At 34.7% G+C, this 68,000-nt stretch overlaps 6 protein-coding genes across 7 annotated transcripts; 4 read left to right on the top strand and 2 right to left on the bottom strand.

The window, feature by feature from the left end:
- Positions 1-4,003: 4,003 nt before the first annotated feature.
- LOC133864116 (LOB domain-containing protein 38-like) lies at positions 4,004-5,386 on the bottom strand. Its single transcript, XM_062300340.1, has 2 exons — positions 4,969-5,386; positions 4,004-4,860 (listed from the first exon to the last, which is right to left on the bottom strand). Exons 1-2 carry the CDS (start codon positions 5,150-5,152, stop codon positions 4,346-4,348), a joined length of 699 nt encoding a protein of 232 aa, XP_062156324.1. The 5' UTR covers positions 5,153-5,386; the 3' UTR covers positions 4,004-4,345.
- Positions 5,387-13,294: 7,908 nt separating this feature from the next.
- On the top strand, positions 13,295-18,688 carry LOC133862688 (uncharacterized). 2 transcript variants are annotated; one of them, XM_062298535.1, is made up of 7 exons: positions 13,295-13,690; positions 15,217-15,454; positions 15,539-15,729; positions 15,848-16,083; positions 17,765-18,008; positions 18,156-18,263; positions 18,338-18,688. In XM_062298535.1, the coding sequence occupies exons 1-7, from the start codon at positions 13,472-13,474 to the stop codon at positions 18,458-18,460; spliced, it is 1,359 nt and encodes a 452-aa protein (XP_062154519.1). In that variant the 5' UTR covers positions 13,295-13,471; the 3' UTR covers positions 18,461-18,688. The 2 variants fall into 2 exon arrangements, with proteins under 2 accessions (XP_062154519.1, XP_062154520.1); XM_062298536.1 differs by lacking the exon at positions 13,295-13,690 and adding an exon at positions 14,577-15,041.
- A 410-nt stretch (positions 18,689-19,098) lies between these two features.
- On the bottom strand, positions 19,099-23,279 carry LOC133862689 (uncharacterized). Its single transcript, XM_062298537.1, has 7 exons — positions 22,969-23,279; positions 22,747-22,887; positions 21,621-21,719; positions 20,921-20,997; positions 20,663-20,771; positions 20,182-20,510; positions 19,099-19,398 (listed from the first exon to the last, which is right to left on the bottom strand). The coding sequence occupies exons 1-7, from the start codon at positions 23,036-23,038 to the stop codon at positions 19,306-19,308; spliced, it is 918 nt and encodes a 305-aa protein (XP_062154521.1). The 5' UTR covers positions 23,039-23,279; the 3' UTR covers positions 19,099-19,305.
- A 6,828-nt stretch (positions 23,280-30,107) lies between these two features.
- LOC133863792 (vacuolar iron transporter homolog 2.1-like) lies at positions 30,108-31,071 on the top strand. The gene has a single exon (XM_062299887.1). The coding sequence runs from the start codon at positions 30,206-30,208 to the stop codon at positions 30,839-30,841; it is 636 nt and encodes a 211-aa protein (XP_062155871.1). The 5' UTR covers positions 30,108-30,205; the 3' UTR covers positions 30,842-31,071.
- A 1,789-nt stretch (positions 31,072-32,860) lies between these two features.
- LOC133863849 (vacuolar iron transporter homolog 2.1-like) lies at positions 32,861-33,831 on the top strand. Its single transcript, XM_062299967.1, has one exon. The coding sequence runs from the start codon at positions 32,933-32,935 to the stop codon at positions 33,569-33,571; it is 639 nt and encodes a 212-aa protein (XP_062155951.1). The 5' UTR covers positions 32,861-32,932; the 3' UTR covers positions 33,572-33,831.
- A 2,149-nt stretch (positions 33,832-35,980) lies between these two features.
- LOC133862925 (casein kinase II subunit alpha-2-like) lies at positions 35,981-47,005 on the top strand. Its single transcript, XM_062298844.1, has 10 exons — positions 35,981-36,425; positions 36,591-36,720; positions 37,424-37,618; positions 41,624-41,781; positions 44,677-44,767; positions 45,215-45,280; positions 45,568-45,650; positions 45,760-45,823; positions 45,913-45,981; positions 46,662-47,005. Exons 1-10 carry the CDS (start codon positions 36,016-36,018, stop codon positions 46,719-46,721), a joined length of 1,326 nt encoding a protein of 441 aa, XP_062154828.1. The 5' UTR covers positions 35,981-36,015; the 3' UTR covers positions 46,722-47,005.
- The last annotated feature ends 20,995 nt before the right edge of the window (positions 47,006-68,000 follow it).

Genomic DNA, 68,000 nt, shown 5'->3' with positions numbered 1-68,000 from the left:
TAAATTATTAATTATTATTTTTTTAAAGAAATATGCATGATTAATTAATAAGAAGAAGAAAAACAATTATTTGACAAAGGTGGTATACAGAGGCGGCGGCGGTGGTGCTACGTGTTGTGAGAGTAGAAGAGATGAGAAACAAGTGGATGAAAGCTGAGTAGTGGGAGGAGTAGGAGATGTAAAACATGTGTTCAAATTCAGCTCACAGAATTCCATTGACGTCGAGCTTAAACTCAAATTTGGCTAATCTAGTATATTAAATAGTTTAATTAATACAAAAACATATACACTAAACTATAATTAACTATACTTACTTTTACTTGGTGTATATTAGCTAACTATCTAATATGTTACTACAAGTCTACAATCTTTTATATATATGTATATTAAATTAAGTCGAGTGAAGTTTATACGAGTATGTCTCATTAAATAATTTTATTTTCGTTGACAACTATATATTAAATTAACCTAATTTAAAAATTAATACTAAAAAAATATATTTTTATCTTATAATTATTTTAGAATATCGACCGTTGATTCAATTATTATTTTACCACACATCATCATTTTAAAATATGCATCGAAATTGAAATATAGGAGTAGGACCAAATTAGCCCTAGGTGGGTGGCAAGTTGAAAGGGGTAAGGTTCCGTGGGACCCTTGGCAAATGCGGCGAGACGCAGCATTGCAGAAAGCCAATTCTCACGCACGCACTATTCTCGGCTGCTTTTCTTTTTCTTTTTCTTTTTCTTTTTGTTTTTTAGGTTGTAATTTGTAAACCTAACTTGCAAGGGGTTCACGAAAATAATAATTGTAAAATATAGTGGGGGGTAACGGTGATGGTGATGACGTGTACTCCACCCACCCGTTCCCAAGATGGGAGGAGAGGATGGGCTCAAGTGGGAGGGATTAATTGGTTAAAAGACTAAAAAGGGGCACAAGCCAAAATCGACGCTGACGAGGGCCGTACTATTGGCTTCCCACTGGCTGAAAGGGACGCGGAAACCGCAACTTTGTAGGCCCTACTCTACCAGTCTACCCCCCACAAACCCAACCCCCTCTTGATACCATTTCTATCTCTATACGCCTCTTTCGCCTTCTCCAAAAGCTCATTCTCTCTCTCTCTCTCTCTCTCTCTCTCTCTCTCTCTCTCTCTCTTAATGGGATTAACATAATTAACAGAGCTTTAAACCTGTGGGTCCCATTGGTTTATCGGTTTCATCTAACACTAATCAATGAGTTTTGATCTGATTATATCACTTATCTGAAATTTTATTGTTTATAAACCATTCAGTTGTTTGTTAAAAATATTAATAAACAATCCAAAATTAAAAATACTTAAAATTATTTTTATCTTTATGTCATATTCGATTTTTTTTTAAACTAAAAACGAAAAATACATTCCACAACATATTAACAAATAAAATATGATATTTTACTACTCTAAGACATAATTCTTGATCATCTTATCCATGTGACAATGTGGTCCTCCTAACTAGCTTTAAAGTATTTTTTTCTTATAAAAAAAAAAGTAAAATTAAAAATTACCACATGAGTAAAGATAGTCAGGAATTATATCTTAGAGTCGCAATGTATCATATCTCTTAACAAATAGAGCCAAGTTCAACGATGAAGTGTTCCTCGTATGGGGAAAACTCAAATATGAGATAGTGAGCTTGTTTGGCAAAGACATGTACAGAACAAAATAGTGGGTTGTTAATTTTGAAATTAATAAAAAAGTGATGATGAGATATAAAATAAAAAAAAATGTATAGAAAAATGAAAAAGTTTTGGATTGTAGTGAATAAAAAATTATTGATGTTATATAAAAAGTGAAAAAGTGAGAATGTTTTGATGTTGATTGATATTAAAAAATATGAAAAAATAATTATATGAACACTAACCCCACTATTCGGTATTGTTCCGTCACTTGGCAAACAATCCCAGTGTATTTAGAAAGGTTTAAACAAACCCAAATTAACTAAGTTTTGATTTGAAAAAGTATTTGATGTGATATAAATGTAAAAAAAAAATTCTTTTTTAATAATTATATAGTTTTGAGTTATTTATTAATATTTTTATTGAGAAGAAAAAGAAAAAGAAAAAAACTAATAGAGCCCAAATGTTCTTCGACTCTAAAATATTGGTTACTATAAAAGTGTGAAGTGATTTGGAATTTCGTGATTTTTTTTGTCGTAATTATTTGAAATTTAGACAACAAATAAAAGAAGAATAGGCTCGAGTACGACTAGGTGAGCCTCACATCCGAAGCAACCTAAAGACCTACTCGAGCACCCCCAAATTTGCACCTCCTCGCAATTTTCTTCCTATTTCAATTATACAATGGACATAAATTTCTTACCGACCGAATATTTAAGTCTAAAATTAGACATAACTTTTAAACTGGCATGTTTTCTTTAAAAAAAGAAAAAAAAGAAAAAAAAGAAAAAAAGTGACGTATAGTCATGAAGCATTGAAGTGGATATTTTGTTCTAAAGTGGAAGAATGAGAGCACGCGCCATCCAAAGCACGTGGTGAATACGCTTTAATCACAAGGGAAATGATTGTTCGAGATCCAATTTGGACGGAGTAGGATTCGGTACTGGGTGGACATCACTTGTCAATGGTGATGTACCGGATAAATGCCAAATTACAACGCTCGATGTTTAGCAATTTTAGTAGTACAGAGAGTCATCAGCCAATTGAATGGGAATCATTGGCGGCATAGCTTATTCGCCACGTAATTTTGGAGATGATATAATACATCACTACCCAGAGCAGCTCAAAGATAACCCACAGCCGCTTCACCCCCACATGGACACCATAGCCTCAAAAGATTTGAAAATCTCTTTACACTCTTTATATATGTACGATCACGTGTGAGGGAATTTCCACCTGATGTGATTGGATTTATCATATCCAAACCAATGAAACCATTACTCTTTGGAAATAATTACATTAGACCGAATTTCGGGTTAGCACCGGCTAAAGAAAGAGAAACAATAAAATTTTTAAGAACATCTTATCCCGGGAAATAGACACTAGTTCCCAAAATACGAGACATGAGGTATAATCAGATTAAATTTCAAGAATGTAGACATCTCAAAACCGAGACTCAATTTAGCCAACCAAAGCTAAGAGCAAGACTGTCTCGAAAACTCAGTTATCAAGTGCATTCCAAAAAATTTGGATTAGAATCCCACGAACTAAGATGGACGTTACGGTTCATATCTCTTAAGATCGTTCCAAGTCCTTGAAAATTCAAGATCGAGCTAATTCTGGATTCGTTGCCAAACAATCTCAAGATTCAGAAGAAGAGGAGCCCTAGTCTAGATCAGACTCTGACAACACTCCCAAGTCAAAGAAGATAAAACCCTAGACTCTGACAACACTCCCAAGTCAAAGAAGACGAAACCCTAGTAGTAAAGGCACTCAACATTCAACCTATAAATAAGCCCAACCTCAGGTTTAAACTCATATTAGACTTTTGAGAATTAAACAGACTTTCTTTGTCAGAAGCTAACTCAGAGGCAGCTGAGTGAAACTCTCGAAATGATCTCTTAGATTTGCTAATTTTGCAAGATTCTTAAATATAAAAAAAAAAAAAAAAAAAAAAAAAAAAAAAAAAAGAAAAGAAAAGAAAAAAGTTATGTCTAATTTTAGACTTAAATATTCGGTCGGTAAGAAATTTATGTCCCATTGTAAAGAAATTTATGTCCAGTTTCTTGCAAATAAATTTACTCCTTGTGGATAAGCATTGACATGATTTTTTGTTGGCACGTTTCGGATGTGGATAATCCCTTCAGGCCCGTCCTGATCCGGACCCGAATTCTCTCATGAGAAGAAGCTCTCAGCTCGTAGTAGTCCATCCAAATCGGGTCTGCTAAAGGACCCTACTTGGACACAGCCGTATAATTTGTCCATGACACACTTTTATCCTAATTTGTACAACGTTACCAAAACAGAAAAAAAAAGAACAAAAAAAAAAAAAAAGAAGATAAAATTGTGGAAAAATGCAGAGTACGTGTTCATAAATTGAAATTTTGGGAAAAAAAAAAAGGAGAATAATTATTCATGTCTCACAGCCATAACTAGGTACAAAACCGATACAACGCTACCGACAGACTCTCATTTTCCTCTCTCTCTCTCTAAAGAACAAGAAGGAGAGAAATCCTGTGCCGGTAATTTAACAAAATCTCGTCGGAATTCAATTCCGGGAAACTCCCTCTCAAGGTCCCAACCAAAGAAACAAAAATTTGAAATAAACTAACTTACAGAAATATTACAGCGTATCTCGCACGTGTGAACCTAAGATTCACCCCAAAAAAACGCAGAGGAAGCAATTTCAGAAGAACAAGGTGAGAAGCTTTGGATCTCCTCCCTCTCCATACTGCTTTGGATCTCCTCCCTTTCCATGCTGATCCGCTAAACCGCTTTCGAAGCACGTTGTAGTCACCGACTCCTCGGAATTCATGGACGGAGTACCCGGCCGCCGGATCTCGGGCTTGCACGCCGATGCCTTGGCTGGAAAACTCGGGGTCAGGCGGAGATCGAGACCGGTCGGCTCGTCGGAGGATCGCTTGCGTTTCGGGGAGACCTTAGGCCGGGACTTTGGACTCGGAGCCCTGAGGCTCCACATGTCCGTGCAGGTGCCTTCGTCAGCCTCGGAGGCCTCGTCGGCCGCCGGAGCCCGATCGGTACCTAGAAGCTCCGGCATCGGGCGCAACGTGCCTCCGCGTAAGACGGTCTCAACCGCCGCCTGGCACACGTGCCAGTTTCCCGTCCACAAAAGTCCAACGGCGCCGTTCACCGGGTTCACGGTCCGTCCACATGCTTCAAACAACAACGACTGGAACAAAGCTAAAACACACCAACCAAAACCAAAACCAAATCAGAACCAAGACTAACCAGTATGATAAAATAGAGTAGAAAATAAATTTGGGCTAGTAATTTGGAAATGAGAAATACCGGGTCTCTGGGACTCGGGGACGTTGGAGATGAAGGACATGAGGCCGGCGCGGCCAAAGAACTTGGCAACGAAGACGGTGGCGTGACCTTGGGCTTCGGGGGTCTCGATCCACTGCAAGCAAGGGCGTAGAATACACGACTCGCTGCACCCCTTTCGGAGAACTCGGCACCCGTTGCAACTCATTTCCTTATTATCAACTCAGTCTGTGTTTTGCCGCCGCCTCTCAAATGAACTACTAATGCCCCCCAGGATTTGAGAATGTAATAGTTTCTTTGAGCGCAAGAAACAGAGCTTTTTGAATGAATCATGGAACGGAGAGAGAAGGAAGTTAGGCTCAGGGAGGAGAAGGGAAGGGGGTATATATAAACGGAAGGGTTGAGAGAGAGAGAGAGAGAGGTATGAACTTACGAAGGAAATGGGGTTTTAACTATGGTTGGGTTAGTTTGGTAGTGGGTTTGGAGGTGTGTGATTCGCGGGGGCACACTGTTTTGTTTTGTTGGGTCGTGTGTGAGATTCCAAGGTGCTGGGCGCGAGCGGCTCCGTGTCTCCGCGGATGGATGTTCCTCCACCGTTGGATGCTTTTTTGCTTTTTGTTTCTGGATTGGGATAATTGATGGGCTTGCTTTCTCTTTCATAATTTTCTATGCCTTTTTGGATTAAATTTCATTTTGATACTTGAGTTTTGTGAGTTTTCTAAATGGTTATCCTGATTTTTAAAAGTAACATTTTTGCTACCTGATGTTGACAAAATGATTTTTTAAAAATACTTTCGTTTGTGGTTTTATTATATATATATATAAAAAATGTTAAATATTAAACTTTTATCTTATAGGTATCTCATAGCATTTTTTTTTTTTTTTAAAGGAAAAATGTAATCATTTCATTAATACACTCAAAGGGTAACGTAAATATAACCAAACTGAGTCAAACTCAGACTAATACAGGGACCCAGAACAATACAAATATCACATCTCAATTACCTTATAATTCATATCATACCGACAGTTGCTACAAATAAACTTAATCAACATAAATGTATCTCTGCGTTAACATATAAATAGTAGCTAGCTTTCATTTTATTTTTTTCCAAAAGAAACGAAACTACAGTTTCTTTTTGCTTTCCTTTCCAACTAAAAGGAAGGATAAATGCCTGAGTATCTACTGTGATTTTTTTTATTTCATTTTATGTTGACTTGACATCATTATTTTAATAAAAGAAAACATTACAGGTTGTAACCATTCCCTCTCTATTCCACTTTTCTTTTGAGTCAAGTCGGCACAAAATGGTATGGTTAAAAAAGGATCACAGTTGATGCTCTAACATTTCTCAAAAGGAAGACTCGTGTCCTTCTTAATTCATCCTAAAATTAATGTAACTTAAAAATCATCATTAAATGTGTGATAGATTATTATTGTATTTTGATGCAATGATGATTTTAAAAGGCACATCAATTTTTAAAAAACTTAAAGATGACATGGGTCCTTTTAACATTTCTGGTGCAAGAGAGATAAATATTTTGTATTAAAATAATAAATAAGAAAACCACATTACTACGCAATGTATTAAGTAATACTATAGTTTTGTTCTCTTAATATTTAGAAAATAAATCTAATAATGTTAGCATGACAGCTTCAATTAACTATAAGATGTTTTTTAAAAATATATAAAAATTTATTGCGTTATTGAAATAATTATAAAATAAAAACATATAGTATACATCGTAATAAGATCCATTTAAGCTCCATGTCAACGTGAAAAAAAAAAAAAAGAAAAGAAAAAAAGAAAAGAAAAAGGGTTCTAAAAGAAAAAACCCAGCCGCAATGGCGCGTGCGCCTCCAACTTGTTTTTACAGAGCCAATCAACCCACCGTGCCTCCCCAGCTTCGTGTTCGGCCACCGTGTTTGTCCCACCGCCGTACGCCCCTAGCACAGTTGCTTCACCGTGATTTGATCAGCCACAACAACCACGAAAATTCTGAATAATCCAATTCAACGGTTGGGTTACGTCCATAGACGATGTCAAGATTGCGCACATGTTAGCTATGGAGGAAAATAAATGATCAAGCAGGCTAGGAGGCTTACTTTTACTAGCGGTCCCAAAATCATTGAGATGCTCGGGGGCCAAATTTCCTTCCTACGCATTTGAAAACAAGTGAGTGAAAAAATGTAAACAAAATTAACACTTTTTGGTTTTTAGCCTGCTATCTTGTGGCCGGTAGCGAGCACCGAGCTTCATGCTCTGCCTCCGAAAGTCGGGGCTCAGAAGCGCCTGACTTCTTCCTCACGATAGTGGGTTGGGGCTCTGCTGGTGTGGAGCTGACATGGGTTTGATTTGAAAAATTCCTAGGCACGGATTTGACGTGTCTAGTTTACTGACATAGCAACTACGATGTGGTTGGTTTTTCTTTTGCATTTTTATTTTTTTTTTTACGGTAAAAAAAAAAAAAAATGCAAAACCTAGGATTTAAGCTCCTGACGTCAGAAAATTAGTGGCAATTACGAAAATGGGTTTTATTTTTTTGTATTTTGTTGGGTTTACAGCATGTTATGATGCAAAATATTCGCATTAGTGTTGTGGGGGTTAAGATATTATATTGGCAGTGGTAGAAAGATATGGTTGTTTATGGGACTAATGATTGAGGATTTTGTTCGAGATCAGGAAACACAACCACGGTTAGCGGTGCAAATTAGTAATAGATTATCGTTAACAATTAGTATATTATGGAGCTGTTTACAGGGGATTATACGCTGCTCAAATTTAGGTAGACACTTCAAATTACCATTTTAATAAAATTTTATTACTAATTAATTGAGTTGGTTGTGATCTACAGTATCTAAAGTTACCCGCACTTACTCTCTCTACACTTTTGACGTGGAGTTATTCTTACTAACTACCAAATCGAATAATTATACTTTTGATGTTTGGAATTCTTGTCGACCACGCATATAATTAATGTCATTTCTATATCCGTACACTATTTTAAGGAAAATAGCGATTAAAACCAGAGAAATAATCGTTTGCCGACCAAACCTTTTAATACACAATTTTTGACTACATTATGGAAAGGTGGTTCTCAAACTATAAAAAAAATAAAAATTGCTACTTGGACAAAGTGGTCAGGAGTTATGTTTTGTGGTGACAATGTATCATATTTTTTTAAAAGCGATCGGTCTTTTTATTATTATTATTATTATTATTTGAAGTACTACAAAACATGAAATACAAAAGAAACAAATAGAGCAAGGGAGGTGAATCTTTCTCACTACAAATGGTGATAGAGGGGGGATGACATGTTTGTTAATACTCTTATTTTTTGTCTTTTATTTGTAAATAATTCTATTTAATAAACTGTTATACGAATCCTACACAATTGGGATGGCGTAGCAATGAAAATCAGTCATAAGTTTTTATTTTATTTTACATATGTTGATTTAATGACTAATTTTCACTGTTATATCATCCTATATATAGGTAAACCTTAACCCAATCTATTTAATTAAACAGATAAACTCATCAACCATAGCCTCTAATTTCGTTCGATTCCTATTAAGTTTTCGAGTCGAGTAAAAAATTATTACCCATACAAAAAAGAGTCTAAAATTCATTAACAAACATACCCGACACCAGGATTAGATTGGCATAGGTCTATATTTTATAGCTTGACCTAAACTAAAGCTGGATTGCGTTAAGATTTTTACAAATTAAGCCAAATCCAACACCAGGATTAATTAAGTAATTTACAAACATTTCATTTTATGTGTATATATATATATGTATAATCCTAACATATTATACATGCACCCAAACATATACAGATAATCAACCCAACGGAAGTTCAAATCAAGTTAAGCCCAACTAACCCTTGCCATATAACAAACCCAACCAAAGTTCAACTCTAGTTGAATCCTGATCAGGTTAAATTAGTATTTGAGAGTTTTGAGCATCAATTTGTACGGCAAAAGTATGTTAAGAAATTATACTTTTATCTTATATTTCTGGTCCAATAGTTTTAATTAATCATTGTTATCATTAAAAGAAAAAAAAAAAATTGATTAACATTGTCACGTCAACATGATAAAATAGTAACAGAATAAAAATGTAGTTTACAACATTATTCAACAAAAAATTAAAGAGTAAGACTATATATACTACACTTTTATCGTACTTTTATTCTGCTTTGATCATATGGCTAGCCGTATGAATTAGTTATTTATTTATTGTTATTTTTATTAAGAGTTGATCTAAAGAATAATCAGTATTACTATATTAACAAAAAGTGGGATAAAAATGGAATAAAGCGTAATTTATAATATTTTTCAAAATTAAAAAACCACAAGTCGGATCGGACTAGATTATGATTGAGACTGGCCGGAGACTCGAGACCTTCAATATATAGTTGAAAGTTACACTAACGTGTAATTAAGCAAATCAAGGCTCACCTAAATTAATTACGACCCTACATGGGACAAAAGATAGAAGGAAACAAGATCAAGGACGAACAAAAACAAAAATAACTCACTGTAAAGTGTAAATAGACGTGCATGCATGGGACTCGCTCATTATTTTTCGTCCACTTTGCAAATAATTCCGAAGTTTTTTTTCATCTACACCAATTAAACATTGAAAAATATAAAAAAATATTTTACATTCAAACAACTTAATCATTGAAGGCTGTAAATTAAGTGGGAGCAACTCACAGTAAACTTTGAACCATGCACTCATCCCACTTGATCATATCGATCTTATTAACTCAAAAGATGCGAGCAGATTCTTTCAAATAACTGCAAACACCTTAATCTACTTAATTAATAATCTGACTTTCAAAAGTGCTAAGCGAAAGGTAAACTTAGCCATGCCCTGTTTATGTGAGGTTTAACACATCGAATATTTAATTGAAGTAATGATGAATTAACGAAGATAATATTCGAACCTAAAACCTCTATTTTGATACCACGTTAAATCACAATTTTTTTTAAAAAAAATTAAGCGGATAGAAATGATTAACTTTAATAATTTAATCAATATTTTAACATAGCACATATAACTATAATTTACTTAATGAATTTGTTCTAGCTTCTTTAATTTAGACAAACAAATTTTCATCACTAACAATAATAAACCTTAAGTTTTGTGTATTAATAGAGCTTCCGCTGCCTACCTCCATTATCAAAATTGAATCGAGAAAGGCTATAATTTGCTTCTTTTTTTTTTTTTTTTTTTTTTTTTAAAAAAAAAAAAAGATCTTGTAATATCATTAAAATGATGGAACTGTACTATCAAAATTTACAAGTCCCGACAAGCAGGTCTATAATTTGCTGTTGAGATTGTAACGTGTAATAATACAATTGAAAAAAATAAACACCAGAGTTCGTCGATCCAAACAAGTACGGAGACAGCTCAAGAGATGCGCCCCTACAAAACATAAATGAGAAGAGAAATCCCATTACAAAAACATGTCATATATAGTACGACTGTACAAGTGTGTAAGATTTGATTTGGATTTTGCAATCGAAAATGGACAGTGAATTGTGAGGCGCGTGAAGGTTTGAATAGGAGGAATCTTGATATGTCCTAATCAGTGCGGATGTGGCATCCTTATCCTACAGAGAGAGAGAGAGAGAGAGAGAGATTTATTATTAAGGAGTATAATAATAAATATTATAGTGGGTGCAGTATTAGATGTGACGTGTGCAAAGAAGATATAGTCATTTTGACTACCTCGCCCTATTGGGAGTCACTCTCCCATCAATTTGTAATTCTAAAGAAACTGCACGAAATGCAAGGTGCAAATTTATTACCGATATGACCCACTAGACGCGATAAGATTTCATGCATTCCTCCATTTTATTTATTTATTTTTTTGACCTTTTAAGTTCATTCAAAAGAAGCAAAACATATCTATATTATAATAAATTATTAAAAAAAAAAAAAAAAAAAAAGCAAAACAAAAAGCAACAAAGAAACATAAGAAAACATTGCAGGCAAACTTGGCAAACTGGGGTGGATTTTTTCACTGCAAATGGGGTATGAAGGGGAAAAGAAAAATAAGAGGAAATGTAATCCAACTGAGATTTGGTCGCGGCTTAATATATCACATGATGAGGCAGAAATTAACATTTCTGTTAATCTTTTTGTTTTCCTCACGAGGAAAACTGGAATGAAAGAAATTGAATCTAAGATGAGGTCAGCAACTTCAATCTGGAATCTACATTTTCATGTCTCATATATATGAGAGGTGATTCTTGTACATCACATGTACAACACCCCTCTCACATAGGGTGGGCTCCACAGTGTGTAGGCCCACCCCATGTGAGAGAGGTGTTGTACACTTGTTGTCCATGTGATGTACATTTATCATTTTCCCATATATATATATATATATATATATATATATATATATATATATTAATTATTGCAGGAAGAATAATGTAAGAAGCATACTGTGATCTCATTATTATCTTATTTTGATAATATGTTTAGGTCCGTTACATTTGTTAAAAGGACAATTTAATGACGATAAATATTGTCATGTCACGAATTTAAAAAAAATAAAAAAAAAATATAATATAATATAATTTTTAACATTATTATGATAGAAATTCATCATAATCTTCTAATCTTTTTGTCGTTGAAATGACAATCACTGAGCTTAGAAATTTTGCATAAAATGATGTCAGTCCATAAATCTCTCTCTCTCTCTCTCTCTCTCTCTCTATCTGTTTTAAAAGGTCCATATATAGTAAACCTGCAAGTGGGAGGGTGACATGCTTTACAGGTTGATTGAGTTCATTTGAACACTCGTCACTCACCGTACAAAAATCTTTTACACGTTCATAAAGGAAATGAAGTAAAAGGCTTATAAAACGGTGCAAGATAAAAGGTGAACCAAAATGAAGAAAAAAAGAAAAGTGATCGAGTCAAAATGAAGGAATCAAATGACTTTGCATTGGATTCGCCTGTCTTCCTTCTTCAATTCTTATATTGATAACAACTAACATGGAAACAAAACAAAAGTGTAAAGCAATTGATATATTCCTATTACTATTACACTTTCTGGATCGCTGTTAAAAATTCTTTCATATAGTGGGTATTTCAATATTACATCAATGAGGTGATATATATATATACATTGCCACGTCAAGATATAATTAACTTACCACTTTTGTCCTACATTGTAACTTTTAGTTTTACTTTTTCTTCTTTTTTTTTTTCTTTTTTTTTTTTCTTCTCTTTTTTTTTTTTTTAAAAAAAAAAAAAACCCTAAAACAAGATAGGAGATCACATTGCCACATGAGTAAGGTAGTCAAGAATTGTATTTTGAGGTGGCAAAAGATCATATCTTTATAGCTTATGAGTCATTGTTAGAGCACTAGCAGCAAATTCTCAACCATTTTTCCTATATTTAGGGAACAAAACTACTTTTTGCTTCTCTATAAAAAAAACCACACAATAGATTCCCCTATCTTTCTCTATATTAATTAAATATTATTTTTTTACTCTTATTTTATTTTATTTTCTCTCTTTTCTATTTTTCCTCTATTTCCTATTTTTTTTATATTAAAATAATACACAGGGAATGAATAGTAGACATGTATACATAGAAAATTACTATTCATTCCCAACTCACTTATCTAAATGTAGGGTATTTGCTGGGGGGTTTATGTTTTTCATGAAATTTTCACTAAATATAGGAAATGGAACAATATAGAATAACTACTGCTAGTACTCTTATAAGTTGGTAGTAGATGGGATTAATGTCATAAAAGCATTCTCACCTGACTGCATAACACATCAAAAGTTGTTATGGTGCCATGATAGACCAATCATATTGTGACACATGTCATTTATAATAAAAAATAAAAAATTAAAAAGAAAAAAAAAATGAAGGAAAAAAAGAATAATAATTTGAGGCGGTGGTCGAGTCGCCCCTTTAGCCAAATTCATCAAACCACCTCTAATAACCATGAGATAGTTACCCACCCCTGGGTTAGTCGAAGGCCCATGACCATCGAATTTGGATCCTCTCTCTTTTCCTTGTCCATGACCATCGGTAGGTGTGTACTCTATTAAAAAAAAAATTATCAAATATAGACTAAAAAAATAAAAAAAAAATAAAAAAAAACACTTCTAAAACATTTTTCAGCTTTATAAATAACAAACACCTTCAAAACATATTAACAATCATTCCAAATATTTCCTACTCTCACAGTACCAAAAAAAAAAAAAAAAGAAGAAGAAGAGAAAAAGAAAAAGAAAAAGAAAAAGAAAAAGAGTAGTCAAAAGTTGAATCAATTTTAAGCGGTGCATCCAGAAAGGAGAAGACAAAAAAAAAAAATATCGGACTCGATGGTGCCTATCATGGCTGTCAAAACCATCCATATCAAAATGAAAAGCTAGACCAAGAATGAGAATTTTGACAGGGCCATCTCTCTGCTTCTCTCTTGAAGAGATTGGATTCCTTAATAAGATACCTAACTTTCCTTGAGAATTTTGACATAGCCATGGCTCGATATGGTCCAAGACTGGTGGTGCCCATAGATGTGAAGAAAAAGGTCTGGGAGCAGCAACTTCCCCTCCACAACAGGTGGCACCCGGACATACCCCCGGTTGCCGAGGTTAAAGTTGGAGAGGTTTTCAGAGTAGAGATGGTGGACTTCAGTGGCGGCCGCATAACACAGGACTACTCTGCAGAGGACATCAAGCTTGCTGACCCTTCTATTGTGAGTTGAGTTCCTTGTTTTTTAGCTTTTTACAGTGTTTGAAAAATTCTGAAAAATTCTAGCTCTAGCTTTATCTATCTCTAAGAAAATTCAAAACATGATGAGGGCCACAGTGAAAGGATTATCATTATACAGAAGACGATTCGGTCAATTCAAAAGTTTGAGGGGCCATTCTATAATTCTTTCCAGGGCCAGTATAAAAGAGGAATTTGGGAGATACTTCTTGATTCCTCATCTGTATTTCCTCCACTGACACCAACCATTTCCTCGTTGAAACATGGTACATGCGCATTCCGTCATTTTTTGAAATTAACCATTAAATCTTTACTATCTACGTGTAAATTTTTGTGAAAAAAATGATATAAAAAAATGTTAAGATGACGTGCAAAAATAATTTCTGTTCCTCGTTTTATTCTCGTAGCATAAAATAATTATAATAAATACAATACACAATAATAATAACACACGTATATACGAAATAAAATAAAGACATGGACACGAATTAAAAGGAATATTTTCTATAGAAGCTCATGTAGATAGGATAGGTACCTTTTTCTCCTTCACTTAGATTAATGTAATATATTTAAAGTAATTTTTTTTTTTTTTTTAACCAACTAACATAAAAAATCATTTAAAATACAATATATCAATTAGTATAAAATAAACATTATAAATGGGTATAAAGAGTAGTATTACTCTTTCTTTAAAAGAAATGCCACACATACCCTGAAACTCACCAAGCTGTTGGGCGTTGACTCTTAAGTGCTCACTTTCATTTGATATTTTATCCCATACCAATTGGTTGGTCCTCACTTCTCAGTCACATTCAATTTAGAGAACATTTTTATTTATTTATTTATTTAAATATGCAAAAGATTTCTCCTAATCACGATCCGAATCTCCTAGAATTCCTTAATCGAAATACCTGGATTGTAAGAAATGGTGAGAACTCTCGACAAGGTTCACATGCCCGATCAGGGGGCAAGGGGTCTCCACATGACCACCGTGTGTTGGTGAGGGGTCCGATGCATGGATGGAAGTCAACCTCGATCTGTTCAAATGATGCCACACGATTAGTCTATTAATTCCAAAACAATAATCGCATGCTCTATGCTCTTCCACTTATTCATCCATGGCTCCTCCAACTCCAAGACTGGTGGTGCCCATAGACTTGACAAAGAAGCCATGGGAGCAGAAGCTCCCCCTTCACAACCGTTGGCACCCTCAAATACCCCCTGTTGCAGAGGTAAAGGCTGGCGAGGTCTTTAGAGTGGAGATGCCTGACTGGACTGGTGGTGGCATCAAAGATGATAATTCTGCACTTGATATAAAATCCATAGACCTCTCAACTGTAAGTATGAACTTCAACCTATCTACTGATCAGGAGAAACTTACTAACTCTAGAGGTGATTGTTGCCAACAACCTGATAAACAAGATACTACCTCTTGAGACTGACATATATTAACCTGTGAGCAAGATCATTTTGAGTTAAGGTAATGATTATATGGTCTGGAAACTGGCTCAGGTCCATTACCTCAGTGGGCCGATCAGAGTTGTCGACGAGGATGGGATACCGGCCAAGCCGGGTGATCTTCTGGCAATTGAGATACTGAACTTGGGTCCTCTTCCTGGAGATGAATGGGGCTTTACAGCATCATTTGACAGAGAAAATGGAGGTGGTTTCCTGACTGACCATTTTCCCTGCGCAACCAAAGCTATTTGGTATTTTGAAGGAATATATGCCTACTCTCCTCACATACCAGGTAAAGTTTCTTCTTTGAAGCATTCATAACTGCGCGGAGAAAATGAATAGGATGCATTTCATACTTTGTGGCTGTGCCTAGCAGGGGTACGATTTCCAGGTTTAACTCACCCGGGAGTAATTGGAACTGCCCCGTCAATGGAACTGCTCAACATATGGAACAAAAGGGAAAGAGAGCTTGAAGAAAACGGGCTCCATACTTTCAAGCTATGCGAGATTTTGCATTCACGACCATTAGCAAACCTACCGACAACCAAAGGCTGCCTCCTCGGAAAGGTATGATACACACTGAATACTCATATGAGAGTATCAAAGTGACAATGAAATAACTTTCAATAATTCTAGTAGCAAATGTTAGCACAAAGTAGTGATTCAATGTGTCATGGTCATGTAGATTGAAGGGGGCACCCCCGAATGGGAAAAGATTGCTATGGAAGCTGCAAGAACAATTCCAGGAAGAGAGAATGGCGGAAATTGTGACATCAAAAACCTCAGTAGAGGTTCAAAAATATACCTTCCAGTCTTTGTAGATGGAGCAAATTTCAGCACTGGTGACATGCACTTCTCTCAGGGTGATGGTGAAATCTCATTCTGCGGGGCAATAGAGATGAGTGGTTTCCTAGAACTCAAGTACATTCCGCATCTCTTAAACATTTGTATTTCTATGTTTAGGAATACTATTCTGAACACCTTTGATGGTAATTAGGAATATAAAATAGTTGACTTCCCAACATTACATGATAACTATCAACAATTCAAATTCCAAGTCTTTTTCTTTTTCTCTTTCTCCTTTTTTTTTTTTTTTTTGGATGAATAAATGCTTTTATAAAGCTCAAACACAACCTGTCTACAAACGCTCCAGAAACTGGAAACAAGCTACTAACTAGAGTAGCAACAAAACAACCTGCCACAGCCAACTACAAAAGTCATAAAAGGCTATCACACCTAAAAAGCAACAGCACAACAAAACAACCAACATAACCGAAGCTGAGGTGAAAATGGTTATACTGAAGACAGCATCAACCAAACACACAGCAGTGCACCTGCTAGCTTCAACATCTGCTAATCAACTTCTGAATATCCCGCCTCAACCAGAAAGGCTAAAGAGAGAACAGCAGACCCCAACCATCAAAGGGCAGAGAACAAAATCCTCACCCAGTTCCTCACCTAGAAAGCACCTGCTGCAATCTCCAAACCTCAACTAAATGAGGATACCGATAAAGATTTTTCTCTTTCTCCTTTTCAATTGGTAAGAAATAATAATATATTCTCATGCATGGTTTACTATCTTAAAGCATAAAAATTGTGAAATTAGGAACTTTTTGATTTTAAGGAATTCCAAATGCAGAAAAAATGAGTTCTGCCACAAAATCAGGTGTCAAACATGGATTAGCCCCAAAAATTATCTTATTCCTACCTTTAAGTTGTTACACTCAGTGAGGGAGCCGGTTGTGATAGATCAATGGTTTTCTTTTGATATAAAGTTCAAAAAGCTGAGTTCTAAGATTTGACCCCTCTTTTATATTTAACTCTGAATCATGCGGTTTCTCTTGCTCTCATAAAAGATCTGATGTGATAGTGAATTAGAGGAAAAACCCAATTGAATTTATCGTCATAGGCGTTAGGATTTTTTTCTTATATATATATATATATTTGGAACTCCAATTGGAGAAAGAAAAGAAATCATGAAAGCACCAGTCACACAAATACTACACCATTAAGAGGTTACTGCTATTCTCAAGGCAGGGTTTAGTTTCTTAGACATGTTAAGAGCTAAATTATTTAACCATTCTTGTAAATACCTCTTTCAAACATCGAAAAATCTCACTTTTGTGCTCCGATTGTAAAGAATTTTGTTCTCTTTAAAAATCAAAACATTAACAAACAACCCAAACACAAAACACTCCTAAAAATACAATAACAGTTCTCATCTTTTTGTCACATTATAACACTTTTTCAAACTAAAAAAAAAAAAAAAAAAAGCCCAAAACACATTAACAAATAGAGCCCAAATGTCAACCACAATTTTTGTATATCTCAATGACCTACAAAATAACACGGTTTTGGCTTAGGTGAATAACACCAACATTTCATGTATAGAAACTCTCTCTCACTAAACATTTTTGACACTTGCATTGTGTTGTCCATTATAATCCATTCTCATCATAATTAGTTCAATTATTCCTTTCATTTAAGACTCCAATTTATTAAGCAAAAGCGTCAAAACAGCTATTAATTTCCATTATTCCTTACGTTGTTCCCAGCTTATTGGTTATCCAGGGCATAATCGCTTGTTATCTTGTTATTTCAGGTGTCAACTTATAAGAGGCGGAATGAAAGAGTACCTTACACCAATGGGTCCGACTCCTCTTCATGTGAACCCGATCTTCGAGATAGGTCCCGTTGAGCCGAGGTTCTCAGAGTGGTTGGTATTTGAGGGCATCAGCGTTGACGAGAGTGGGAGGCAACACTACCTTGACGCAACTGTTGCTTACAAGCGAGCAGTACTCAATGCCATTGACTACCTCTCTAAATTTGGGTACTCCAAAGAGCAGGTTCGAGATCTCTTTCAATATCATATCAATGGTTCCTATAACTCACCACAATGTCATTCACACACAGAGATGCAACCAAATAGATATAGATGGTAAATAAGGTTTCTACTACATTACTATCTAGCAAACATGATGGTTCACTATCAGGTCTATCTTCTGCTTTCATGCTGCCCATGCGAAGGAAGGATTTCTGGAATAGTCGATTCCCCAAATGCTTGTGCTACCTTAGCAATCCCAACGGCTATCTTTGACCAGGTAGCTATTTCCCTCTAATCTTTCAACACATCCACCAAAGATCTTCTTTAAAATTGTAGTTGTGGTCTCTGCAGGATATTCGTCCAAAAAGCAGCAAGGTTCCTGTCGGGCCTCGGCTGGTCCGGAAGCCAGACGTCCTAAAATGCAATTATGATGGAAATTTACCGGTCACAAGGAACCCTAGCGCCTCAACATAACTCTTATCAGGGTTGCTCAATAAGCCAAGGAGATACTAGGAATGATATACCCTTATAATCATTATTCTCCTTGTAGTGTTTTCTATACTTGCCCTTTCATAACAATAAAGCATCTATGTTATTGGCACTATTTAAAGGTATTTTTCCCCTTCTAGACGTAACAATGTCCTCTATAACAGAAGAAATCTCCGTTCAATAGACTATGGTACTTGAAAGGAGCTTATTTTAGGTTTGCCCGTGTTAGGTTTTTAGTGTTGGCTTATTCGGTGATTAAAACAATGTTTCTAAGTCTTTTTTAAGACTTAGGATTTCGTGGTTTTGAATTGGAGTTTCTTAAGTGAAGAATTGCTTTGTCGTCAGCAAAGGCATCGACGTGACCTTCTTCAACAAGCCGTCCTAACGAAATATGTTCAAAATACATGAAAAATTGAAGTTTTTGTACGCTGTCCTAACGAGATTGTTTGCGTTGGGGTCTAAACTTGTCTTTTCAGCTCGTACAAGAATCAAAATTATATTCTGAACAAGTCTTTCAAGAGTATTGGATTTATGTGATACGGGCCAGCTGCCACAGTTCAAAGGCCGTTAGTTTTGCACATAGTTAAATAATAATATGTGTGATGCCCAAGGGAAAGGCAGCATTTGTTCGAACTTGAAGGCACATTTATATCAAATTAACAGAAAAATTAGCTATCAAAGTTGTATCCTCCATAAGCTGTAAGACTCCAGGAAGAAGTTCAAAAAGTGTGTTATGGATCAGTTGTCACACTTGTCCAGAGATATTACCTATAACTTCAATTCCAAATTCAACTAAATCTAGAAGAACCCCACCATGGTGTATGATGTACTCAATAATATATTGAGAGCGTCCGATGGTGTTGCAGAGATGAACATTGAATTCCAGAAGCCCAGAGCCACAGGTCTAACTCCACGCTCAGCACCTGAAGAAAGGAGTCGTACAATTAGAAGATAATGATGAAAGAAAATAATCGATGTACTGAAGAAGAACCAAAAGATGTTCTTTCCAGCACCAATTGCAAGGGCCTGCTTGGATTTTCCAAAGAAAAAAAGGAGTGTTCTCTAAGTTACAGAAAATCCTATGTACGGGCTAACACCAACTGGGCAATTTCTATTAATGAAAAGAGATGCAGAAATACCATATAGAACAATAAGATTGTAAAAAGGAATTTGAATAAGAGGTAAACAATAGCCAATGCTACAGGTTTAGTTCTGCCAGTAGCAAACTACGCTGTTCTAAAATATTTTGTACCGATCGTGAATGCATTTAGTTTTACAAATGTCAAAGAATTCATTCTCAAATGTTGCTGTACATAGCAACAAAATCCCGACTTACACATTTGGGCCAACTTAAGCACCGGCGGTTTTACAAAGATGTTTTAGTTAGGCTTCCATGATATCATTGCATCATGGATTATAGTGTGATGGCTTAGTTCATCTCACTCTAGATCATCATCAAACACAAACATGTACACTTTACCGTGTGTTTGTAAATGAATTAAATTGTGTGGCAGCATAGCAGTAAACACAATGGAAATATAAGAACATAAGGAAAAATAGTAGGGGAAAAGAATACTAAAATAATTGGAAAAAAGAAAACATGTATACTAAGCATTTTCAACTTTGGACAGGAAAAAAAAAATCTTCCATGTGCATATAAATGAACTGAGACCGGAAACGGCAGTAAACAAAAATATTAACCATACCGGCTTGCCTAATTTCATACTGATCAACTCCCTCATTTTCTCCACAGCATGTACAGAGCAAGCTCGTAGTTCAACTTCCTCCTCACTGCCTGGACCTATTTCACTATTGGCTTCAATGGTGCTGGCAAGGGTTGAACTATATCTTAAGACACCGAGCTGTCGAAGCACTGCTGGAACAATATAGTCCGCCATTATAGTGATTGAACCAATGTCATTGAATTCTCCATATGACTGGCCTTTGAATGCACCCCATAAGTCTGCTATAAATATCTGAGCTCTTTTATACAAGAATACCTGGTGGCCTTTGTAAACTGAGTGGTCTCGAAAGCCTAGCACAGTTTAAACATTGGGAATCAATATACAGCTGAGCTTTACATGCAATATACAGCCATCTTAGAACGTATTCGTATTCAACAAACTGAGAATCTACAACAGAAAATAATCACACAACCAAAAGAAAGAAAGAATGAATGAATGATACCAGGAAAGTGACGGGCAACAAGAGCCACAAGCTTCACAGCCGATTTTCCACAGGACTTCACCAGGTTGGATGCTTTGCCGTCAAAGCTTCTTTCCAATTCAAATCCAACCTAAGGGGCATTAGAAGTAGATCCATATGTATAAGAACTTGAACATGTAGAAACTTGAAAAGTACAATTGGTAATAAGGGTGAGAAACATACAACAAATGATGTGACAATTTAGTAATTTAAACTTCAGTAAGTGTAAAAGTAATTAACCTCATGCAGTAACCGAACACGTTCATCCTCCAAAGGAAGTGGTCTAGGCCATCTCAACAGCTCACGTAATTGAGGACCTGACAACATACACTGATCTCATTACTTACTTATTTAACAAAATAGCATTTTATCTCCGAGAGCATAAGGATTTCCACAGTGCCAAATGCATACACTCAATATACAAATGCATCTTGAGAAGACAGGAAGGTTCAACTTGCCCGGTTAGAGGCCTTACTCCCTTAATTTTAATGACTTCTTTTCTTTTCTCAAATGGGAATAGTAGGCTACCAATGGGGGACGGCTTTCCCCACCAAAATTCCTCCCCTCCCACGGATTGAACCCCAAGACCTCCCCATGATTGAAGGGAAAGAGGTACCACTTTTGATATGAATTCCTTCTTTAACTGTAGTTATATCTAATATTCTTCAATTGAAGCTACACCAGTGTAAACGATGTGAATTCTACTAATCTAATAATAGAAAACATTCAGCTATCCAGGTAGTTTGCCCGTGTAATAGATTCCAAGGAAGTCAGAATAAGAGAACACTCATAGTGCCAACTGAATTTTTTTTCTTTTTCTTTAGAGTCTTCCTTTATGACAAGACACCCTCGACATATTACTATACATGGGAAGTTGTTTTGTGTGAATGTGTTGTACGTCTGTATGACAAAAAGATACAAAGTTGAAGAAACATAATACCGGTGATCTTTTGCAGACGATCAGCATCAAACACAGATTTGTCATTCTGTAAAGCTGCCTTTAGCCCGGATGCCAAATGATCATAACTTAAATCCTTATCTGTTCAGAGTAAGCAATTGGGCAAATTAACATTTTTTTTTTAAAAAAAAAAAAATGAAGAGGAAGAAGAAGAAGAAAAATGTTAGTGTGGGAAACAACGCTTTTGCATGTACATAGCTTGACTACAGATGCATTTATGAGCTTCCATATAACACCGGTTTGACTGATGCAGGTAAGCTCATGTTCATGCGACGGAATGTTCAAGCCATATAGCAATCAACTAAAGCAAGAACAGAGAAGTTCCCCTTGCCGGTTGCAAATGAAATGCCTAATTCAATATCTTATTAATAAATTAAAAACTCCAAAAAAAAAAGTATTGTTTCCACTACAAGCTGCTCTAGCAAGCACACAATTCAATTATTGTTAGAATATTAATTATCATTTCTTATCAGTTTAACCTTTTGAGATTAGTAGTTATTTAACATGATATGAGAACAAAGATTTTGAGTTTAAACTTTATCTACATAATTCACTTTGCCTTTCTTTTTTAGGGAAAGTTTAAGCCGGAAGAAAAATGTTAGAATATTAATTAAATTATTAAATTCACCAAATCTTATAAGCTTAAGATTTTGAAATAAGTAGTGATTTAACAATTATATAAGTAAACATATGCTTAAAAGCTTTTAGCACCAAGGAATATATCCAAGTTTTATTCTTATGCAAATTGTGCCTTCATAATTCACAGCACGGTATGAATAATCTGGCTACTTAAACTGCACGCACTACAATCAATTACCGTAGCTTTTCTGCATATACCATTATCAAAGACCAATGTCTTATAATTTCCATATAATTACAAAGTCAACCAAACGCATCAGTGCAGCAAAATTATAGCCATGTAATAAAAGCACAATTAAGCAGGCATTAAAACTGCTCGTCACAAAATATCTTGTTGCTCAAAAATCAGTTTCCCAAAGAACGCAGCCAAACAGGGCGGAAATTCAAAGCATTCATAAACCTACTATCACAGTGACAGCTATTATAACATAATAATAACAATTAATCCTGTGAAAGACAAAAAGCATACCAGGCCAAAAGCAGAAATTCAAAGCATCCAGAACAAACAGGTACTGAACCGTGGTCGGGCCATAGTCAAAGTAGTGAATCCCTTCGAAATCCCATTCCACTTTCGGGATAGTGCCAATACTGTCAACGACTTTCTCAATCCCTGCACAATAACAGAAATACATAAACTTCCATCCAAACGCAGCATTGCTATGTACCAAACAACCACCTTTTCAATACTAACCAGCGGAGTCGACGAGCACGTGGGAGGAGTGGCTGGCGACCCACGCCGAGCTCTCCCTGACATCTTCCATGGCGTCTCGGAGGTGCACCACCACACTGCGTGGAATCTTCGAGCGCTTGGAATATCTTTTTCTGAACCCTAAATTTATGATACAGACTGCATTTATGCAAGGGCGGCCCGGTGGCGTGGTGGTTTTTCCTAATTCGAAGTTTCCCGCTTTTGTTGGTTCCTTGCTGTGGTCACTTTTTCCATTTTAACCGCGCTGCGGAAAATACCCGGGTCGGAAATCCGTTTGGGCCACGCAATTTCTATCAAGCCTAGTTGTCAGAGCTCGAGGCCACGTCCTTTTCTAAGTTTTCTTTTTTGTAAGTTCCTAGCGTTTGGTTGATTTCGTGCTTGCCTCGTTTTTCCCATGGTGACCGAGCTGTCACTCTAACACTATTTGGGAAATACGTTTGTCCCACGAGGTGTCCGTGGAATTGTTGGGGCCAATGCCGAAATCTTTTACTAAAAAGTACTAAAAGCCAACCATATTTGAATGAATTTATGATCCTACGACCGATGTGTCGGTCCAATAGAGTTAGAGCATTTTTAATAACCTTATCAAATTTTATTAATAGTTAATTTTTTTTTTTTTAACCATTTATATTTTTAAAATATCTTCAACTGTCTTAACTATTTTAGTTATTTACTATGAGATATGTTAGCTACATCAATATTATTGTACAATTATTGTATAAGAGTTGTGCAAATAACATATCTCATCTACTATCACTATTTCATTTAAATAATATTTTTTTCAAAATAAAGGTCGTGTGTGATGCATGAAAAAGAAAAAAAAAATTAAAAAAAATCGAGAGAGATAACATTTTAATAGTATTTTATTAATCTTGTGAGTGAACAGTGCTCACTGTTGTTAGTGAGTACCATTCACTCACCAATTTTTTTCATCAATTTGGTGAGGTTGCTTGAGAGTCATTTTGGATAATTTTATCAAATTGGCTCACCAAAATAGTTAAAAAATTAATTATTTTTGTGAGGCTACTAAAAATGCTCTAATCCTAGAAGAAAAATTTGTGATAAAAATTACATTAGTTTTAAAAAGATTTAAGAAAGTCACGAGTCTTTCTTTTTAATATTACTCGGTCCAATAATAGGGTGGGGCTGAATGCTGGCTTGGGCCATGGAGTATATTTTTTTTGTCCAATGACTGTAGGGAGAGGGACTGCACTTTCTAGGCCCCTATGCATCTTCTTGGGCCGGTTTTCACCTGCTTGAAATTTTATGGATCGACCCACCTTTTTTTTTTCTACGACCATATGACCGATTAATGTATCGGTCCACGTTTTTTTCGCATTTTATGTATTTGATATGGGTAAAAAAAATCTGATCAACATCAAATAATTTATAGGTTAACAAGGTTTGCCATTTTAAAGGACATGCAGAGGAACCCAACCACCCCCTCTACCCTAGGGACAAGGATCATTTCCGGTTCGGTTTGAAATGAAGAACATTCGGTTTCTTTTATTTTAAGAGTAAAGTTATCTTTTTACTTTTTTTTGTGGACAACTTTACTCTTCCAATATAATTAATTGGATGCTCTCAAATTTAACTGAACTAGAGAGGATCATCTATATGCCTACCCTGGCTCTATCTTCTGTACTGGTAACTTTTCACCCCTCTTACTCCATTTGAATCTAAATATTCACATGGTAGTTTTGTCCATGAATTTAACGAAGATAAATGTTAATGTCTTCCGGAATGTGACACGTCTCATATGACTTCTTAATATTATTTAAACAAAATTAAAAATTAAAAGAACTTGAAAAAAGAAGAGTTTAATGTTCTACAATACCTGTGGTTTGGACCGGAATCAAATAGTCATCTTAGTTTTAAAAAGTATCACAAATAGTACTTGTTTTTAATAAAAGATTCAATTGATACTTCCGTCTGGATTCCTTCCATTTTTTCAACGACAGGCCACGTCACCTTACTTAAAATGCTGATACATGTCTCGAATCTTATATAGCGGTGTATCACGGGTAATACTCATGCTTTTACTGCCACATTGACGAAAAAATTATTACAAAATTACCTTTTTTGTTATTAAAAAATAAAATAAAACAACAATATTGAGGTGGCCGAAACCACTTATGTTTGGCATGGGGTGAGTTCGGCCATCCCAGACTAACGGGTCTAGGGGTGGCTTCCTCTAAAAAATAATAAAAATAAATAAATAAAAAAATCATCTAGTCTTTTGGGGGTGGCCAAACCACCCCCAAGGTCATGGGAGTGGTTTGGCCGGCCACTCCAAAGGGCCAACTCTAAAAAATATATAAATAAATAATAAAAATAAATATGTTTTGGCCTTTTGGGGTGGCCGAATTACCTTCAATGGCCATGGGGTGGCTCGAGCCAACCCTTGGCCAAAATATGGGTGGCCGGCCACCCCCATAGCCAAAATGGGGATGGCCAACCACCCCCAATATTTTCTTCTTCTTCTTCTTCTTCTTTTTTTTCTTTTCATTTGGCTTAATACAGAATGTAATTTTTTAATATTTTTTTTTTGTCTTCATGACAATAAAAACATTGGTATTACCTGTGATACACTACTACATAGGATTTAAGATAGGTGTCAGCATTTGAAGCGGGGTGACGTTGACTACCGTTTAAAAGAATGGACGGAATCCGGACAGAAGTATCAACTAAGTTTTTTTCATTAAAGACAGGTATCGTCCGTGACACTTTTTTAAACCAATGCGTCTATTTGATTATGGTTTAAACCACAAGTACCAGTAAAGCATTTAACCAAAAAAAAAAAAAAAAGAAAGAAAGAAAAAGTTGAGATGATTCAAGCCACCCCAATGATCTTAAGGATGTTTTAGCCACCTACATTTAGCCATTTTGGTATGGGATGATTTGGCCATCCTCATATATTTTTTAAATTTTGTAAATTTTAATGAGACATATGAACTACATGCCTGTCTTTAATTGGTTTGAAGTGTCTTTCCGTTAATTTCATGAACGAAAGTCTCTCTAGCTCTATGATTTCTAATATCTTGGTATAGTGTTTGAATTTTGCTTTTAATAATCTTATTTTATTTTATTAACTATTAGTTCAACCTCCCCAAAAATAAATAAATAATAAACAAAAATATGGCCCCGCCACTATATGGGATTAACGACACATAAGTTATGCTATTTAGACTTCTTTTGTTCTTTTCGGTTTTTTAACAACAACGAAGGAAGGGGAGGGGAAGAGTACAATAAATAAAAACACATCAAAATGAATGAGCAGCCAAATATAACTAGATCAGTAAAGTAAAATATATATTAAAGGACAAAATTTTTTAAAAATCGATTTGTAAGAAATTTCTTATAACCCACATATAAAATTGACATATGTCATTTGACATGTGAAAAACACATGTTATTTAAATAGCATTAATAAAAAAATATGTACTTCTCACATGTTTAAAGGACGCGTGTCTATTTTATATATGGATTGTAAGAAATTTATATCCTAAATTAAAAGAGAATGTGCCAAATAAATGACACGACCGTCACTAAAAAAGAAATTTAGTGTCACTTGAATAGTGTCGTTTTTGGGCCTACGTATTTTTGGGACAAACTCCAAAAAAATTGGCCGGCCATCAATGAAAGTGGTTTGACAAGGCGAACTAGAGATGGAACAACCAAGGATAATGAAATATCTACTCCTTCAACTTAACAAATAAAATATTTGCTCCTTTTATGTGGGTTGTTACGGAGTAATTAGCTCTTCGAAGCCTCAATTTTTTTTTTAATTAAAGAAAAAAAGAGTACATATATTCTTAAACTACCAATTGTGTCAATTAATGTTTCTCCTAAACTATAAAAAATAAAAAATAAAAAAAATGTTAATGCATGTCCCCCTAAGGCGAGTAAAAAGAAATAAAAAAATTGACCCTTAAATTTGTTTCAAAAAGACAAAAAAAATCCTTATAATTTCCAAAACAAAACTAAAAAAAAAAACGAAAATGAAGAAAACAACAAACAAAAAAGATGGGGGTGGTTCGGCCTAATTGATTTTTTTTTTTTTAAAAAAAAAAAAAGGGAAAGAAATCTCAAACAAGAAAAAAAAAAAAATCACCCAAGGGTTTGCCCCTTTTTTAATATATATATATATATATATATATATATATATATAGATTTTAGTTGTTTTTATAATTTTATGAAAGATATTTTTGTCAACTGGGAACATTGACCTTTTTCTATAGTTTATGGGATACAGGGATGCATTGATACAATTGGTAGTTTGGAAGGACATTGACAATGAAGTGATAATTTGAGGAGGTATATGTATTTTCCCCCCCCAAAAAAAAAGAAAAAAAAAGAAGGTCATCAATTAGCTAGTCATAAAATGTATTTCTACCATATATGATATTTCCGTGATTTGGTACCATGCAGGTCAATGAAAGGATATCAGTTTCTCTTGAATTTTTTTAATGGGGTTGGAAAGTACTTATTTGGGAGGACTCTACTATTTTACTCTTGAAAATTTTGTATTTAAATGAAAAGACCATAAGGTGGCCAACCATGGGATTTTTAATGCTAGGATTTTTTTTTTACTTCCCTAAGAAAGGTAAATCAAATAGCTTACCCCACAAGCTTCTGTAGCAGACCAATTTTTACTTGGGAAGCTAAGTATCTTAGTATCAAATTATGCTAACTAATTTACTGCCCGCAGTTGTTTGTGAGTTTGTGTATGGCACAAGGTATGTATGTACTAATCTCTCTCTCTCTCTCTCTCTCTCTCTCTATATATATATGCTAGTAATAACGAGGAAAATACATTAATTTGTATATTTTAAAATATTTTAGTTATTGGAATTTCTTGTTTGATTAATTATAATATATATATTAGTTTTGCATTGTATTTGGTGACATAGCGTTGCCGTTAATAATGACGACAAAAGCTAAGGTCGTCGCTGATAATGTGTTAGTAGCGATGACCAATGTCCGGTAGATTAATACTATTATGTTATTTGCGACGACTTATATTAATATAAGAGACGATTAAAGTCACGAAAAATAATTCATCAATATGGACGTTGATAACCTTTTTCGACAATGCAACCGTGATGACTTATTAGCGTCCAAGAACTTGTACTAGCACTACAAAAAAAAAAAAAAAAAAAATTGGACGGTTTTAATGCAGAAAAATCGTCTGGAATCAATTCTAGACGGTTTAAAACCGTCTAGGATATAATGTCGCTAAATGAATTTCTGGACGGTTTGGGCAAAATCATTCAGAAGAAGCAGTTTTGGACGGTTTTGGGCAAAACCGTCCACACTTCATTTTTTTTTTTTTTTGTCCTATTTCGATTTATTTCCTTTTGTTTTATATATTAATATCATTAATTAATATCCAGAATTTCTCTCGTTGCTTTTTTTCTTTTTCTTTTTTTTTTATCGCCGGCATGCTCTATTTCTCCCTCGCCGAAAACTTCTTCAAGGGCCGGCAAAATCTTCCCCTTCCTCCCCAAATGAAATCCAACCCAAAATTAAAATTGATCCGAACTCCCTGGCAAGACCTCAAAATTAACCCTTCATCTCTGTCACCGACAAAGAGGACCAAAAATACCAACTCCGGCGACCAACAAAAAGTACAAAAAAGGAGCAAAAATCACCATAAAAAAAGGACCAGAAATCACCAAAAAGGATCGATGCCTCCTCCGTCGCCGAATCTCCTCCCTCTCTCGATCTTGATCTCTACTTCTCTGAGTCGCCCGATCCCCTCAGCCGGGTGGTGGCGATGAGTCGTGCGGTCGGGTAGGTGGGGTGAGTGGTCCGATCGATCGTCTTGCAAGTGGAAAAAAAAAAAAAAAAAAAAAAAAAGCACAAAGAGAAAATAATATCAAAAGATAGTGAGAAGGATCAGAGAGACGAGAGCCATCGAGAAGAGAGATTTGGAGAGAAGAGAGTTTTGGGGGAAGAAGAAGAATGAGAGAGCAAGAGAGAGAGAGAGAGAGAGATGGTTCTGATTTTGTTTGGAAATAAATTTGACGAACGTTGTGAAATAAGGGGGCATCACGCAGATTGATGACATGGCGTGAGAAAAAAAATTTTAGACGGTTTGGTAAAAACCGTCCATAAAATTCCAGATGGTTTTAACTAAACCGTCTGGAAATAAAATTTACCAACGGTTTTAAAAAAATCGCCTATAAATTTATAGACAGTTTTTATAAAACCGTCTGGAAATGAAAACTTCTAGACGGTTTAGTTAAAACCATCTGAAAAAAAACTGTCTGCAATCTTTTTTTTGTATTGTAGTCTTGATAATTTATATGTACTAAATCCTCCCATCCAATCATGCATGAATGTGGGGGTGTTACAATTGAGGTCATATACATTTATAGATCGAAGATCGATCTGTTTGATAACACTCTTTGAAAAATGAAAAGAGAAGATCATAAAGTTTGGATGGAAATTGAATAAAGTCGATTTAATCAGCTGCAATCTACCTGCAATTAACCTAGCTAGCCAGGCTCAACTTTTGACTCTAGCTAGAATTGTTTTTGCACTATCGGCTTCTAGTCGGCCTTTTTAAGCCTTGTGAAAACCAAACGTACTCTAACTACCTGACAAGAGATTGCTTCATCTTCATCTTCATCTTCATCTTCTTCTTCTTCTTCTTCTTCTTTTGTCGATGAATGAAAAGGCAATCCTCCTTCGCGTGGACTTTAATTCCATTAATTGTATGGAACCTGTAGCTTTCGCATGCGGCATGCATGGAAAATCCACACTATATGTATATTCCACAGGATATGGATTATACATTTCACTTTATGTGGACTATAGTGCACACTCGCCCCATTTAATAATAACACGCAAATATTTTTCTCTTCATCTTTCTATCTCTGAGGTGCTGCCCTATTCAGCATTCCACCTTATATAGTGGTTCAGTGTTCGATCGTCTAAGAAACCTACATATTTAATTTTACTTTTTAAATGAGCGTGCATGCTTTCAGTTTTATTTAATTAAACGTTATGGATGCTTGTGTCTTCCTCACTCTCTTATCCTTTAATTTCCACCACTTAAATGATCCACCAGCATAATATATCCTCTCTATAAATGTCCTCCACAATAGCCATTTCTTCTCCACCAGCATATATAATATATATCTCTGATCAGCTAGCTAGCTCCCTTAGCTTTTCTATTATTCCTTTCTGATTATCTTCCTAGCTTTTCCTCATGGCCATGAATGATATGGAGCAAAATCATTGCCCGGAAGTTGAGGGTAACAATGTTGACTACTTTCAAAGAGCTCAATGGCTTCGAGCTGCTGTATTGGGAGCCAATGATGGGCTTGTTTCTGTTTCATCGTTGATGATGGGTGTTGGGTCTGTCAAAGAAGACATCAAGCCCATGCTCCTTGCTGGTTTTGCGGGGTTATTTGCAGGGGCTTGCAGTATGGCAATAGGGGAGTTTGTCTCCGTTAACACCCAGAGGGACATAGAGACGGCACAGATCATGAGGAGGGAGAAGGCAATGAAAAATGGCGGAGAGAATTATAAGGAAGAAACTGAGACTGAGAGGGAGCAGCTCCCCAATCCAGTTCAGGCTGCTTTTGCATCAGCCCTTGCATTTTCAGTAGGCGCGGTGCTACCATTATTGGCAACTGCGTTTATAAGGGGGCATAGACTGAGGTTGTCTGTGGTGATTGCAGTGGCTACCTCGGCGCTGATTGCTTTTGGAGTTGTAGGAGCGCGTGTCGGGGGGACTCCGATGGTGAAGTCTGCTACCAGGGTGTTGGTCGGAGGATGGGTGGCAATGACGATTACTTTTGGCCTGACCAGATTAATTGGCTCTAAAGGACTGCAGATGTGATTTCCAGGCGATCCACTGCAAAAATTGCTTTCTTGGATTCCCTTTCTTGTTTCACCTTCCCTTGATTCAGTTTTTAGTGTGTCGAATGTGATCATGATCAAACTCCTGCATGCACCCTCATCCTGAATATATCTTGTAGAAATATGAGTTTGTGTTATGAGATTATATTCTAGACCCATCTATTTGATAAGTGCTTGATATAAAATTATGAAGAGATCAAATTAAGTTTATGTTATCGAAGAAATAGCTAGAATTTACCATATGCTTAAAGGAATATGTTATTCATCCAAAAATAAAAAATAAAGGAAATGTTGTAACTATATCTTTCTTCACATAAAATTTATCTCATAGTAAAAATATTTTGAAGAATTTAAAAAGTTTTAGTTTTGCTTGGCCCAATTTGGTATCTACTAATTTGGAAATAAATTTTCCTTTATTGAAAACAGAATATATATACGTTTCCAAATTTTGCATTTTTGTTTTTTGTTTTCAAAATACTATTATCAAACAATTAACTAAGTCGCTTCAAATTTTAAATAATTGATCAGTACTGTTCAAAATCAAATTTGTACACTTCTAGTCATTTCTTTTCTTTTTCTTGGCACACATCTAAGCCAGTCTAGTAACATGATCAGCTTGGGACGATAAATGTTTGCTATTAGGTGTTAAATGCAACACACACGTGTGTGTGTATATATATATATATATATATATATATATACACTTAATCTCTCTCTCTCTCTCTCTCTCTCTCTCTCTCTCTCTCTCTCTCTCTCTCTATATATATATATATATATAAATATATTTGCGTGTTTACTAGCATTTACAATACATAAAATATGCTAGGAACATCGTTATAGTAACATACTATTCAATTTGTATAGTTTAAAATATTTTAGTTATTATATGATTTTCTTGTTCTATTAATTATTAATTATATATTGGTCATCGCATTGTATTTGGTCATGGCATAAGTGTCATCGTTGATAATGACTTATTAGCAACGACTTAGGCCAGGGTCGTTGCTAATAACGTGTTACTAATTGGTAGTGATGATCAGTGTCCAATAAGTTAATACTCTTACGTTATTTGTGACAACTTATAATATTATAAGAGACAATTAAAATCATGAAAAATAATACATCAATATCAACTTCCACAAAGCAACCGTGATGACTTATTAGCGTCCAAGAACTTGTACTAGTCTCAATAATTTATATGTACTAATCCTCCGATCCAATCATGCATGAATGTGGGAGTGTTACAATTGAGGTCATTTACATGGATCGAAGATCTGTTCCATCTGTTTGGTAACACTCTATGGAAAATGAAAAGAAAAGATATAAAGTTTGGATGGAAATTAAATAAACTCGATTTAATCAGCTGCAATATTCTACCTAGGAACAAGGTCCTGAAGAGTACTAGTGAAGGCTCAACTTTTGACTCTAGCTAGAATTGTTTTTGCACTATCGAGTACTTCTAGTTGGCCTTTTTAAGCCTTGTGAAAACCAAACGTACTCTAACTACCTGACAAGAGATTGCTTCATCTTCTTCTTCTTCTTCTTCTTCTTCTTTTTTTTCGATGAATGAAAAGGCAATCCTTCGCGTACGTGGACTTCCATTGTATGGAACCTGCATGTAGCTTTCTTATGCATGGAAAATCGACACCACATATATATATATTCCACAGGATATGGAATATTCATTTCACTTTATGTGGAGTGCACACTCGCCCCATGTAATAATAACACGCAAATATTTTTCTCTTCATCTTTCTATCTCTGAGGTGCTGCCCTATTCAGCATTCCACCTTATATAGTGGTTCAGTGTTCGATCGTCAAAGAAACCTACATATTTAATTTTACTTTTTAAATGAGCGTGCATGCTTTCAGTTTTTTTAATTAAACGTTATGGATGCTTGTGTCTTCCGCACTCTCTTATCCTTTAATTTCCACCACTTAAATGATCCATCAGGATAATATATCCCCTCTATAAATGTCCTCCACAATAGCCATTTCTTCTCCACGAGTAATCAGTTAGCTAGCTAGCTCCCTTTCCTATTATTCCTCTCTGATTATCTTTATTTTCCTCATGCCCATGAATGATATGGAGCAAAATCATTGCCCGGAGGTTGAGGGTAAAAATGTTGACTACTTTCAAAGAGCTCAATGGCTTCGAGCTGCTGTATTGGGAGCCAATGATGGGCTTGTTACTGTTACATCGTTAATGATGGGTGTTGGGTCTGTCAAAGAAGACATCAAGCCCATGCTCCTTGCTGGTTTTGCGGGGTTATTTGCAGGGGCTTGCAGTATGGCAATAGGGGAGTTTGTCTCCGTTAACACCCAGAGGGACATAGAGATGGCACATATCATGAGGAGGGAGAAGGCAATGAAAAATGGTGGAGAGAATTATAAGGAAGAAGCTGATCAGACTGAGAGGGAGCAGCTCCCCAATCCAGTTCAGGCTGCTTTTGCATCAGCCCTTGCATTTTCAGTAGGCGCAGTGCTACCATTATTGGCAGCTGCGTTTATAAGGGAGCATAAACTGAGGTTGTCTGTGGTGATTACAGTGGCTACCTCGGCGCTGATTGCTTTTGGAGTTGTAGGAGCACGTGTCGGGGGGACTCCGATGTTGAAGTCTGCTACCAGGGTGTTGGTCGGAGGATGGGTGGCAATGGCGATTACTTTTGGCCTGACCAGATTAATTGGCTCTAAAGGACTGCAGATGTGATTTCCAGGCGATCAATTGCAAAATTGCTTTCTGGGATTCCCTTTCTTGTTTCATCTTCCCTTGATTCAGTTTTTAGTGTGTCGATGTCATGATCAAACTCCTGCATGCACCCTCATCCTGCATATACGAGGCTGAATTCCACCTTAATTCACGTATCCCAGCCACGTGGAGTTTACGGATAGGAGAAGAGCTATCCTGTCTTGTGTAGGGGTTGGTGCATTTTAATATTAAAATAAATAAATATATAGTTAAAATCTTAATTTATTGTCGTGGGAATAATTTGAATTAAAGGTTGGTAAAAAAAAAAAAAAAAGGAAAAAATTACAAGTTCTGTCCACAGGGTTACACCGATTTGCAATAAACTCAAGAGTAATGCTACACATCATCCCCTTGTCCTTCTTTTGTCCTTCTAAATTTGATGTGGCTCTTAAAATCACCATTAAATTTATGATAAATCATTATTGAATTTTGATCCAATGGTAATTTTAAGAGCCATATCAATTTTGGGAGGATAAAAAGTGGACAAGAAGATAATGTGTAGCATTACTCTAAACTCAATGTCATATATAAAAAATGTTATGAGCTCCCTATGATATGTAAACATAATAAATAGGTCACTGCACTCAATTTTCATATAATTTTTTGAGAGAAACAATCAAATGCCACAACAGTACCAATCAGATTATCCCATGCATCACTCATATATAATTAAAAGAAAAACTTTATATATATATATTTTAAAAAAAGTGGGAGTTTCTATTTGTTATGGCCGGAGAACTAATGGCTTATACCCTAACTCCCTCCTATTTTAGAAACTTCAATAATCAATTTTATAACTCTAACCACGTGCATATATAGTGAACCTATTAATTTTAATCAATTTTTATAACTTTCTTATGCTTATTGAGCTAATAGATAATTTTCTGTTCACCATGCAGTAGTTTTGTGACAACTTTTTTAATATTTCGATTAATAATTTGTTAGTGGGAGTAGTGGTATGATTGTGTGGATTTTGAAACTTGTTTGCAACAATAGGATTTTCAAAAAGTGAGTCGAATAATATCTCGATCATGAACATTTTTCTTAATTAAGAAGTTGAAATCATATATATATGAAAGTTTTTATATATGCACAAAATTATTTTTCTATTTGTTGATGTTGATACTTTGAGAAATTGTATCCTTACCAATTTTGTGGATATAAGTTGCAAGTGAAAAGTACGTACGTGCTCGATATAAAATTATGAAGAGATAAAAGTTTATGTTATCGAAGAAATAGAATTTACCATATGCTTAAATTAAAGGAAATGTTATTCAAAGCAAATGTTGTAACTTTATATTTCTTCACATAAAATTTATCTCACAGTAAAATTATTTTGAAGTTTTAGTTTTGCTCGGCCCAATTTGGTATCTACTAATTTGGAAACAAAGACCAAAAAATAAAATAAAAAATAAAAATCAATATTGATAGCAATCCAGACACAAATCCAGATGACATCCCAGAGACGGAAAAGTCAATCAAGAAAGCTTCCAACAAAACTTGATTATAATGACTTATTGTACGTGGATGTTGTGGGTACCAAGAAATGGTACCCATTTTGACTTATTAGTCCCTGTTCAACTTGTAGAGAGTTAAAAAGATCAAATTTTTTTAAGGCTCATGTGAGGAGGCCATCTTGATATTCATTTGTTGTCACGGTTGCTTCACTTAATTTGGGTGCGTTGGAGATTGTGGATAATGTGCTACAAAATCCCCCAGTTTTTAGTGGAAGCAAAAAGGGGACCGACAGTGGTGGCAATGCAGCTAAAAACTCGTTGAAGAATGATTTTCAATTGATTGTGGCAGCACCTCGCATTTTGAAGCATTTTTCTGGGATAGTCTCTATACATAAACCCTAAATTTCTTCTACTTTGTGAGAGAATACTGTGGGCTTTGTGTGAGTAGCTAACTTGTTCATATTTTAATTTTATTATATTATATACATTCCCTGTTGGAGCCATTGTGTAATCATCGCTATGAAGAAAAAGAAACAAGGACAAGGAAAAAACAAACAGATACCCAATTATCTCTACGGAAAAATGGGAGATACTTGATTTATAAAAGCTGATGGAATAAAGTTATATTAATATTGTTAAAGTATCAATTAAATATTTTTTTTAATAAATTTTAAAATGACTTGTAATTTAATAAGATATTCGAGAAAAATCGAGTTATATCATTTATATATATATATATATATATATATATATATATATATATATATAAAACAACAATAAACATAAAAAGGTTAAAAAAAAATAGAAAAAGAAAAAGCAAATCAAATTAAAAAAGGGACAGGGTTAAAAAAGAAGAAAAAGAAAAAGAGAAAAAAAAAAAGAAAAAAAAGGAAAAAGAAAAGAAAAGGAGGAGAGAGAGAGACAGAGACAGAGACAGAGATCAGGGCTATGAGAGTCTTTGAGGCATCCTGCTCCACCTTTTCCCCTATTTCCAAAGATTTGATGGCCATAAGGCCCTTCCAATTCACTCTCTCGCACCACCATCACCACCTCAACCTCCACAGGCACCTCCTCTCTCTCTTCTTCATACCACCCCTCTCTTCGTCCCCCTCCCCTCCCTCCCTCTTGCTCCGCCGCATCGCCGCCTCTGCCACCCCGCTGTCTCGCCCACAGCAGCATCAAACCCCCTTGGTCCGCCGCAACCGCCCGCTGCCCACGCCCTCCGAAACCCTGGCGCAGAAGATCGGCAAGGCCGTCCGCCGGCCTGGCGCCCCCTCCAAGGCTAGGGTTTACGCCGATGTCAACGTGATTCGCCCCAAAGACTACTGGGACTATGAGTCCCTCACCGTCCAATGGGGGTACTCTTCTTTTTGACACATGTGTACTTGTATAATTCTTGCAATAGCCTTTTATGTATTTGTATTTAGGGTTTGGAGTTTTGAAATTGGTTGCTATTTTACGGTGGAGTTGGGGTTTTGTGTGTGTGTTTGATGGTGTATTCGTGGTATTGGTTGATTGTACAGGGAGCAGGATGACTATGAGGTGGTGAGGAAGGTTGGGAGGGGAAAATACAGTGAGGTATTTGAGGGTGTTCACTGCACCGATAACGAGAAGTGTGTAATTAAGATTCTCAAACCGGTGAAGAAGAAGAAGGTGAGTTGCGGCGGCGGCATTGTTGTCGTTGGCTTCTAATGTATGGTTAGGAGTTTCATTGCTTTCTTATTGTAATTGGATTATACATTGAGTCAATCATAGACTCTGCTTCTTATTGCAGGCTTTTCATCATATCAATGTTTGTTATATATACATATATTATTTCTGGAATTTCGTTGATTTATGCCGCTTCAATGCTAAAGCATTTGTCATCGCTTGATTTGGTGTACTTGCTGATTGTAACCTTTGTTATTCTGCACTTTCTGATCGTAGAGTTCAAGTCCTGAATTTGAACAATTGATTACTTTTCCAGCCATGGTTAGTATAATGTATTTATAAACATGTGATCTGGTGTGAATCTCCATAATCTCTCATGTAGACACAACACTGCTTCTGTATCACTAAGCCATTGTGATATTTTGATCCTCTGTTTAACTTCTATCTTAATATTGTATTAATGTTGTTTTGGTTAACACTGGAACATCCAAGTTATTTCACATAATGTATGGCCTTTCATGGTAGTGATTTATATGACTTCTGTATAGACCATGGACGATGCTTCAGCTGTATTATGATATTGTTTTTTACTCTTATAAAAATAAATTTTGAGGATTTTTGGTTTAGATTTCTCATGCAAGTGTTCACCTTGTATGGATGTCTAAAACAGATCTAAATCTACAGTTTTGTTTGAAAAAAAATTCAGATCAAGAGGGAGATAAAGATACTGCAGAATCTCTGTGGCGGGCCGAATATCGTGAAGCTGCTTGATATTGTTAGAGACCAGCAATCGAAGACCCCAAGTCTTATATTTGAACATGTGAATAATACAGATTTTAAAGTGCTTTATCCAACACTCTCTGACTATGATATTCGATATTACATCTATGAGCTTCTGAAGGTCAGCTTACTGTTCTCTTTATATTTTCCCCAGAACTTTTGTTCTATCATTTGGGGCTAAATTCTTCAATGATGTGGTTAAACTGAGTCATCTTTTCTTTTAAAACTTTATTTCAGCAACCAAGCCGTGAGCTGAAAAAAATTTTAGAGCCAAGATGTTCTAGATTGTTTCAGATTTTATAGTGAAATGAACAAAAAATCAAAAACATGTAACAGTCGCAAGATACAAGAATGAAAGTAAAAAAAAAAAAATCCTATAAATTTGACAACACCAGTGCATCAGAACTAAATATCAAAGCATAAAAGAATATAAAGGGGAACGGGGATCAAGAAAACAAGATGCATTTAAAGTCCCTCAAGAAATGAAGACCTTAAGACAGAACAAACAGCAAGATTCAAATAGGAACAAGAAAGAAGTTAACCCTAGAAGAACGTAACAACAAAACCACAAACAAAAGCATCTGCAGTTTCAAAGAAAAAAGGCAAATCCCCCAAACGATATAGCAAATACCAAACAAGAAACAATTTCCATCCAAACAAAACACCTTACTACCCTAAATCAAAACCCATCGGAATTGCAAACTTTCAAGATCCAATCCAATGCCGATGATAATTTCAAATCTTCCAGAAAATAAAACCATAATATAATTTATTCAACATACAATTACATTGAATTCCAAGAAAATCTAAAAGCAACAAAGATCAAAATCAACGAGGTAAAACAATATTAATAATCTTACCTCTTAGAGAAACTGGTTTTAATTTTCTCTGAATCTCCAGGAGAGAGAGAGATAAGAGATTGAGAGTTGGAAGCTTCAATGTTGCTGGGATTTCGTGAAAGAAAAAGGATGAGAGGAAAAAAAAATTAAATAAATTGAGGGACCATCGGTTGGGTTAGATCTCATTTCTTTATAATTAATCATACTGTAGTTACTTCTTATACCCCAAATCACGGGCAGGGTCTACTTTTGAATCCAAATCTTGCCCTTGAGATTCTTTACACCTGATTCCATTGAGCCCGGGCTACTCTTGAACGAGATGTGATAGAAAATATTTTAATAACTTAATGATTTATTTACTCATAAGTAATAATTCGTTGTAATAATTCGTTATAAAACATGAAAAATGTTTTCTTTGAATTTACATATATCTTTTTTTGATGACAAAATATAACCGCTAGTTTTCATGAACCTATTAAGTCAAGCTTGTCACTCTTCAAACTTGGTTTGCTAAATAATTAAGTATAAAGTTTTTTTATAAGTAAATTTAGTTTTATTGAAAGCGTAAGGTGCCCCTACGTACACTGGAAGTATACAACAGGAAACACCTAACTAGAAAAGGAAAAAGAAACAAGAAAATTAGCAAAGCTAATGGATAAAGGGTACAAAAAAGCCATCGACCATAGATACAGCGTATGGAGAAACAACTCTAACACCTCCTCTAGGGAGCTCTCTAGGTTCTCAAAACACCTAAGGTTTCTTTCTCTCCAAATACACCAAAAAATGTAGATAGGCACCATCTTCCATGTTGTAGCGCTCCTTGATCTCTCAGACTTCTACTAACAAGCAACTAGGTCTAGCACACTCCTAGGCATGACCCAAGAAATACCAAAGCGACAGAAGATGTTGTTCCACAGAGTGGAGGCCACATCACAATACAGAAGAATATGGTCCACTGATTCCCCATCTCGCTTGCATAGGATGCATTTATCTACAATGATTATGTGCCTCTTCCTGAGGTTGTCCAGAGTAAGGATTCTACCTAGAGTTGCAGACCATGTGAAGAAGGCTGCCCTCGGGGGTGCCTGAGACCGCCACACACTCTTCCAAGGGAACCGAGTTCCTCTAGAACACGTCAAGGAACCAAAATAAGACTTAACCCTGAACACACATTTCTTGGAAGAGACCCATCTAAGGCAGTCTGCCCAATCTCTATACACCCTAGTAGAGTGTAAAACCTGGAAGAATGAGGCAAAAACATCTACTTCCCAATCATGCGCTTCTCTAACAAAGCTTACGTTCCACTGAATGGACCTGCCCAGAATCTCCATATTGTCAGCTACTGACGCATCCTTCACCCGAGCAATTCCAAAGAGATCAGGAAACACTTCTTTCAGAATCGTATCTCCGCACCACAAGTCATGCCAAAACCTAGTCCTACTCCCATCCCCCACCTCATATCTAAAAAATCTGGAAAAGGTCTCCCATCCTTTCCTTATGTACTTCCACAACCCTACTTCAAAAGCCCCTGCAATCTCACGGGAGCACCACCCACCCCAGATACTACCATACTTGGAATCCACCGCAACTCTCCACCAAGCATCTATTTCCCTACCAAAGCGCCATAACCATTTTCCTAACAACGCGCGGTTGAACAACACCAAATTTCTAATGCCAAGCCCCCCTTTTGAAATTGGGGTACAAACCTTCGCCCAACTCATCAAATGATATTTAAATTTTTCACCCATTCCACCCCAAAGAAAATCTCGTTGCAGCTTCTCATTGCGTGTCGCAACACACATCGGAATAGGAAACATAGACATGTAGGTATGTTGGAGAGAGTACTCTTGATAAGGGTAACCCTCCCACCCTTGGAGAGGTATTACCTTTTCCAACTAGCCAACCGATTTTCAACCTTCTCGATAACTCCATCCCAAATATGAGTGGACTTGTAGGAAGCCCCCAAAGGAAGACCTAGATACTTCACTGGCAAAGAAGCAACCTCACACCCTAAAATGTCGACTAACCTTCCCACTTGAACGGCATTCCCCACTGGAATAAGATTGGATTTGGCCAAGTTGACCTTTAAACCCGAAACAACCTCAAATAAGAGAAAGAGACTCCGCAAATACCGCAACTTGGAGGAGCGAGCATCACAGAAAATCAAAGTGTCATCAGCAAACAAAAGATGCGAGAAAGAAGCATTACCCACTTTGAAGCCATCCAACAAACCCCCACTGACCGCCGCTGTAATCATACGACTCAAAGCCTCCATAACAAACACAAACAAAAGAGGAGACAGAGGGTCCCCTTGCCTCAAGCCTTGAGAGCTACTGAAAAAGTCGTTGGGCGAGCCATTAACTAGCACCGAAAACTTCTCAGAAGAAATGCAACGAGCTATCCATGAGCTCCTGTATATGTTGAGAAGCCGCACCTCCTCAACATATACAGGAGAAAATCCCAATTAACATGATCATAAGCTTTTATTTGGATGAATTCTTAAAAAAAAAAAAAATTGCTTTATCCTTCTATTTTAGGCTTGGTCCATTCTCATACTAAAAAATTATTAAATAATGGAGAAAAAAAAATAGGACAAAAGAGTTGTCAGGGCTCAATTGTACCAGCCCTGAGGAATCTTAAGGGGCGGATTCAGGTTCAATGGTGAATGTTACCTGTGATTTGGGGTACAAGAAGTAGCTCCATTACAATTAGTAATAGGCAAAAAAGCGACCAGAGTTTAACCAGACTGGTAGTTCATTGGTTTGCGTTTTCTCGTGTCATTTTTCCTTAATGAAATCACAATACCGCCAAATCTTCAAAAATCCTCCAACTCTCTCTCTCTGTCTCTCACACACACAACGAGATTTGGAGAAAAATAAAATTGGAGGTTCTCAAAGAAATGAGATAATTAACTTTGTTTCAGTTTGTTGTTTCAGGTTTTCTTAGAATCTTATTTAATGTGAACTTAAGCTTCTTCAATATTTCGTTATGAATTTTGCTTTTGGAAGATTTGATATGAAATCAAAGTTGAGATTGGATTGCATCTAGAAAGTTTCTGATTGCAAATGTTTTTGATTTGGGGCAGTAAGGTGTTATGTCTCATGTTAGGGCTTGGATGGAAATTGTTTCTGGTTTGGAGTTTGGTGCGTTATGTGTAGTTGGATTTCTGCCTTGTATCCTTTTATTTTGCTTAATGTTTATATTCTTTCTCAAATTCGTCTATTCAAATATGCACCTTGATTTTATAACTTGGAAGAATCTTATATTTCTATTTATTGTATTTTTAGGCACTGGATTATTGCCACTCTCAAGGTATTATGCATCGAGATGTGAAGCCCCATAATGTAATGATTGATCATGAACAGCGTAAGCTTCGTCTTATAGATTGGGGCCTTGCAGAATTCTATCATCCAGGGAAAGAATATAATGTCCGTGTTGCTTCAAGGTTTGCCTTCTTTATATTTTTCCTGCAAAGATGGTGATTTCTGTTTCTGTGCCTCTTTTTTTTTTTCCTCAAAACTTCCCTATTCTATTTTCCTTTTGGTTTCTTCCATCTGGAAATTAAATGATAATTGCATCTTAGTATGGATCTATTGGAGTTGATATTACCTGGAATGGCAAAGGAAATTGCTTTTAACTTTTCATTGGCAACTATGAATTAGCACCAATTTTGAATAATCTCAGATTTGAGGAATATTGATCATGGATTTCCCGCTGCAAAATTCATCATTATGGATTTGTGAGTCTAGTCATTGGTGTTCACTTTCTAGTCTAGTCCTTGGGGTGGCGAAGGAGATCACTTTCTTTCTTTGTGGGCAACTAATGAAATAGAGTCAGTTTCAAGTAAACTCAGCTTTCAAGGATTTATAGATCTTGGGTTGCATGTTGCAAAACTTTGTCACTATGGATTTTTGAGTATAGTCCCTTGGTTTTCGCTTTGCTGTGTTAATTGATGTAGAAGTGAATGGAGATTTGTGTAAAAGTGGTCGCATGATGTGCGCGTGCACTCACGCATGTTGTATGCATGCGTATGTGGTGTTTGTGTGTCTTTTTGTCTGTGTGCGCGTGCATTTATGGTTCATTTATGCTGTAGATATAAGAACTTGGTCCTTTATGCTTAGATTTATGAAATTCGAATTTGGAATTAGGATAGTCATTGTTTTAGAATTTTGTGAATAGGCCTTAAAATTAATTGTTTTTAAGATAAGTAGGGTTTGAGTATACCTTTGCCATTGCCAAACCTGTCAACTCACCTTGACATGATGCCTAGAGAAGTTAAGCTCCACTCCAACTTCTCTAGTGTAGCCGTTTTAGTTAACATGTCGGCTAGGTTTTCCTTGGTTCCAACTTTCAACACATGGACCTTGCCATCTCAAGAACTTCACGCACAAAGTGATATTGAACCAATATATGCTTTTTTCTTCTATGATATACCAGATCCTGTGCATTGGCAGAGTGGGTCTCTTGAGAAGAAGAGACATCGGATCTTGATCTTTTGCTAAAGTAGAATTGAGCGAATTCTTAGAGAATATTGTTCGGCACTTTTGATAAAGTAGACGATGCATGCTTTTATAAAAAACCTCAGGTGGAATAGTTAGCTTTTCTACAGCTGCGTATGTGGGCTTAAGTCGCTTTGTCTTTCTGGGAAGATCGTATTGTTTGCCGTTAAGTTCCCGACATTGATCCACGGTATGATCTGGACAATACGAGATCAAAGGGGTATTAAAGACTAGATCCCTACAGTCCTACTCAAGCAGGGTCTTTGTGTTCAGATTTTTTCAGGGGAATCGACTAAAGTTTGGGAGGATGCTTGGATCCCAAATAATTTAGAATATAGACCTATTCGAAACCCCTATTTCAAACCATCCATTTGCAATTTTATGTGGGAGAAATCATGCAGAGGAACTCAAAAATGGGATATTACAACACTGAAACAGATGTTTGAACCAGAATAGTGGCTAATATACTCAAAATTTATCTGGCAAATAATCAAAATGATGATAAGGTGATATGGGTTAAATCAGAAAACAGGGACTACACAGTGAAGTCAGCTTACAATACCTTAATGTCGAACGCTGAAACCCATTATGGGCCTCTTTCTTCGGAAGAATGGAAGTTTCTATGGAAACTAAATGTACAAGAGACTGAAATTGTTTCTTTGGAAAGCAGTTTGGCAGATCCTTCCCACTAGAACAAGACTTGCAAGAGTGATTTCCATCCCAGAAGAACACCAGCTGTGTCCTCATGGATGCGCTAACGCGCAACGGCTTTCGCGCGAGCGCACTTGGCCGTTGCTTGTTGGGGAAGAAGGTAAACTATGCGGGAGCTGTCAGGGGCCACATTTCTGGCACCCAGGCAGGTTCTACATCAGGTAACAACTTGTCAGTGAAAAATCACTTCTACTTATTGAGATCTAACAAAGGGAAAGCACCGGCCTTGGAAGACTGGGCACTAAATCTATGCTGCTCAGTGAATTGAAGAAAGAAAACTCATTTTACATGGTCTCGAATGGTATCTATTATGTGGGGGGTTTTTGAGTCAGCACCGCCACATCATTTAAAAATTGCCTCGTCAAAAAAGAAAAAGGAAGAAAAGGAGAGAGAGAGAGAGAGAGAGAGCAAACCCAGAGGCTCTGGCCATTGGGGGTGTTTGGCCATCCCCTTTGGAGTCTAGGGGTCGTTTAGCCACCCCCTACTGAGCCTTTGGGGGTGGCCAAACCATCCCCTATCTCCAAAGCGACTGGTCAGACCTCTCTCTCTCTCTCTCTTTCTCTCTCTTCCGTATCCTTTCTCTTATTTTATTTTATTTTTTCGATGTGTGTACACATGTCAAAATTTGATTGGATATGATGTGGCCATCAACCTACATGTCATTGTTCACGGATAAAAAATCCAACGAAGGGAGTGATTTAACAACAGTACATAGCTTAAGGAGTGATTTGATGTGTTTTAAACCTTAGGCAGTGAATGATGGGATAAAAGGTCAAACAACTGGGACCTCTAAAGTATTTTTTTTATTTAATTTTAATTCTCTTGGGACCTGAGAAAATGAATTAAAGAATTCTCAAATTAGAAAAGTAATAATTGTTAAAATTATATGATGCTACTTAGTTTAAAATTGTGCAAGTACAAAATTATATGTATTGTTTGGGAATCATTGAATTAACTGGGTTAATGATTATGGAAGAATGGATACCTTTGACAGATCAATGTCTATTGGGTTGAAGTTTGACTATGGTTCATTTACGCTTATTTATGGTTTTTCTGTGTTGTATGTACAAATTTCTTCTTTAAATTGATAGGTTTCATTCTTCTCCCATCAATTCCACTTTGTTTTGCAGATATTTTAAAGGTCCTGAGCTCCTTGTTGATTTGCAAGACTATGATTACTCTTTAGACTTGTGGAGCCTTGGTTGTATGTTTGCTGGCATGGTAAGCACTTTCCCACCAATTTTATCTCGATTTTGTTGGTCAGATCTCTATGCATTGTGGATGTATGCTTTAGTATGTCATACAGAGGCACTTTATATTTGAAATTCTCTGTGGTGCTCAGTCATTGTGGTGTGTGTGCAAGTGGCCTGGGTGCCTGTGGATCAACTGAGGGGCCTCCTCTCTGTCAACATTCATTCTAATTATTTTCTTATAATGTAGTGCACTTTGGACCCTTTATTGAATGGTCTGCAATGGCTGTGTCCAAGGATTAGTATTATAGAGATATGGGGTTGCATTTTTCTTGATGTGTATAGATGAGTGGATCTTGATCTGCTTGCCTATTCATCAATGGGTGGCAGATGGCAGGATGTTTCAAAGTTTGGTACCTAGTCGTGGTACATGATGCTCTTTCTTGTCATGCTTATTATGGAGGCTTGTGCTGTACAGATATTCCGTAAGGAGCCATTTTTCTATGGGCATGATAATCATGATCAGCTGGTCAAAATAGCTAAGGTATGTGTAGTTTTCTTTAGAAGTTTAAACATATGTATTGAATTTTTTGTGTGAAACAAGTCAGTTGGTGGCTGGGTATTTTTTTTTATAAGTAATTGGCCCCAAGGGGGGAGGGGAAATGGGAGATTTGAAGTAGTGGCCTCCGCTTCATGAGACATGATCTCCAATCGATTGAACTACCCCTTGGGGTTGTGTTCGTGAAACCTTAGAATGAAACATTTACAACTCGGTTTCAGAATGAAGAGAAAGGGAAGTCTAATTGAAAGTTTGTATTTCTTCTACAACAGGTGCTTGGGACAGATGAATTAAGTACTTATCTGAACAAATACCGGATAGAGTTAGACCCTCACCTTGCAGCATTAGTTGGCAGGTTGTGATCAATATCATGGTTCTATCCTTTTTATTTGTTTATTAATGTTGTTTTTACCCGGCACCATTAGTTTTAACAGAGACAAATCTTTGTTCTTGAACTGAATTAGGCATAGCCGGAAACCATGGACAAAGTTCGTTAATGTTGATAATCAACATTTGACGGTTCCTGAGGTAAAAATCATATTAAGGAGTGAAATTTTTTTGCTCTTTCCAATTTTTTAAGTGCTATCTTTAATACACGCTCTTTCTACTTTTTGTAGGCTGTTGACTTTGTAGACAAGTTGCTACGGTATGATCACCAAGAGAGGCCTACTGCAAAAGAAGCAATGGTAAAAGCCTAGTACTTAACTGCCCAGCAAGAGACGCACTTAACACACTTAACTATTCACTACTCACATATATACTGCTTTCAGGGGCCATCAGTCTTGTTTCTATTGTTTGGTCGTTTTTAACAACAGTGATGATGTTTTGGTTACCAAGGGATAGTGGGACTTTTCAGTAGACCATATGAATGTATGAATATTAGAGGGGTTTTCAGTCATTTTTCGTGAGGATTAAGTAGTCTGGTGTTGTACTTAGCATGGCCTTGTTCATTCTTAATGCTATCAACACTTGTAGTCCGTTTGGGTTTGTGATTTCAAAACGTGTGATTTAAAAATAACAATTTTATAATATGCGATTTGAAAACGCGATTTTTAAAAACTTAGTTGTGCGTTTGATAAAATTACAGTTTGGCCTTTCAAATTGTAGTTTTTTCTTTAAAATTTTACGTTTTTAAAAACGTACTTTCTTGTCTGCTATTTGAAAATACATTTTTCTACGTTTTCAAATCACAATTTTTTTTTAAAAACATATTCGAAAATGATACATTTTCTGTGATTTGATTTAAAATCGCACTTTAGGCCTACAACATCGCAATGCCAAACACCTTCTTAATAAGACTATCAGCTGTGTTTTTGTGTTTCGCTTGAATGTGGAATGTTTGGTAACTGTTGTTGATGTCTTGCAGGCCCATCCGTATTTTTACCCGATAAGAAATGCAGAAAGCAGCAGAGCGCGTACCCAATAGATTGAATTCCAGATGCATGTCAAGATATGGTGTCTTCTTTTCTTGGTCAGGCTGACCTTGCTCTTTAAACTCAGTATGGTTTGCAATTAGGATGGTGTGCCATGTTTTTGAGTTATAATGGAACTGTCATTTTATTGAATTATATAATTTTATTTGGGCAATTTGGTTTCTGGAAACTTTTATATTTGTTTGTGTGCTCCCAAGTTGTGAACTGCCCCTCGCCTTATGTAACTAACATTATTAACATACGCGATTAAAAGCTGCATTTCTTCAAGACCCTTCAACATCGGCTGCCCTGGATTTTTTATTTTATTTTTCTAGCTTTTGTGATTTTATTGATTTTTTTTTTTTAATCTATTGGTTAAGGTGTTTCTCTTGTATTCTTCATGTGTACTTGATTGAGTCTTTGCGCGTTTTAATGAAATTGAATAATGAAACACAAATATACTCTCTTAAGTTGGGATTTTTTTTTTTTTTTTTTTCTTATAACTCTTGAGAAATGAATGAAACAAAACTCAAAATTCCTTGAAAAGGGAAGGCTCGACAAATCGTATTGGATGCCATTTACCTTTTAGATTGATGAAAAGTGAAATCCTTCTGGTCGTTCTAGTGCATATTATCAGATGGTGAATGACTCACTGAGTCACTGATATCTAATCTGCTAGTTTCATGTAACATATCCACTGCAACTGCATACATTTTAGTCTGAGTTCCAGCTTTCAAAGACTGCAATGGATGTTTGGACCTAAGAACTGGGAAGCCAGTTTCAACTTTATTCTCTTCAGTTTTCCTATGGTCCTTTGCGCAGTGTTGCCCATGAACTGATTTTTTCCTTTTTCCCGAGCTTTAACTGATAGTTAGAAGGAATATTTTTCTTATCTGGGTCGACTGGATTCTGGGGGGTTATAGCCAAGTACCAGCAGGACTCTACTTGGGCCTTTCTCTTTAAGAAAACTGGGCTTGGGCAGCAGCCCCTATTTGTAATGGGCCAGTTCTCTACATGTAGCCTATTCATTGGTACACGGATATAGATGCAGTTTGTTTATTCGAAGGACCGAAAGCTTTCTTAAGAAAGAAACTCGTATGAACGGTTTGGCTGGGGTGTAATGCATGAGACAATTCACCATTTTTGTCTTCGGTTTTTCCTAAAGAGTATTGTTACATCTATGTAACTCTTTCACAATTTGTTGACACGTATCAGTATATGATTAGAGATATGTCAGTCATTAAAAAAAAAGAAATTAACATCTTCCAATCACATTATATGCTAACACGGATTAGCAAGTTGTAAAATAATTGTAGGTCTAACATTGAAAGAATGAAGTATTAAAAAATAGAAAGGCATATCTCAATTAAATGTAAAAAAGAAAAAAGAAAAAAAGTTAGCTTATGTGGTAATTTAAAATTACGATATAAAAATAATTGGTGCTAACTGAACAACATGTGCACGTGTCCGACTGTTATTGGACATGACACGAACATCAATCTATGTGTTATTGCTTACTATTAAAAAAAGGATGGGCGGTTTGATAATTGTATATGTAATTTGATAAAATGTCAAATCAGATAAACCCCTTCACCATTTTTCCAAATTTATAACATTACATTTCAACAAGTAGAAGAGAAATATGTGCTCTTCAAAAGATAACTGTGATTTGAGAGAGAGAAAGAGAGAAAAGGGGGGTGGACCTTTGAAAGACTAGAATTATAGAAAATGGTAAGACATGGTCCCTAACCCAAAATTGGTCATAAGAGGAGGGCCTGTTTGGTAAATTGTTAGAAAACTCTTTTTACTACTCAAACGTTGAACACTCTTGTCCAAATTGGTTAATAAAACAAATTTTTAGATATGGTCCCTACCACTAACACCTTTTTCAAAACAAACTACATAGCTTTTATCAAAACCAAAAAAATTCTCAAAAGAATAAAACAAAACATTTTTTTTAAATAATAATAATAAGTTCAAATTAAAAGAAATAAAATAAAATTATAAAGGTGGTTCTATGTGGTGGCCACCATGGTTCAACAATTTTTCATTTTATAAAAATATTTCTCAATTTTTAATTTTTACAAAATAGTTTTAAGAATGTACCAAACCAATTTTAACTTTTCTCACCAAATCAATTATCAACTTTTATCTTTTTCAAAACACAAAATACTTAACAAAATTTAACCAAACGGGCCGGACCCCTCAAGGCTCTCTTAGTTAAATGGGCCAACAATTCGTAACTGTTGCATTAATTTGCATTATCAACCTTACGCTTGCCGTCGTGTCATCCCTCCCTACAATCCACCAGCTTAAATGATTGGTCTTCCCATTACAAAATCCACTTTCCTAAAGCGCGTCGGCTTGCATATAAATAACGAGCCATGACTCCAGGTGAAGCCCCTGTGCACGCGCCATTGCTGCGGGTATGGATGAGTTGCAAGATTAATATACTTTGGAGACAAAGTTATGACATAAGAATCTCAAGCTTAGCTGCTTACGAGACATTTGGCATATAATCCGATACCGGGGACCGGCATAGAGGCCCACCTGGGGGACCATCCACGTCGCATACACTGTAACATCCCCGTAATTTTTAGAGATTCTTTTTATATTTTATGTTGTGTAGACGATACGAATATAACGATTAGCCAAAAGCAAAAAAAAATAAGATATTCGGGCATATTAAATCGAGCAACACGCTGGAAATTACATTTTTATTTTTTTATTATATTATATTATTCATGTGTCATTTATAATTAGCCCTAAGATTAGATTTTAAAAAATAAAAATAAATAAGGGTCGATTGTAACTGTCACATCAACAAAGTAGAATAGTAACAAAGTAAAAGTGTGATTTTTAGTTCTGCTATTTAATAAACTGTTATATGACTGTTATACAACCATAATTATGTAATAGTTTCTTAGAGTAAAATTATAATTTCTTAGGATTTCTATTAGAAAAAATGATCAGAATTTGTATTGGCGACAATGAATTTTTAAGTTCATTTTGAAATTGAAAAGTATTTATTTGTTACAATACGCGGATCAATTTAATAATTTTGTGAAAAAATACACGTACCTCACTCCAACTAACACCCTATTTACAATGTCCCTCAAACTATTAAAAATTTGTAATGTACCCCCTTAAATGACAAAAGTACATGTGACAATAAAAAAAAATTAAAAAAAAAAAACTATTAAAAAAACTAAAAAGATGTTGGAACAAGGGTGGCTGATCGGCCACCCCACACATGGCCATGGCCCTGGAGGTGGCCGAAACCAACCCAAAATGGCTTGTGATGGTTTGACTACCCTTCATTTTTTTTTTTATTATTTTTTTAGCTATTTGGGGTAGCTGAAACACTCTCCAATGAGTCACTCATTATTAGAACATCATTATTTTTCTTCCTTTTATTTTTTTATCAAATTTATAGGGATATTTTTATCTTTTTGGCGGGACATAATAGGTACATTGCAAGCTTTTGAGAGATTGGAGAAACATTAATGTATTTTTTTAATTCGAGAAAGACATTACAAATTGAGTGCTAATTTGAAAAAAAAGTGTGTACTTTTTCATTATTTTTTCTAAACATAATTAGATGTAGTGACACATGCACTTTCCCCCTCTTTGATTAGTTTTATATTGAGTAAGGTATTTTGAATTTTTACCAATAATTCTATTAAGTATTAGATAAATAACTATCTAAAAGTTTTTTTTTTTTTTTTTAATTTTTTTTAATTTTTTAAGTGAGAAGTGTGTTAAGACGCCATTGCGAAAGCTATTTTAAATGATCAAGATATCATGAGCTTCTTCTTTCTTTCTTTATATCTTTTTTCTTTTCTTTTTTTTTAAAAAAAAATACTTATATATAGTTTTATAACTTTTGTGTGAGCTTAACTGTCTATGCGCTTTGTCCCGTGTTTTCATTCAAATTACAAAATAACTCGTTATGAATTGACTTATTATTTATGTAAAAAGTCAACTATATCCATTTAAATTACAAAAATGACTGCATTATCCTTCCTGTTGCACGTAACCATTGGCTTTAATCCAACTTGTTAGAAAAATAAGCGTACAACATATTTTGACACTATTTAACCAAAAAGACTTAAGACTTCTCCTCGTAGCATTACTAAACCAAAAATACTTAATCTTAAAAAATTAAGTTCAACAATATTATATTAACTAACCACTTTTGTGATTGTTAATTTGTTACTAACTACTCCCACTCTCACTAATAATAGGATCTTTCACCTTTTAATTTTTAAAATATTAAAGAACAACAATATTTTTTAATAAAGTAATGCTATATATTACACTGGATTAATGTGACCGTGCTCATCAGCCTGTTAACTTCTTATTCTTATTTTTTTTTCTTTTTTTTTTTTGAAAAAAAAAAAAGAAAAAAAAAAAAAGAAACTAATGAGCACTGCCACATTTATCCAATAGAATAAGAGTGAGATAGTAATGTAGTATGTAGCATTATTCTTTCAAGTTATCTTTGGAATAAGTTAGTGGTTTAGTCTTAAATAGAGGGTTTTTTATTTGAAAATGTGTTTTGACCTGACATAAAAATGAAAACTGTTTTGATGTTTTAAGTAATTAGTTAATATTTATTAAAAATAGAATATAAAGTTAACTAACATTAGTCCTTACCCTAAGAATCTGTTGGGGGCAAGAAGAAGAACAATAGAAATGGTTTGCCCCCAAACTTTTTGAAATACGTACATCAAAATTTCTTTATTATTATTATTATTATTTTTTATTATAATTAATAAGGCGCGCACGAAGCATTGTCATGCACACGCTAAACATTGGTCTCTAATTGATTAGATATTGTTATGGTTAAACAAGAAAAGTTAGACTATTCGATAATTTTGTTATGATTATTTTTTTTAATGCTACTTTTTGGGTTGTGTGACAATTTATATATAAAGATAGGAGCTATTTTATTCTTAAAAAAACATAAATGAATATGTTTTATTTGGGTATAAATGAAAAATAAAGAATAAGACAAACAGTATAGATACATTTTTTTCTTTGTTTAATTTTTAGTTACTTTGTGTCAAACAACCTTACGTATTTGATGAAAGAAACATTAAATATTCTGAAAAATAAATAAATAATTCGACCAAATATGAAAATCTCATATTATCTAATTTTTTTTTTTTTCAGATTTATAACTATTCTCAAATGTGCATGCATGTGTGTTTAGTCATGTTCCTGAAAATGCAGATTTTAGGCATGCATCACATTCATGAAAATGTGAATGACAGAAGGAATGTTAGATTTCCTAACCAAACGCCACATAAATATTAAGGGAAAGTCTCTTAATGGATAATTACCAAATATACATTGTGTAATATATATTATAATTTAATTAATTTTGATTTCTTTTTTATTTTTAGGAAAAAGATTTAGAGAATATCCTGCCGCCATGAGTCGAGTCGTGAAATCAGCATATTCACACCAAAAAGATTTATAGAAAAGATTATATCCCATTTAATTTCAACCAATGCGCATGTATCGCATATAATATAATTAAGAATGGTCTAGATTATCATTCCCGTGGACACCACTAATGTTTTCCCATGCATGGTATGGTGGTTCCGGAATACATACATGATACATCCTGGCATCCAATATCCATGAGCGATGGATGGCCATATTAATATCCATGATTGAGAGATGAGGCATGGTGATTCATTAATTCATATGGGTCCCGCGTGATGACATGGCAAGGCTTCTGAATTTGTTCTTATCGGCAATAGAGATGAGTCCCCAGTGTGTCCCATGCTTTCGGTTTCAGCGCCTTTTGTCTTCTTCTACCTTAGCCGACGAACGTACAATACCTAAAGATAGTAATAAAAAAGCCCTAGTTCCTGAAGATATCTCTACGCGGGCACTTTCGTAAATCCACAAATTCAATATATCAAAATTATCAACAAAATTATGCTTACAGTTGTCACTTGTCATCTTAGTTAAATTACACTTTTCGTTATTACAAAAAAAAAAAAAATATATATATATATATATATATATTAATAATAAATTATACTTTTCCTAAAAGAATGGTAGCTAGTATTACAATTTTTACTATAAAATTATTTATAGTTAATATTGAACAAAAATTTTAGGAATAAGATTATTTCTGTTTCAATTAAAATGAAGATGAGTTATTTTATGGTCAATATTTTATTTTGTTGTATTTAATAATGTACATAATGTCACGTGGTGAATATATTACCATGTTATTTAAAAAATGACGTGACATACTATTTACCGTTAGATGTAACAAAATAAAATCATAACCACGCATGCAATGACTTTTTTGCATATCAAATGAATAGAAATGATCATTTTCTAAAAATTTGCCCCTTACAAAGTCAACCATACGTCACGACAATTTGTAAATGACTTTATAATAAAAGTCATCGTTTTTCAGATATTATTTTAACAAATTGATGTGGCAATTTATAATTTGTAAAAATAATTAGGAGTGCATAATTGACAAATTAGCTTGCACATCAACTTATAAAATGTTTATAGTAAAAATTTTAATGCGACCACACCCCTTTGGGTTAAATTGGACCAACTAGCTAGGGAAGACTTGACGTCAGTCACATAATCAAAGTTAAAGGTAAGAGCATATGTAATTTTTAAATTTGGTTATTATGAACTATTTTTTATATAATTACTATTTTAATATTTTTTTTTATAGTATTAATAGTAAATAGATAAAAGATCCTATTCTTTGTTCACACTATAATTTTTTTTTATTATTATTATTTTCTCCCTCTCCCATTTTTCTTTCGCTCTCGATCTCTCTCCCAGACTATCACAATAACGGGTTAAAAAATAATAAAATAAACATTAAAATTTCAAAAATATCTAAAGAAAATAAAGAATAAAATAGATAGCCTACTAAATTTGTATCGAAAGGCAGTGGGGAAAAGACAATAAGGGAGCTGTTTTGTCTGACACCTGGTTTAAACTAATTTGTTCATGACAAGCAAACATCTTTGTCTGCGATTATTTTGTTGAAAAAGCTTCAACTTTTAAAGAATTGCTATGTAAATATGTAATGTTTTTTTTTATCAAGTTTATCTGTTCGAATATGTCGGTGGACTGTTTCACACTTGTTGTTCAGATAGGGGAATACTGTAGGAGTACGTTTTCTAACCTTTGCTGTCAATTCCGGCAATAAAACATTGCCGATAATTCGCCGGAAAGAGAGAGCTAGAGAGAGGAGAAAATAATTGTAAGTTGTAACCATATATTTATGAAGGTTGTAACGATCGAGATGACGTGAGATCTTAAGGTAAATAGTCATTTGGTCAACAGTCAATTCGCTTCGCTTTTGTCCAACTGTAGTAATGGGCCTGTTTGTTAAGTGCTTGGACGAATGGACGTTACAGAGTAGTGCTTATTACTGTAGACGTACTTTCTTCTTTTTTTACCTTTTTTTTTTTTTTTTTTTTTTTTTTTTTTTTTTTTTTTACTTTTTCAAATTTTCAATAACAATCAACATTAAAACATTCTCACTTTTTTCACTTTTTATATCACATCAATAATTTTTTATTATTATTCAAATAAAAAAATTCACTACAATACAAAATTTTTCACTTTTTTATATAAATTCTTTTTATTTTATATCACATCATCACTTTTTACTAATTCCAAAACTAACAACCTACTACTTTATTCTGTTCTGTTCTTTGCCAAACAAGCCCAATATATATAAGATAGTTTTATAATCCAAATATTGATAAAAGTTATATTATTATTGGGCTTGTTTGCCAACGCTCACGGCAGACAGGAGTAGTGGATGGCACTGTTCATAATTTTTTTATTTTATTTTTACATTTTTCAATACCAATCAACATCAAAACATTCTAATTTTTTTTACTTTTTATATCACATCAATAATTTTTTAATTACTATTTAAATAAAAAAATTCACTACAATACAAATTTTTTCACTTTTCTATACAAACACTTTTTACTTTATATCACATCTATCACTTTTTATAATTTTAAAATTAACAACTTACTAACAACTCACTACTCTGCACAAGTCTGTCGGTTACCAAACAAGGCCATTATTCTCGCACAAAAGTGGCAAAGGAAGTGCGAATAAGACAAGAAAAAGGACTTGTTTTGTCTGCGATTGTTTTACGTACGGTTAAAAAAAGAAGCACCCACTTTTTCAAATGTGATGTTTTTAATGAAATATGAAAAAGGTATTGAGCTGAAAGAAAGAGAAACGAAAATGTTGAACTTGTAATGATGATATGTGAGTAAAGGAAACCCGCTGGGAAACGCAACTAATCTGCCTCGTTAGCGCCGCCGCATAGAGGGGCTCTTTACCAACAATTTTAATAAGAAAATGCCACGAGTTTTTTTTTAAATTATCGACGGTCACTAAAAACTCTCTCATCGCTTTGCTGGGAAACACAACTAATCCGCCTCATTAGCGACGCCGCTATAGAGAGGCCCTTTACCGGCGTTTTTAATAAGAAAATGCCATTGAGTTTTTTTTTAAAATTATCGTCGGTTATTAAAAACTCTCTCATCGTTTTGCTGGGAAACGCAACTAATCCGCCTCGTTAGCGCCACCGCTATAGAGAGGCCCTTTACTAGCGTTTTTAATAAGAAAATGCCACGAGTTTTTTTTAAAAATTATCGACGGTCACTAAAAACTCTCTCATCGGTTTGCTGGGAAACGCAACTAATTCGCCTCGTTAGCGCCGCCGCTATAGAGAGGCCCTTTATCGGCGTTTTTAATAAGAAAATGCCACGAGTTTTTTTAAAAATTATTGACGGTCACTAAAAACTCCAGCAAATATTAGGTTCGTATGATGTTATATATATATATGAAGGGATTACAAATGACCAAAGTTCATACATCAGCACAGAAGGTTAAAACAAAGCCCGAAGGCCAAATCACAATGACTAGAGATGAAGAATCTCTGCCCATAAAATCAAGAAAATTCCGACTTAAAGTAGCTACCAACGGTAGACTGTAACCAAGATCAAGAATATACAAAAACTACAGCTATTCAAAAAAAAAAAAAAAATTACAAGGAGCAAACATTAAGCATCTCTTGACAATGAAGCATAATCAATATAAATAAAGAGAAACAGATCTAGCACAGACCCCATAATGTCTGAAAATTACGAAGATTAGTAACCTCACCATTCTGAAGCTGCATCTTCAGGCGAACAGCTTGCTTGGCCAGAATATCTGAGAGTAATTTTAAGTTTTTTTGTGTTTTAAGTAATTTATTAAAGCTTTTTTTTATTAAAAAGAAAAAAAGGGGGCATTGCCAAACTAGCCCAATAACATTGTTATTTTGTTATTAGATGTGCTATTCTTACATCATATTATCCTACATCAATCCTACACCAAGACACATTGGATGTGAGACTCATATATATGAGACCTACATGTATAAATCCCACATCTTATGTGTGTGTAGAATTAATATAGGGTAATGTGATGTAGAAAAATTATTTCCCTTTTGTTATCTATGCTTAAAAAAAAAGTTGGTAAAATACTTTTTTAATTTTATTTTTAAAGCGAGACTTTTTCTCTCCCTCTCTCTTTTTCTAAAGGTTTTATGACAGCAATATAGATTACTTAGAAAAAAACTAAAAGTAAAACCAAAATTAAAGCTAATGAAAACTGTTTTTTTGCTCTAATAAACTACTTTGAGTGGACTCTTGTTTCATGTTTTAAAGAGTAATGATGTTCTTCACGTTCATTAATTTATCATATTCATATGATATAGGATAAAGTAACATGTTTTAAATAAATTCTTTTTTAAAGCAACTTACATTAAATAATTTAAAACAAATTACATTAAGCAATTAATATAGGAGAAAGGGGATGAAGGGTCCAAAGTGCAACTAAAGCCAGCGTTGTGAATTGTGATGTATATAGCAGAAGTTGCAGAGAATATATATGATGGATGCCTATTACCACCCACTATTAGGGTTGTAAAGTGAGCATCATGATCACGCAGAGTTATAAGTCAAATGCGTTTTCTCCACGCTTCTTTACAAGAGGTTGTCTTCTTTTTTGGAAGATATGATGATGCATGAGTGGTCATTTCAGAGGATTGACGAAGACTGATATGAGATGATGAAGAACGCGCAGAGGGATGGGTGATGGGGAAGGGCACGTCTCAATGAGGATCGAGGAAGGGACACGGTGCATAATCTTGGGGAATCAGCCGAGCCAGGGCCGCACCCTAGTGTCGGCCTCTTGCCATGCAATTTCGCAAAGTGCCCTAAACCATCCAAAAACAAAACAAAAAAGAAAAAATAAATGCCAGAAATGACAGCTCCTCTCCTCGGCCGTTTCAAATACGTCCCCCCCACTCCACCCACACCCACCTACCCTCAAGTACACCACCAAATCTAACCTATCTCTGCCTTTGTCTCCCCTCTTCTGCCATGTCCCAACACTCAAGGCTGTACCCCCATCTAAACAAATATGGTCGTGGCAGGGCTATTTTGCGCATCAAGATCTAATGCACTATTTAATTTCAAAGTAACAGTCGTAGAAGATTCCACGTGATCCATGTCAAAGTTAAAAATTATGGGTTTTCGTAAGTAAATATACTAGGGCGGACAATTTTGAGAAGATAAAAGAGTTTAAATCGTTTAGTTAAATAAATTATATTAACTTCTATATATATAGTTTTATAGTCATGTTTCAATATAAATTTATCAATTCATTTAATCAAATGAGTCGAATTAAAATTTGTACTTATACATAAGTTTAGACAAGAGTTATACTAACAAACACAAATTACTACCCTTAATTACATCATAGTTGTAAAAGGTCAAAGGTCCTCTTATGCCACCGACCCTAAAAACATGTAACGAGAAGGGAACAAGGGTCTGTTTAAGGTGGGGTTACATGGCTTAAAATATTTGTAATTTTCTATAAGATTTGGACCACGATATCAGTTTTGCCGGGTAGTCAATTTCGGGTCTCGATGCCAAAAGATACCTAGGTGGAGTGGAGCCTGACCAAGTCATGGACACGGACTACTTGCCAACTTTGTTTTTTTCAGACAAGCAAAGCAGAATAATAGACCCAAGAAACAGATCGATCTTAAAAAGGGGCCACTTAACTAATCACTCTTATCATTCCTCGAGCCACACTAACCACTAATTTTTTTCTCTAATCTTAATGGGTCAACTTGCTAGAATTCTCTACTTTCCAACTGTCTTTATCATTTAAAAACACCTCCATTAACAACCCTGTTATTTCCTCGTTCCCATTGAGCAAGACAATCTGCAAAATCATTGTGAACATGTTGCCTGTACTTGTTAATTTCTTTACTCCAAATGGTTAGGGTTTTGATTTTGTTTAATTTGTTAATTCTTAAAACAAAAACATTAACAAACAATCTTAAAACACAAAAATAGCTATCCGCTACCTTTATATCACATCGTAATACTATTTTAAATTAAAAACAAAAAAAATCTCTCAAAACTATGAATAACAATTTGTATTTGTCAAATGGCTAGGGTTTTGATTTTGTTTAATTTGTTAATTCTTAAAACAAAAACATTAACAAACAATCTTAAAACACAAAAATAGTTATCCGCTACCTTTATATCACATCGTAATACTATTTTAAATTAAAAACAAAAAAAAAAACGAAAAATCTCTCAAAACTATGAATAATAATTTGTATTTGTGTGTCGGGTTCAAATCTTGTCCATTCATTAGTATGAAATTATATATATATATATAAGTTAGACCTCTATATATAAAATTGTTAATCCTAAATGTTGTGTGTCGGGTTCAAGTCGTGTCGATACACGGATATTAAGATTATGTAGGTCAACCCTAATCAACATATTTAATTAAATTGATCAAATTCCTTAATCTTAATTCACTAATTTAATTTGTAATAGGATGTTTGTGACGAATTTGTGAATAGTACTGTCATACTCAAAACACATTAATTAAGAAAAAAATTTAAATCTAGCCCTTTGACACGTACTTGGCTCCTCGAGCTCTAATTTTCCCCATGCAGTAGGATCAAGGGAAGGGACATAGCCGCCTAATGTGAGGAGGAGTTGTTTCGCGCAGGCCCTACAATGTTGGTTGTGCTTCGCAGCCATTAGTCAATTAATAGACGATGATGAGGTGAAAAGGCATTATACAAATTAAGCCTATTCTAGATTACACAAAAAGGCAACAAGATCCCTACCACGACCATTCCGAGGCAATTGTCTTCGCATTTGTCCCTAATTGTTTCCTTTCTCTATTACTTTTTCATCCAGGTGAAACATATATAAACACAGTAGGTGTCGAGGACTCATGTTCCACATTTTGACTGAGACCATATTTTATTAAAAACCCTGATATCATTAGCCATGTTGAATCATGTGTATGATCAGGATTTCTATTCAAACGAGGTTGTGGTCCTGCCTACATGCACCTATATATTCATAAATATTACTTAATTTAAAAGACTTTGTATAGTTTAACAAAGATAGGCCTTTTGATCCATCATCGACCTAATCAATCATCATAATTCTTAAGTTTGATGAAGAAACAGATTGGAGCATGACAATGCAACAAAAGCCAAAAACTTCGCATCACTCATATATGTCTCAAATTAATTATGATTATCGTGCTTGTCAACTCTTTCACATTCACCTTCATTTATTTTGTTCCCCGATCAAGTTTAATTCGTGTTATTGTTTGTCTAATAACCAGGAGACAATATATTGGATCAAAATCCTTTGAATTTTCTAATGCATATATGCATGTAACCAGCTCTTTGATGGAGTTGCATGTTGAATAATTAAAAAAATTTGTTACTTGAGTATATAATTTAGTAAGATACAATGAATTAATAAAAAAATAAAAAATAAAATAAAGATCCCATAAATCTAAATAGTTAGGATTTTAAAAAAACTTCCACTATGGAATTAGCCTAGCCTAGCTAATTAAGATATGTAAAAAGATCTTGTCCGAAGAATATTACATTAATTAACAAATATTTTTTGTTGGCCTGATAATATATATGTATGGAGTAACTCATCGAATGTATGGGATGCAAAGTATATATGGATCCTAGCTCATATTCTCTGACCAAACAGATCGAAGGCCTAGGGTGGAAATTAAAAGGATTGGGTAGCCAAGTGCCAACTAAATCTTCAATATGAGAAAACATTTCTTTTTCACATATTTATTCTCCACCTAGTTAGTCAAATAAATCAAGGTTTACCACCTTTAAGTGGGATAAGAAGCATCTCAAAATAATATCTCCCTTGATTCCAGGTCCAGTGAAGTCACTAGACAAAGAATATTATGGTCTGTACATTATAGATGGAGTTTTAGAATCACCGTAAGCCTAAATGAATTGAATTAAAAATGAGGATGAATGTTATCATATCTTTGTATTATCGCTTTATTCTGAGAGAGAGGAGGGAGAGCTAAAGACCATTTATTCTAATCTCAACTTCTAAAAAAAAAAAAAAAAAAAGTGTTGTGTATATATATATATATATAACATCCATCTCTATATTTTGGCTACGACCAAATTAATGGACCCATGATTCCAAAGAAAACTTTTGAAATCAAAATTGTCAGTCAACGTATAGTAATAGTACTTCAAAGCTAGCTTTTTGGTAGAAAAATGTTTATTCTAAAATATTTCACCAAATTTACAATGATTAGGGTATTATTCTTCCCTTTGTCATGTTAGTAATCTAAAAAGTTAATATTTATATGTATAGATGCGATCATATTTATATATATAGATGCAATCATGTTTATATATATATATATATATATATATATATATATATATATATATATATATATATATATATATGGAAAAAAGTACACATATTCTTTCTCAAATTACAACTTCATTATTAATGTTCGTTCAAACTACTAATTGTGTCAATATCCTCTTTAAAATTACTAAAAAATATTAATATCTTCCTAATGTCAACAAAAAGACGAAAATGACCATATTTTTTTTTGAATAAGATAAAAATATCCTTATAAATTAAAAAAAAAAAAAACACTAAAACTAAAAATAAATAAATGAATAAAATTAAAAATTAAAGAAAAATCAATAAATTTTAAAAATTAAAATTAAAAAAAGAACGATTTTTTTTAATAATAATAATAATAATAACTGAAAATTATAAAAACATTTTTTTAAAAAAAAAAAAAGGAAAAAACAAACGAAAAAATAACTGAAAATTATAAAAATATTTTTTTCAAAAAAATTAAAAAAGGGGGGAAAAACCTCTTTTTTTTTTTGTATAAATTTTTGTTATTTTATATTTTTTTAGTTTTTATTTTATTTTAATAATTTTATGAATGATACTTTTGTCATTAGGAGGACATTGACACAATTGATAATTTGAAAGATTTTAACAATAAAATAATAGTTTGAGGAAGTTATATATTTTTTTTTCCTTATATATATCAAACACGTAAACCATCATCGCTATCATTATTATTCTTCAATATTCATTCGATCACTATGGTCTTTATCATTGTGTTATCATCATCTTCTTCTTCATTATATGTACTTGTATCTTTTTATAATGCAGAGTGAATGAAACCCTTCTTGGAGTCTCAGAAAAAAAAAAAAAAAAAAACGCTTCTCGGAGTTTTGGACGATCTCAAGTGGTATATTAATATATATTAATAATTCGTGCTATTTTGGTCCACAGGGAGAACGTACCGATCGAAGAAGCAGGAATTTCACTTTATTTTATTAGCTTGATTTTTGCTTTTTGGTGCTTTGAAATTAATTTAAGCTGACAAGTACAGTTAAACTCTAATTAACACTCCATCATGAAAATATTTTGTGGGATCAATACACACACACAAAGTGCTCCTTTACGTGTTCCAGTCCATGTAGTGAACACGTTGACAACTCGGCTTACGGCATATGATTTCACGAATTCCCTTGTGAGAGGACAATTATCGAGACGGACCAAAATATGACATCTCAGAGTATCTCTGTTCTACTTTAGTCAAAAAAGTTAAATTTTGTTATTTTTGTCCCTGTCTCTTTTTCCAACAGATTAGTAACTTCATTAATAAATAGCTATTACTGGCTATTTACTGTTCATCAATTATTTAATTTTTTTTATTATATTTTTCCTTTCTTTCACCCTCTCCCTCACTTCGGTCTCTCTCTCGCTTGCTCACTTCTCATCTCCATCCCCCTATTTCAATCCCGCATATCCCCCACTTCCCTGCTTAGGGTTCGACGAAGAATGAAGGAGAAGAATCGGAGGAGATCTGAGAAAGGTGGGTTGACCGAAGAGAGGCGCCGATTTTTTCCGACGAGCAGAGGCCCCGATTATCGGCAAGCAAAGGCGTCGATTTCCGTCGAGTAGAAGCACCGATTTTCCTGCGGGTTGTGGGTCGTCATCCAACGGTTGAAGAGTGATTTCCGGAGACTTCCAAAGGTTGAAAGGTGTTTTCTGTGGATTTTTCCTTAGTTGGCCGATTTGGTGTGTTCTCTGTGGTGACGTTAGTAATTTCGGTTGTATGTGTTAGCTGTGTTATGAACTTCCGGTCATGTGTGTGTATGTGAATTTTTTGTTGGATTTTAGACAAACCCATGAGATTTGTTGGAGAATATTTTGCAGTCTCTGTTTACTCGTGTCACCTGATTTGTGAATTTGGGTTTGATCAATTTTGGAGATAATTTGTGTTTGTTGTTGTTTTGGCCAGAAGCTAATTGGGTGTGAAATTCTACTGAACCCACTGGCGAGGAGGAGTGAAAGGAGAGTGTTTTGGCCGGAAGTTGGTTGAGGGTGGAATTCTGGTGAACCAACCGGCGAGGAGTGACTGGAGAGAGAGAGAGAGAGAGAGAGAGGGGGAAGAGGGAGAGAAAAAAAATATTATTTAAAGAAAATGAAGTGTGGAATAGAGATTATTATTTGAGTGTTTTTAAGAAAATTAGTGGTTAAAGTAGAAATTGGTACTATTTGAGTAGCTACTTTAACTCCAACTGCTGAAGATGCTCTTAAGTCAGCGTAAATAGTGATTTATTTAGCACAAACTAATTAATGTTAGGTGCTTTAATATCTTAAGATTACTCATTTTTATTTCCTTTGAGGTAGAGAGAATTATACTCTCAACTAAATAATGAGTTGCTGACTTATCGATCCTTCAATTGAGTTCACTTAATTTAAGAGTAAGTTTTATTTTTAATTTGCAATTGATAATATTGGGAACAATAAAATGCATCCCGTAACAATAATAGTTTCTTGACATGTAGCTACTAAAAACATGTGAGAATTAAAAATATATGTAACATATCAATTTAATAGAATTTCAATCTAATTTAAAAGAAAATTTGACCAAACCGATCCTAAGACTTCCTTTTGATTAAACTACTCTTAAGACTATATTGGTGAAAACTAATTATATAACTGAGATGGTTTTCTTATAAAAAAATAATAATTAAAAGAAAAAACAAAAACAAAAACAAAAACAAAAACAAAAACAAAAACAAAAACAAAGAAATATTGTTTAGTGATTTACCTCCAACTTAACAAATATCCATCAAATACCTTGCCGAAAGGTTCCAAATCTCTGCTCTATTCATCTCCCCCCAAACCCCTTATCTCAAAAGCCTAAACGCTCAAACACCATGGTCCATGGGAGGAGGGAGCTTCCCTCACCCTCCTTACCCCTTACCCCTTTCTCCTCCTCTCCTCTCCTCCCCCTTACCCCCTCTGCTAACGCTTCTTTTGAGACATTTATCTTGATGTAGCTTTCTCTAACCTTATCCACGTCTTTTGAGGTATTTTATATGCTTCTCTTACCATCAACACAGCTCTTACTGTCCATCTCTTTCCTCCGCGTGTCTTCCACAAAATTTGGCTAGGTTCTAAGGTCGAAATTTTCGAAGGTAGATCTACGCTTCTCTGCCAAATTTTGTACAACACGCGCCTCTCCTTTGTGTTTGTCGTCGTCTTCTGTCTCTGTTGACATTAGCCGTGATCTCTTCAGTCGTCCACGTACCAGAGCATGGCATGCACGTGTCAGCGAGTGAATCTCACCCGCCGACACATGGTGGCCATGCTCCTCCTCCTAGTCTTCCCCCGCCTTTATTGTCGGCTATTTCCGGTAGCCCCCGATGTCCTCTGCTGGAGAGAGGTCTTCTAGTGCTGGCACATGGTCTTCACGTGCCGCCATCGATGACTCCCAGCCCCAGTCCCTCCCCTAAACCGAATTTGTGTTTTTTTTGCTTTAGTTTTTTTTATGTTATTTGGATTATTGTTTCCTTTTGAGGGAAACTGCTGTATTTGAATTTGTGTTGGTATATCTTTTTCTTATAGTCCTATTTTCGAATTCTAATAACGCTTTTACTGCTTTAGCCATTTTTTGGTGGTTGTTGTTGTTTCTAAGTAAAGGTGCAGATAGGCTTATCCTAATTTGTTCTCTTTTAGCTTTTATAACAGCCTTGCACTGTCCATTGAGAGGACTGTGTCATTTATTTGATCAATTTCTTACATTTTGTAATTATTTCAGCGTTGTCTTAGTTTTGTTTGGATTTATTGTCGGGGAGCTCACCATTTTTTCATTAATAGGATCGTATACTTCTTCTTTTTGAATGAGAAGTGGAAATGATCCTCTCTTGTAACCATTTTTTGTAGAACATCCTCAATGGACTCTCTACTTCAAAAACTTTACCAAATTTTGGTAAAAGTTGTTAAAACACTTTATGCATCAAACACTTTAAAGTTTATCTAAAATGGTAAATGACAAAAACCCTCTCTATATTTAATCTCATAAATTCTTTCGTTATTTTATTTTTTAATTATTTTCTTTCAGTTTCCTACCAAATCCTTGTAAGGGGAATCGATCCCCCTCCATTTTTAATGTTTAAATAGTTAAAGTAATTGCTCCAAAACCAATAAAAAATAATATTTAGTTAAAATAGATAAATGTTTACAGAGTTTGATGTATGAAACTTTTTAAAAGTGATAGTTTTTTTTTTCATTGAAATTTAGTGAAATTTTAAAGAGTTTATTGAAGATGCTCTTATTCAATTAGAATAATTTTTTTTTTTTCTTTTTTGAACAGAATAGATCTTCATCAATTGCAATACTGAAGGTTACATCAAAATGATCCCAAAACATGGGATCTAGGTACCAATAGCTTCCCTAAAAACAATGTTACTAATACTTCTATGAGTTTCTTCCAACCATTAACTATCAATAAAATTCTGAGAAGTCTCCTTAGTTAAAGTGTGAGCCGCTGAGTTACACTCCTATGAAATTGCTTGAAAGTTAACATTATTCAATTAGAATAATAATAAAAAGGAAAAGAAAGAAGAAACGGATATCCATCTTTTGTTCTAGGTGCTTACACGTGGAGGCTTGATATGCAGGGGACATTCAACCGTCCCCCTGCATGCCTTTTATATTAAAAAATTTGTTTTCAAATTAAAAAGTTGTCTCTGATGTCCTTCATGAATCATTTCCCTTACGCGTGTACTCCTTTTAATTAGAGAAGACCTTTATTTTGGAAGAATAAGGAAAAAATAAAATAAAATAATATAACAAAAAGTAATAAGAAAAAGAAGATTATAGAAAGAAAGCAAACCATTTGAACCCAAGCTTGGCTTAATCCCCTTACATCGCTGTTAGACACATCATTCTGCATTACGAAATGCTAATAAAAAATCAATAAATTGTTTTTATTTATAATTCGAATTTAAAAGATTAAAAATAGTAAATTATTGGCGAGTCCAAATCATCCCGTCAATCTGTACAGTCTGATATTTGCGCTACTTTGATCAATTAATTTGTTTGTCTCTATTTCTTCTCCATTTTGTTTTTTTTTTTTGTTTTAAAAAAATATAAATCACAAAATCGTTAGAATTTTTTTTCTTCTTCCAATAATTCTATAAAATTTTGTGTCTTTTAAATACTTGAGAATTGAGAAGTACATATTTTTGAACCCCAAGCTCCAAATGTTCCCATAATTTTTCTTTTTTAAAAAAAAAATAGCAAAATTAACTTTTTTAATTACCATTTAAAAAGTAAAATTCTTTTTTATTTATTCTGGGTAGAATTAAAAATTAAGGAGAGGGGGGAAAAACTATAAATAAAAAATAAAAATGGGGGGGGGGGGGGGGGGGGGTCCATTTTATATAAACACAAAAAATTTATAGAAGATTTTTAAATTTAGAAACATTTTTATTCCGCCCCTGGTTTTATCCCTCAACGTCCCCATCTAAGATATGGAGTTCCCCCCCAACGTCCCTATCTAAGATATGTAGTCAAAGTATTATAAAAATAAATATTGTCTCCATTCCAAACTCAGAAAAATATAATATATATTTTTATAGGCATCACTTTAAATGGTGTTTCCTTTCATTTTCCTTCGCCAGGGTTTGTTTTAAATATGCTCAATAATTCTAGGTCATTTTCATAAAGCAAATATTATAAGAGGATATCAGAAACTGTTCTTATTCTCTTCCCCATACTCTAATGCAGTTACTTACACCAAAATTAATGAGAAAATGATTGAATAATAATTAATGGGAGCGGCTCACGGCTCACGGCTCACCTCCGGTTTACCTCTCTCCCGTTCTTGTACAGATAAAAGCCACTTCAGCATAAATAAAATCTAACGGTGTTAAATAAATTTTTTAATTGCTTTAAAATGCTATTTGAAACATGAGCGTTTGGATTTTGTTAACGATGACGTGTCTTCTATCGGTAGGTGAGCTAGCTAGCTCCACGGCTCAAAACCATAATTAATTATTAATTATTAATTATAACCCCATTTAATGGTGACATCCACACTTCCTTCACTTCCCAATCATTACGAAAACCGATTTTTTTTTTTGCCTTCACTTAAAAGACCCTGCCCTAATGAGTAATGGCTATGGTATCTTAAACTAAAGTGGCAATTGCAGCGTGCTGTGGCATTCCATCATCCTCTATTTTTATTTTTGGCAGGAATGCAATACAAGATCTAACCTAATTTTTTTTTATATTATTAGGGATATAAAATAGTATTAATTAGAATGCGGCGTGCTTCTAAAAATACAATATTTTTTATTATAATTTTTTTATAAACTGATGTGATTGTGTATAATTTGTGAAATGATTAGATGAAGTTAATTTAATATAAATTTTATTTCACTAATAAAATTATAACAAAAACTATAGTTGTGGGGGAAACAAGTACAACCCATAACAGGGATTGTGATCACATGCCAATAGTATGTGATTAGAGTAAGAGTACTGGAGTTTTCTTGGTATTAGATGCCAAAGGAACTATTTGGGTGAGTGAAAGCAAATTTTTACAATAATCAACGGATCAAATTTTGTTGATTTGTGTGATGCTTAACCAATAGGATATGGGAAATGGTAAAAAAAAAATTTCCATGTACAACATAGCACTCACACAGAGTGAGTTTCACCCCAATATATTTTATAAAAAAGAGTGACTATGTTGTGCATTGGAAGTGCAGAAATCACTTCCCATTAGATATTGCTGTCATCAAAATTTTATGCATTTGCGTCATAAAACGCTGAATTTGGGATACCCACTAGCGTAGGCTGCCCATCAGAGTGGTAGGGCTGCGTCGTACTGTGAGAAATCTCTTTCACACTAGTGTAGGCTGCCAACTAGCATAGGCCTTTAGCATGATCGATCAAGCAGGAGTTCAGCAGAGGCTCATCATGACCGTCATTCTAGATTGAGGCTATAAGATAATGATCGGGATCAAAATCGGGAAGGACACGCGCTATTACTAGGAGGCGTTAGATAATAGAGAGCCGCTTTTGCAGGCAGTGAAAGATCAACGGCCGAAAATCCAGGGAGTTGCTCCCCTGATTGCCACTTTCTAGCTTCCGTTAGTAGATTAAAACGAAAAAAAATAAAATAAAATAAATTACCACAGTAATAATTAATTTCGGTTCATGCTCATGTGCAAGTTGTAATTCATAGACCCGAACCCACATGACATACATCCGGTGCACAACGTCCGCTACAACTGTTGAAGAATGCACCAAAGTTTTTGAATCGACTAATACTACGGAAAACAAATCGACTTAAACTAAAAATTAATAATATTTATTCAGAATATATTTAACATGGTGGATGATGACCCACATGAGGCATATGTGCATGATGAATGACGATGGTGGTGGGATGGTGTGGGTGAGAGAAAGGAGAGTATAAAGGTAATGATTATAAATGGGGTCATGATGGCAACGCCTCCTTCCGTAGAAATAAATGATTAA

Source organism: Alnus glutinosa, chromosome 3, assembly GCF_958979055.1.
Source record: "Alnus glutinosa chromosome 3, dhAlnGlut1.1, whole genome shotgun sequence".
NCBI classification, from domain to species: Eukaryota; Viridiplantae; Streptophyta; class Magnoliopsida; order Fagales; family Betulaceae; genus Alnus; species Alnus glutinosa.
Note: the sequence above shows the minus strand (reverse complement) of the source record. Positions and strands in the feature narration are given on the sequence as shown.

Bases quoted from the DNA above. Each gene is read 5' to 3' on its own strand.
- LOC133864116 (XM_062300340.1), bottom strand. From the start codon at position 5,152: ATGAGTTGCAACGGGTGCCGAGTTCTCCGAAAGGGGTGCAGCGAGTCG. The intron at 4,861-4,968 runs GTATTTCTCATT...GGTGTGTTTTAG, and splicing joins CCCCGAGTCCCAGAGACCCG to CTTTGTTCCAGTCGTTGTTG.
- LOC133862688 (XM_062298535.1), top strand. From the start codon at position 13,472: ATGGCTCGATATGGTCCAAGACTGGTGGTGCCCATAGATGTGAAGAAA. The intron at 15,730-15,847 runs GTATGATACACA...ATGGTCATGTAG, and splicing joins AAGGCTGCCTCCTCGGAAAG to ATTGAAGGGGGCACCCCCGA. The intron at 16,084-17,764 runs GTACATTCCGCA...TTGTTATTTCAG, and splicing joins AGTGGTTTCCTAGAACTCAA to GTGTCAACTTATAAGAGGCG.
- LOC133862689 (XM_062298537.1), bottom strand. From the start codon at position 23,038: ATGGAAGATGTCAGGGAGAGCTCGGCGTGGGTCGCCAGCCACTCCTCC. The intron at 20,772-20,920 runs GTTAATTACTTT...AATGCCCCTTAG, and splicing joins GTGTTCGGTTACTGCATGAG to GTTGGATTTGAATTGGAAAG. The intron at 19,399-20,181 runs GTATGGTTAATA...TCCTTTCTTCAG, and splicing joins GTATGAAATTAGGCAAGCCG to GTGCTGAGCGTGGAGTTAGA.
- LOC133863792 (XM_062299887.1), top strand. From the start codon at position 30,206: ATGGCCATGAATGATATGGAGCAAAATCATTGCCCGGAAGTTGAGGGT.
- LOC133863849 (XM_062299967.1), top strand. From the start codon at position 32,933: ATGCCCATGAATGATATGGAGCAAAATCATTGCCCGGAGGTTGAGGGT.
- LOC133862925 (XM_062298844.1), top strand. From the start codon at position 36,016: ATGAGAGTCTTTGAGGCATCCTGCTCCACCTTTTCCCCTATTTCCAAA. The intron at 36,721-37,423 runs GTGAGTTGCGGC...AAAAAAATTCAG, and splicing joins AACCGGTGAAGAAGAAGAAG to ATCAAGAGGGAGATAAAGAT. The intron at 44,768-45,214 runs GTAAGCACTTTC...TGTGCTGTACAG, and splicing joins GTTGTATGTTTGCTGGCATG to ATATTCCGTAAGGAGCCATT.